The sequence below is a fragment of the Spinacia oleracea genome, chromosome 4, assembly GCF_020520425.1.
Source record: "Spinacia oleracea cultivar Varoflay chromosome 4, BTI_SOV_V1, whole genome shotgun sequence".
Classification (NCBI taxonomy): Eukaryota; Viridiplantae; Streptophyta; class Magnoliopsida; order Caryophyllales; family Amaranthaceae; genus Spinacia; species Spinacia oleracea.
The window spans coordinates 40,326,003-40,396,068 of NC_079490.1; the positions used below are offsets into that span (position 1 = coordinate 40,326,003).

Here is a 70,066-nt window from a genome sequence, read left to right on the forward strand (position 1 = left end):
GAACAACCAAATACTCGGCTCGGCTCGACTCGTTGACATCCCTACTAGTAGTTCTGTTTCTTGAACTATGAGGACATGGCAATGTCGTAATCATTTGCATAGATACTTACTTTGGGAAGACTAGTATCGGACAGACCTATGAAACTTTACTGTAAGAGATGAAAATCTGTCATAAGTAAATTTCATTAAAATTATTACACTAATCCTCAATACCTGAGTGATTTGAGATTACTTGTTTGAGAACTGCTTACTTTGACGTTGTCAACCGTCGCACCGTAAAAGGAGGCTATAAAGGCAACACTCAGGTAATCACCTATCAAACGAAGTCTAATCTCAAGATCGCAAGATTGGGATTGTCTTCCCATAAATCGGGATGAGATGCTAAAAGTTGTACAAGGCCACTCGGAGAGCTAGAAACTGTAAAATGCATGGCCGTGCTCAGATGAATCATAGGCTATGATTATCTGTTTATTTGATCAGTTGAACTCTGAAACCGAGAAACACCTCTGGACATAATAAGGATGACAACTCTTACGTTATGTTCAAGAGCAAGCATCGAGCGACAAAGGAATTAAGAAATGCACACTTGTCCCTAAGGACAAGTGGGAGACTGAAGGTAATAATGCCCTTGGTCCAAGTATGCATTTAATGTTAAGTCTATTAATGCGGTTCAGTATTAATTAACAAGTTAATAATTCAGTGAGCTTAATGCCTAGCTAGAGGCCGCTTCAGTTCAAGTGGAATTAATGATATTAATCCACAACTTACTCTTGACTGAACCCGTAGGGTCACACAAATAGTACGTAAACGGATCAAGTATTTAATGGCATTAAATACTCCATCTTTGGATATTCGGAATCGACGGATCTTGGTTTCAGTGGGAGCTGAGATCGTCAAAGGCAAGAAATGAATACTCCGGAAACGATGATATTGCCGGAAACGGAAATATGGATCGTATCGGAAATATAAATATTATCCAAGTCGTAGATGTTGCCGGAAATGGAAACATGGTACGTATCGGAAAATATTATCGGAAATGGAAATATTACCGTAATCGGAAATATTGTCGGAAACGGAAATATTGTCAGAATCGGAAATATTATCGGAATCGAAAAATAATTCCGGAAACGGAAATATTAAATATTTGCTCGAAACGGAAATTAATTCCGGAATTAGGAAATGTTAAATATTGTTCGTATCGGAAATGAATTCCGGAATCGGGAATTTATTCGGAAAGCGTATCGTACGAATTAGCATCGGACGAGGCTTGCTAGACGAAGGCCCAACACGAAGCCAGGCCGACGCCCAGCAAGCCACACGCATCCAACAACACGCCAAGGCCTCGACCAGGCCCAGCGCAAGGCCAAGGCTCATCCAAGGCTTGGCGCGCGCGACAGGCTCAGCGATGGGCTGCGACAGTGGGCCTTAGCGCTGTGCGCTGTGCGTGGGCCGCGAGACTTGCGCATGGGCGTGCGGTGCTCGGGCGCTACGTGCGTGCGTGCTATACGAATCCTAAAGCTATCGGAATTCGTGCATTGATTAAATCCTAATCCTAAAAGATTAAATTAATTACTTAGAGTTCTAAAAGGATTCTAATTAATTAATTAATTAGTATTCTAACAGGATTCGAAATCCTTTCCATGGTTCTATAAATATATGCCTAGGGTCATAAATTTATAACACGAGTTTTTCAACAAGTATTCATACAATAGAACAGTGATTTTTGAGCAGAAAAATCTGTCACATTCTTGCCCATAATTAGCCGAAAATTATAGTACCGTAAGGGCGATTCTAGTTGGTCAATCTTAAGGCGGATCCGGACGTGTTGTGGACTATCTACGGAGGGACGACACTTGGAGTCCTAAAGACTTGTTCTTGTTCGGTTCGGGCGCAGCTAGGGAGGGCACGCTACAAAGTGTATGCACCTAAATTATGCTAAATAATTATGTGTAAATAATATGTTTCCTGGCATTAAGGTTTTTCCGCATGATTTATGTTTTGTCATATGTATCATAACCTAACAGTATCTAGGGTTTGTAGACAGTGATTTCACTAGAGACCTTTACGGGTCTTTGTATAAGGATAGGCTTGGATAGCCTAGACATTGGTGTAGATGTTGAATACCTGCTTTGGCATGGGTAGCATAGGCGTTGGTGTAGACCTTGAATCCCTGGTTCGGCATGGATAGCCTAGGTGTTGGTGTTGAACTTGTATACCCGCCACGACACAGACCCACCCCACCGAACACACGAACCCAACCCAGCCCACCCCAACACACGAACCCAACCCGCGAAACTCATCCTAATTTAAACAGTTCTTTATGTTTAAAATGCTAATAAATTCTAATTTTATTGTGTAAATATACATTAATCACATTTATGTGAGTAAGTGCATAACATAAAAATTAATTAATTTAAGTTCATACAAATTTTATAACTTTTTATCGCTTGATTAATCGTCCAAACCCACCTGATCCGAATCAGTTTCTAAAATTCATGTAAACCCACCAAACCCACGTAACCTATCGGAATCACATATGTCGTAACCCACCAAACCCATGAGACCCACCCGACCCGCACAACCCACCTCGACCCACGACACACATAACCCACGACCCATCATGTATTGTGTCCATTTTTCCAACATAGCCCACGACACAACCCACCCTAGTTTAACTGAGGCGGGTCGTGTGTCAATTATCCCCGACCCACGACCAGGGGCGGACCCAGGAATTATAAAATGGGGGTCCAAAATTAAATACAACTTCATTGCAAAAAATATATTAAAAGTTAACTATAAAAGTCAAAATTAAAAGTCAATTATAAATTTGAAAACTCAAAATAATAAATTCGTTCATAAGATACAATAAAACTAATGAAAATATAAAATAAAAAAAAAAATTACATTTTCCCTTGAAGATTTTAATCAATTTTAATTCAATCACTAAAAATAAATTCACAAATTCAAAAATTCACAATCACTACAAATAAATTCAATCAATTTTAAATAAATTCAGTAATTCAATTAAATATTTAATAATCAAGTATTCAGTAATTCACATAATATTTAATAATCAAGTATTCATTAATTGAAATAATCAAGTATTCAATAATTCCAATAATTCAATTAAATATTTAAATTCAATACTCAATACTCAATAATCCAAACAATCATACACTACCAATTAATTCTATTTTATTATTAAAATCACTCAAAATCTCATTTACAAAAAAGAAGAACCTAATTAAAATTGAACCATATAAATTAATTAATTGAAAAATTAAGAGTTGAGACTTGAGAGGACCGCAATTACCAAGAGCCGAAGAGCAACCGGCGTGGCGGCGTCTGGGAATATCGGAGTCTCAGAGACTTGGAGCCGCATCCACTGGTCCAGGACTCCAGGCGTTCAGAGATTCAGGCGGTGCCGCGGCCTGCGGAGCAGCAGCGACGCAGCGTAGAGCAGTGAGCACGGCGACAGGCAGTCCGGCAACAATTTATTGCTGTGAGAAACTGAGAATGTGAGAGATTATTTTCAAAAACCCATTATTTGTGAATTGTGAGAGATTTTGAGATTCATGGAAAAGCTTGAGAAAATTGAAAAGCAAACGGCCGTTGGTAAAGCAAGAAAGAGTTGGGTTATAATTTTTTTTTTAATTTAATAATTAATGAGTTTTGGAAGTATTCAATTTGGGAACTAGGAAAAGGCCAAATTTATTAACTCTCTTTATTGTTTCATGTGATTTATTTTGAAAGTTGGGAATCTTGTTCCACCTTTTCTCTCTCATATTATTGCTGACTTATTTGGGGATCACAAATACAATTTTTTTTTTTTAAAAAAAATTACAAATACTCTCTAATTTTTTTATAAAAATAATGGGGGTCCCTATGGACCCTACCGGGTAACCATAGGTCCGCCCCTGCCCACGACCCTAACCCGCCACGTTAGCCATCTCTACTCCGTATATATCATAAAAATTGCAATAATAAAGGACATGTGCAACGCAACCAGTAATACTAAAAGCACATACATTGTTGACTTGTGCTTGCTGTCAAGTGGTGTTTGACCTCTCAAAATACCCACAATGTTAACTTAAGCTTGTTGTCAAGTTGAATAATAACTTGACAGAGGTCACATATGTGACCCCTTGGTCATTTGGCTTCCTTGAGGTAATGATTAGTGGGGGAATGTGCAAAGATGAATTAGATGATTTTAATTATTTTTGGATGGGAAAATCGAATACAAAATATGTTATTGGCGGTTAGTCATAGTGTTAATTATTTTGCCAAAATTTTCTGATTAATTAATTGCTACTTAATTTATGCTCATTATTTGATAATAGTATTTAAAAGTAAATGCTAATCGCCTCATTTTACTTGTTTCATTTAACTAATTTTGTGAGAGTTTCTTATTTAACATGGGGGAAAAAATGAGACAAATAGAGTAACGATAATGTCAACTAATAATATAAAAGATGAATAATTTTTTTTATCATTATCGATATTGTGTGTTAATGATAAATTATAGGGATGGTTAAAATTATTAATTGTGCAGGTGAGAGAATTTGATGTAGGATTTATGTAAAAAGTAGGTGAGAGAGTATTTGTGAGTCAAGGTTGTGGAAGAAAAATAAGGGTTTAAAGTAAGAGGTGAGTCAGGTTAGTGGAAAGTGAGGTGAAAAAATATGAAGGATGAGAGAGAAATTGTTTTACCTTGACCGTAGGTCAATAATGCACATGGTCTAAGTGTCTTTAATCCACCGAGCAAATGACCAGCAGTGCAACTACTATCACGTACCGCATATCTTGGCACCTCATCTGTCAATCTGGCATCCATCATCCATGTGTCCAGAATTATGTCTTCTCCAATATTTTATACGATTAAGATTTTTCTGTATATTTTCCCCTGTCGTGGGATGTGAATGACAATTTCGTCCATTACACAAATTTTCTGATATCTCCATAAAATCTGTTTGTTTTTGTTTGAAAACAGCTAGAAATCTTGTCCAATACCAATATATAATTATAACACCACTCGAGAATAGTCTCAATTAAGCTTCAGCTTCTTTGAAAAAATGGCGGATTCCAGAGCTCAGAAAAGAGTCCTAATAATATGCGGCGATTACATGGAAGATTACGAGGTTCATTTGTTCTTTCCTATTTCTCGCTCTAGATTTATTTTATTATTAATCTTTTCAGTTTGATTAGTCGCTCGATATATAAGGAAAGAAAATTAGGCGGAGCATCTGAATCATTGTTTTCGAGTGACTCCAAGATAATAATGAATGAATAATGAAATGGGGTGTGTTTTGTTGTAGGTGATGGTACCATTTCAGGCACTATTGGCTTACGGTGTGGCAGTTGATGCCGTTTGTCCTGATAAAAAAGCTGGGGATGTTTGTCGCACTGCTATCCACCAACTTGCTACTCATCAGGTATGTGTGTTCAGAATTCACTTAATTTAATTGCTGTTTTTCAAGTGTTAAAATTTGATCATCTTGATGGAATTGCTACTTTTAAGTGTTGAATTGATCAATTTGATTAAATTCTTCTTGTTTTGTTATTAATTTTTGCCGATATGAACTTCAACCTATTACCTATACGCACGCTTAATTGATTTGGTTGATCAACTTTTGTGTGTTTTCTACACTAATTACCATTTCAAGTTTCAACTATTAGAACGTGATTGCTACTAATGTGAAATATAGCTGGGGCATGGTCTTTGGAGGAATGGGTATGTCATTGTTTTCGGAATTGGCTATATATTGACAATAGATGAGTTTGTAGAGTTAAAAGTCGGATGATGAAGAAAAACAGTAGGCTTAGTGTTCAACCTTGGAGTGGAGAAGAAATAAGGTTATATTTTTTTAGCATTACAATGAATAGTAGTTTTTCCCTTCCTTATGTAGCCAGAAGAAATGGGAACTGTTGAGTAGAGAAGTGATGTGAATGTGACCGAAGGAGAGGACAAGGAGAGCGCATCATTGAGCATAGCAGATACTAAAAGACCGGGGAAGGTAAGAACAATACTTTGAAGATGGTGAGAAAGGAGATAATGGAAACTAACCACTCAACAGTGGATAGAGACTTTGAAAGAATTTTAAGAGGAAACTGGCAGTGTTTTTCTATGTTTTGATTAGTGATTAGGAGGGAAAAAGTCACTTGTAATCAAGTATCTGTATTCGTATACGACCTCCAGTTTCCAATGAACTTTGATGCATGCCATCATCTTGTTCGAACTTGTATTTTCACATTAAAAAACCCCTAAAAGGCTTAAAATACTTAAGCCACTACAAGAAGCATTCAAGTAAACCTAGAACGACTGCTTTTTTACCTCATTTTCATTGACGATGTTAAGATAGGAGCATGTCATGATTCATAATATTGTCTCTTCTTTGTTATCTTTTTTGCCTGCAGAAGAATGGCACAAGTTAGGATCTTTGCCCCTTAAAGAAAAAAGTTTCGTTCCAATAAGTTCATTATGCGGCATAATGGATAATAAGTTTTAAAAAAAATCATTTCACAACTAAAAATAAGTTTAAACCTTAAGGTTTAGAAGTTTAAACTTGGTTTAGGTAATTTTAGATCAGATAAGCTCAGGGGTTCTTTGGGTGAAATCATCATAGCCTTTGCCTTAGATAAGTCGTTGTAGTTTCTTACAAGTTTGTTTTGGGTTTAGTTGTATTATATTCTGTTGATGTATATTTCTTCCTCCTTCCCCCCACCCTCTTTTGGTTTATTTTTTCACATTCCATCTTCTTTATGTGGTCAGCAGAGTTGCATCTAAATGTACAGCCTCATCTTTCACAGGTATAAGGCCGTAACCATCCAACTCTCCCCACCTTGCCTAGGCAGGATCCTCTTAGACACTAGGGGATGGGGAGTAATGTTCACGTATGTTGTCATGTTGATATATATTTTATAGGGCTTGCATTTAACAATTTTTTAAGTTAATTCAGCAATGCATACATCAATATGATTTTCCATTTCATGAGTTTGTTCGTTGCTTGCAGACTTACTCTGAAACAAGAGGACACAACTTCACCCTGAATGCAACTTTTGACGAGATAGATGCAAGCGTATATGATGGGTTGGTACTTCCAGGGGGGAGGGCCCCTGAATATCTTGCAATGAATGAATCTGTTCTGGATGTTGTACGTAAATTTTCTGCATCCAGGAAGCCAATCGCTTCTATATGCCATGGGCAGTTGATCTTGGCTGCTGCAGATTGTGTTAAAGGTCGTAAGTGTACAGCATTTCCGTCTGTGAAGCCTGTACTTATTGCAGCTGGGGCTCATTGGATAGAAAATGCAGACATGGGAGCTTGTGTAGTTGATGAAAATCTAGTAACAGCTGCTACCTATGTTGGACATCCTGAGTTCATTCAACTGTTTGTAAAAGCACTAGGAGGCATCATAAGTGGGTCAGATAAAAGAATCCTGTTCCTTTGCGGGGTAAGTAATGTTATACCCTTCAACCCTTAATTAGTGAGTTACTGTTAGTTTTGATATCCAACAACAATTTAGCGTACTCTAGAAAGGGTCAATGTTACTGATATCTTAGCAGATTTTGAAGCTTTTTTTCAGTGTTGGCAGTGGGAAGGGATAGAAGTAACCCAAATAGGGATGGGTGAATGAAGAGAAGAATAGGGTAGATCAGAAATATGACACTGCCTTGATCTGCAAAAAGGATCAGGGGTCATAGATTTTCAGTCTCAAAATGTCTCCTGTTCAGATTTTAGTTCCAAATGCAAAGGGAAATCAACTTGATATAATATTCATATGGCATGGTTGTCAGTTTTATACATGGACAGCTATTTGACATACGCTCATTATATTTTTTCTTTTGGAATAGGATTTCATGGAAGATTATGAGGTTATGGTCCCTTTCCAGTCCCTACAAGCTCTAGGGTGTCATGTTGATGCCGTATGTCCTAAGAAGCAGAAAGGGGATACTTGCCCAACTGCTGTGCATGATTTTGAAGGTGATCAAACATACAGTGAAAAGCCTGGTCATGATTTTACATTGAATGCCACCTTTGAAGGTATAGATGCCTCAAGTTATGATGGTCTTGTGATTCCTGGAGGCCGAGCACCAGAGTACCTTGCGTTAGATGAGAATGTTATTGCCATTGTGAAGAGTTTCATGAAAGCTGAAAAACCAGTTGCATCTATTTGCCACGGCCAACAGATTTTATCTGCAGCTGGTGTGCTCAAGGTGATTTCTTTTTCTCCCTTAAAACGTTGTCCTTTCCTCTATTAGTTTATGTCACATTCTCACCTTAACAATTAGGAACGTTTTTTTAAATGCCTGTTACAAATATATGTTTAGGGTAATTAAGCATTAAAAAGATCTGTTACAAATGCTCATTTGTTGAAGATTCTAAAAGTTAGTGAATTTATCTGCAGGGGATGAAATGTACTGCATACCCTGCTGTGAAGCTGAATGTGGTACTAGGAGGGGCAACTTGGTTGGAGCCTGACCCAATAAATCGTTGCTTCACGGATGGGAATTTGGTTACAGGAGCTGCTTGGCCAGGGCACCCTGAGTTCGTTTCACAGTTCATGTCACTACTTGATGTTCGTGTATCATTTTGAACAATTTTATGATCTAACTGGATCCTAGTAATGTTTGTGGTGAATAATGTGTCTCAAGTGTTTCAGCTTTCCTGGACGTTGTTTTACATTTTATGGGATATGGGTGGATCGCTGGTTGACCTATTTTACAAATCATGATAAATAAATACATCAAAATGTATTGGTAATTCCAGATGCAGCTGTGTAAAATGACCTTTACCAAAATGACCTTTACCAAAATGCCCCATTTTAATCTTTCTCCCTTTTCCTCAAAAAAAAGAAGGTAAATACACTCTTTAACGTCATTAATCAATACAACCTTTTAAAATTCGATATTCTTCCTCAGCTCAATACATATTTGATCAAAATACAGGTAATCCATAAAAGTGAAAATATTAATTAAGTTCATCAACTACACATGTACACTACGATATTTATCATGCCAAGTAATTTTTTAAATTCGATCATCTCACATTCATTTAATTTATTTTCTAATGAAATTAAGTGATGCAAACTAATAAACACCAAATTAGATACATACAGGGTATTTATATTGTTTATGCTTATGCGACTTATAATATCATGTTTAGTTCATGGTTTAAAAAAATCTCTATTTTAATCGTAGGTACTAAATATAGTACAAAAGAACTTAAATGCAAGATAATTTAATAATATTAAAGAATTCTAAATGACCAACATAACCTTTTTTTATAGCTTTCCAAGTTCCAATACACCGTTCTCCAACCCAATATGCAATTTGTGCTTTATGCACCCGGGTGTACAGTGTTTACAGTGCACCCTGTTTTTAAATGAAAGAATATTGGAGACAATTACAAAGAACATAGATAATAGGAAGAACATAAAGACAAAATACAAAGAACTCCGAGAAAATCGCCCGACAGTTGTTTAGAGGCTCCGAATCTGCCATCCGGTAATTGCCTGATAACTACAACAACATTCTGCCACAGGTGTTCATCGCTTTGGAAAAATTATTGGTGGCTTGTCAACACTTTCAAGATTTGTTTCAGGTATTTGTTACTGTTAGGCCCTGTTCTTTAGAGTTGAACTGAACTGAATTGAACTGAACTGGACTGAACTGAATGCTCCTAAACTGAACTGAACTGAACTGAATGCTCCTGAACTGAACTGAACTGGACTTAACTTAACTTAACTGAACTTAACAAAATATATTAACGAAATAAATAATAAATAATAAATAATAAATAATAAATAATAAATAATAAATAATAAATAATAAATAATAAATAATAAATAATAAATAATAAATAATAAATAATAAATAATAAATAATAAATAATAAATAATAAATAATAAATAATAAATGATAAATAATAAATAATAAATAATAAATAATAAATAATAAACAATAAATAATAAATAATAAATAATAAATAATAAATAACTATATAATAAATAATAAATAAATAACTATATAATAAATAATAAATAATAACTAAATAATAAATAATAATAATAATCAGTAATTGATTACTCAATAATTACAATAAATGATAAATATAAATAATAATAATAATTCATATTTAATAACTAATAACTAAATAATTAATAACTAATAATCCGTAAATAATTAATAATAATAATAAATTATATTAATTATTAATAAATAATAAATAATTTATAATAATAAGTAATATAATAATATAAATATAAATATAAATAATAAGTAATATAATAATATAAATATAAATATAAATAATAAGTAATATAATATAAATATAAATAATAATATAAGTAATAGTAATAATAATAATGATAATAATAATAATAACAATAATAATAATAATAATAATAATAATAATTATTATTATTATTATTAAATTGAATTGAATTAAACTGAATTAAATTGAACTGAACTTAATGCTCCTTAACTGAACTGAACTGAACTGAACTGAACTGCCAAATAAGTCCTGAAACTAAAATTAAGCCAAAAAGAACAGGGCCTTAGAATATGCCTTCAATTGGTCAAGCCCCTTACTGCAACGCCCCACCATGGGGATCTGTTATTGTACACTAGGGTTATCTGTTTTGGGCCTATTTTAATATATAAATTAATTCCCTATGTCATAACCTAGTTGTATTCTGTAATCTGTACTCTTCAAGATCAATAAAACTTTCACCCGCTCTGCTTGTGGACGTAGCTAACACATTGTTAGTGCACCAGGTTAAATCTCTACGTTCTTTATTACGTTAATGAATCTTTCTTTGCATCCGTTATAGCAGTTACGCAAGTTCAAGAATTGAATTGGGTTGTTTTTGTTGGTATAAATAGATTTTTAACAATTCCAACGACAAATTATGTAAAATACAATTCGTTGCAATAACGTTAGTCTCGTGAGTCTTGAGGTATAGTTTTAATTTTGGACTAGTATAGTACCCGTGCGATGCACGATTTATAATCTTAATATAAATTTGTGTGAAATTTAGTAGACAATTATCATTAAAATAGAGCTTATATATATTATCCTAATTAAAATAATGACGGATAAGTTTGTTATTACCCATTTCGTTGTCTTATTTATAAAAAAAAAAGTTAAAACGAATAAGGGTACATGGATAGAATTATTTTCATCTCCATTCATCACCTCTGTCAAGCAAGAAGGTACCACATCCACCCTTATCTTCGGTAGTTATACCTACTTAATATTTGCCTCATTTATCTCATTACCTGGCCAATTAACTCCTACTTACACCATTTACTTTATTCATCATATAATTGTCTTTGAGGTGGGGTGAGGCCTCCACACCAGTATCCGCCTAAAATTCTCATATACATCCCTGACATGCACTCATATGGGAATGGTAACACCCTCCCAATCCTCGCCTCGAGGGGTACAAAATAAAATTAATTTCACGCTCGATCACCTACCCGTATATCCACATCCGCCTCAGACCCATCCCTAGACTCGACTATTTTTTTCATTAAAATAATTTTGAATTTGAAACTCTATTCTAGAGTCTCCGACAATTCGGTTGTCTGATTAGAGTAATTGAGTAAATAAATAAAATATTATAATATGTACATTAGTAATTATTTAATTTTGATATATTTATAATCAATTAGAGCAAAGAAAAGGGACGCGGGTGGGTCCAATCTAAAATTCATCCTCCCCCTATCACCTACTACAGATAATTTTTTAACTCCATCACCATCAAACTTAATTTCCTCCATTCCCGCCCTCTTGTGAGGATGATGCGCAGGAGATCTCACAAAGAGGACGTACAACCTGACATCTCTGTATTTGGTAAATAAGCCACTTGCTCTTCAACGTACTAACTTTTGTATATACTAGTGGTAGGCCGCGCGCGTTGCGCGCGGTGTAGCTAGGTATTTCAGTTAGAGCGCTAATGATGTTCTAGTGCTTATGAATATATGGAGTAAGAACTTATTTACTATGCACAAACACTTAGTTATATCATAAAGTTTACAAAATTAAGGGATTAACATTCCCTAAATCAAACCAAAGGTAGTTTGTTAATGTCTACAAAATTATTGGGCCAACATTCCCTAAATCAAACCACTCTAAGGTGGTTTGTTACATGATATCCAACTACTATAATAGGTACAAGTCTGACATAGTGTTGCAAGGAGTAGTTGATGCATTTCTCATTTGGCCTTGAAGTTGCAACTTGATTGGTTTTGCTGCCTACCCCTGTATTTTGAGATGATATTCTTTCCCCAGAATCTGAACCCAATGGTTGAGAGGATTTACGTTTGTTGTTGTTGCCTGGTGAAGTAGAGCTAGTGACTGGAGTAATCATCCCAGGTGAGAAAGCATACTTTTCAGTAGCTATGGGCTTTAATATTTTGCATAGATCATCATAAAGTGGACATCCATACTTTCTGTAAGGTGCAGCTTCAGGATGCACCTGCATAAGACCAATACATATTCAGTTCATCTAATTCAGTTGGTAGAGTAATTTATCTCATATTATTTCGGATTTTGGATCGATAATTTGTATTCAAGACCCTAACTATTTGAGCTGTAACAAAAAGGGTTTCCTAATAATATTGGGGAATTTCAACTAAAAGCATAGAGGTTCTGTGGAACCATACTAATGGCCACAAGTTTACCTTCATGTCAGAAATCTGCAGGACAAATATGCAATATTACCTGAATGTCAAACAATACAAGAATGATGCTGAAAATGCATAAACATGCAGCACCTGGTCAACTGTCATTTTCGTGAAACCAAAACGATCTGTCCAGATAGTTCCTGCCTCCTCGGCTGCTGGAAGGACTGATGTCTTAACTTTGAGGAATGACAAGAGTATCTCGACACATGAAAATAGTGTCTGTAAATAACCCTTACCCTTGACGACCATTCAGAACACCTAATTATCAGGAAACGCATAACATCACCCATTTCAAATACTTCCAAATTAAACAAATTCAACCAGTTCTATCTAATTGCCAATGAACCAAATTCATTCTACGATCCGATTCAAGAATCGAATTTGAAGGATGTTCATGAATCATATGATTGTTTGATATTTTGTTTCCCTAAATAAATGTTTCTTTCAATGCAGATACTCGTATTATAGTTTGATTTATCAGATTCTGATATTCTTGATAGATTGGAGTTTTCTAACAAAACAAATAAACTTCCAAATTAATTCTAATTTTGTTTTCCTTCAAAGAGAGAATTCACATGTAATTAATAATCCGAAAACTGCTTTATTCTGAGAATAATTCTTAGAAATTTCCTCCTGTCTAGAAGAATTATCACATTGGCTAATGAATTCATCAGCTGAAAGTTGAAGATCAAGTGGTTTCTGCATAGACATAGACACAGGAGGCTGTTTCTGTAACTCGCAATCCAAACTGAATTTTTCAAATTGCATGTATTCCGCCTGAAAACATTTATTTCAGACCGTCACATTTCTTGCAAAGGAACAAGGAAATATCCAGTATGAAATTGTTTCAAGTTCAAATACACATAAATCATTATACCAAGATTAAATCGCATACTGCCAAAAAAATATTCAAAAAAAAAACTAAAGGAGCAGAAACAGAAAAGATAAAAGTAAAATTGCCATCTATGTGAAGTGACATTGAACAGGAGATAGCATCAAGCTTACCATTGAACATTTTAATTGATTGATCTGGTTTACGGGCACTGGAGTCAAGCCTCCTTTACGCAAATTGTAGTTATCTAAACCCTTCTGTTTTAAGTTCTCCATTATAGCTGTTTGTTTTCTGTAGAGTTCATGAAGTTCAAAGACCTGAAGAAAAAGTAGTGGAAAATGATTCACAAGTGGAGTTAACATGTCCTGCATTTTAGGTGATAGTCAGATACTACGACAAATAACCTTGGATCGCTAAAGAATTTAGAAAATAAAACGAGATTTTTGCTTGATACAGTTATGAATCCATAAAGATATTTCTGGTCCTGCTGACTGTAAGAAGAGTATATATAAATATAGCAAACAACGTAATCAACCAGAGTTTTAAGCTTTGTACAGAAATTATACCTGTCTCCTAAAAACAAGCTCTTGGTCTAGCATTGTCTCCTTAAATAAATCTCTTGAGCTTTGAACAGAATTTAGATCAAGATCACCTCGGTCGAGCATTTTCCCCTTGAGGACATTAGAGAAATAGGTTGCTCTTGCACTTAATTCCACACTTCCCCATTCCTGCATAACTCTCACACTTTTAGAAGAAGAACTCTGTACGATAAGAGAAATCTGAGGCTGCAAATTGGCCTATATAAACTAAAAATAAAGATAAGACATGCATTTAGTGTTCAGTAGTCAGTACTGATCTATTGCCAATAATGATATAGAATACTTCATAGATCAGAGGAAAATCATGGTCAAAGGTTGGTGTCTTAATTAATTGCAACAGCCAAAGATTTCCAGGAATTTTTTTCTTGAAATGAGGAACTAAGGTAACTGATTGGTAACATACTTTGCAAATAATCTAACCGGGCTGTAACCTTCCATTTTTCAATCAACCAAAATTTGTTTAGCTAATTAAAGAGTGTGTGAAACAAATTACTATATTTGCTGTATATCAAGTGAATGGCACAAAAGGTGAAAAGCATTCCATCTGAAAAAACTCTCAGAATTTAGAACTGAAAGGACTTACATTACAGCCCCTACCCCTATTCTATTTCAATATTTTTAATTGAGCCTGGTTTTAGAAATTAGTTTTTACAATGGACTCCAGCAGTCCTACCAGAGTTGAAAGCAAAACAAAATCATTATGTATCAACAAAAACCAGCCAGTGAATTGGAGCAAGCACAAGCAGGTGACTGGTTGTGATCAAACTAAATTGTGGCCCCAAAAGCAGTCTAGTATATCGACCTCAATGAGGTTCCATTCCAAAACCATTGAGCAACAAGACAAGTAAGCAATGAAAGTTAGTACTAAAATACTCACAGATGTACTGAACAATTCTAATGGTTTTTACATAATTATAATCAATAAGTTAAAAAGTTCAATCAAAACCTTGCCCCTACTTATAATTGCATACCACATTTTATTTTGTTTAAAGATAAAAATTTCAGCCATAATTGATCTGATGGAAAAATCAAGAAAAAAAACTTACAATGATCTACGAACTCGATTTTGTTCATACACAAAAAAGGTATATTCAATTACTCCGTACTGTAATAACTAATAACATTCCACTTTCCCAAGAAATGTACTGCATTAAGTTTAAGAATCCAATTTGAGTACACAGATGAACAGAATATCAAGTACTGGAAAAATAAACCCAGATAATCTTTGCATATGTAGAGAATATATTGAATCAGGAAATAATCTGAAACACATACTCCGTACTCCATATAACGACGGTATTGAGCATGTATATTTAAGAAACAGTATAATATCCGTAGTTGGTATGTAACAGTAAAATGGAGGAACATAAACAAAAGGAAAAACTGAAATCAAATCCAGAAAAACCCACACAATGTAAACTATCACCTAATTATTTATTTATTTAGCAAGCATGATATTTAAAATGCTCCGTAATAAGAAGATGAAGCTAATTCGCTAAAGTAAAAATAAAGTAACCCAGAAGATATTTGATTAGAGAGAGAAGAATAGTACCAGGATCTGAAAGATGTACGGAAGGGAAGAAGAACGAAGAAAGTGTGGAGGTCTCCTCCACTCACAAGCAACCAAACATTGTTGTTCAATGCTTCCAAAGACGTCGCAATTATATTATTATATGGAATAATTATTGTTAATAGTACAATAATACGGAGTATTCCGTATTAATTAACATGAAAATATTCTCCCTCCCTACTCCCTAATTCCCTATTCCTCCTCCTCTTAAAAACATTCGAATCTGATAGTAATTCGATCAGAGAGGACAGAAGAGGAAGAAGAAGGAGAATTAAGGTCTTGTAGCTGAAACTGCTGAAAATATTGATGCACGTATTAACACAAATTAATATTCACAAAGATTGAAATGCTTCATAAGATGTCAGAACCATACAAAAGAACGAAAACACACCCACCTCTTATGTGTCTCTCTTTTCCCAGTTGCTCAACATGATTAGTAGCCTTGACAATTGCTATATCTAACTCCTAAACCGAAAAATTGTATTAAGAAAACAATGACTGATTAAACATGAAAAAGATCATAGAAACAAACGACTGAATACCTTGTAGCTAACTATTTACTTTAGCCAAGCTAATGGTGGTGATATCCTTGATGGATCCCAAATATTTCCTCAAACTACTATTTGTGTCGTCACCTCCTCCTCATGCTCCCCTTATCTCCCTGAAACAAAAATTCTTCAAAATCCCACTTCTATGATCCAATAAAATTAATCTAAAAACACTAAAAATCGCACTACTATCTCCTAGTCATCTCTTGGCATCATCATGCTTGAAAACAAGCACCATAGATTAAAAACCCTTGCTTCAGTGACACTGTGACAGATAAACTCAACAAAAAAAGGCATCAAATTTTATGACAATATCCAGAAGAAAAAAAAAAGGAAAAAAAGAACCAACACCCTTCCACATAATTCAAATTTTATGACTTGCTTAATGCTTTTACGAGAAACAGCTAATTCAAAACTAAAACTGAAGATGGACAGCTAGTAAATTAACAAAATGAACACATCCAACTCCACATGAGATATGATATTGCAACAATTATTTTTATTAAATTAATAAATAAATAAAATAACTAAGCTTCTTCAAAATTAAGCTGGAATTCACTAAAAATAACAACAAATTCAAACTCTACAGCCTTAATTTCACAAGTAAGGATCCCAAAACCCAATTACCTAGAAATCATAATTGAATATTTCCATCAAATTTAAGCTCTATTCATGAAATTATTCAAAATTGAAGTTGAACTATTCAGTAAACTACATAAGAATTACGGAGTAGATTATAAAAATTAAAAAAGAAAAAGAAAAACCCAACTCACCTCAAACTCAAATCCCGCAATTATGATTATTACCCAGAAAAAAAAAAAGGAAAAAAAAGAGGAAAGAAATAGGAGAGAGAATGGGCGCCTGCAAGCAATGAAAATTCGACCTACCCAGAAGAAGGAGGAGAAGAAGATTGCTTGAATTCATGCATGAATCAATCTCCCATGGATGACGGAGGATTCGAGGAGAGAGAATAGCGAGGGCGAAAGAAATTCACGGTTGCTATTCGCAACCTTTATTTACTTTAGCGCACCCCCGTAAAAAACCAAAAGTACCCTTTAGTCTATTTTTCGATCTCTCCCGCTACCGGAATCTCTCTCTGAAATTGAAACACTCTCAAACTCTCCATACTTTTGGGTTCCTCAGTTCGTGAAAATTGAAAAACGAGAACGGGGATTGAAGAACCATAATTGAAGAAACGTCTTCAACACCAATCTCAACCTAAATATCGGCTACAAGGTTTGTCTTCAAACACCAATCAATCTCGTATAACTACAAGGTGTGTGTTGTTTTGCATTTTCATGATAAAAAATTGAATTAGGTTTTCAGGGTCATTAATTAGCATAATTGATTTCAGAGTTTGAATTAATGAATTGAATTATGAAATTGGGAATTTGAATTAGGAATTCAAATAAGGAATTAGGTTTCATAGAATTGGTTGAATTAGGAATTCGAATTGGGAATTAGGTTTCAAAGAATTGGTTGAATTAGTAATTCGAATTGGGAATTAGGTCTAATGGTGTTCACGAATTGTTTGAAAAATCTGTGTGAATTCCTTAAAAAAAATAAAAAAAAATTGATAGATTACAAATTGATTTCACATATTCCGGTATTTTCTTGATTTTTTTTCATTGTTTCTTGTATTATATTGATTCATGTATTTGGGCCATAAAAGAGGGAGTTGTTTCATGTTGTTGGGATGGAATAGATTACAACTTTTGTGTGGTTGGGTTGTAATAGAGTAGTATATTTTGTGTAGTTGGGACGAAATAGTACATCTAATTTCATGTGTTATGTCTAAAGTAGATAATTCTATTTCATATGACCTATCCGAAATAGGCTAGGTAACTTCATATGCTTCATCCGAATTAGACAAACAAACAACAGGAGCATCTATACGATATATTCACCTGTTTGTATCTGCAGTTCTGGTTTATTAGTTGGAGCAAGAAATTCATTAAACTAGATAAACCAGTGTGATGACTATGTTAAGTTGAGAACATGGAAGTTAGTGGTCCAAGCTAGATTTGAGTTGTATACTGCATACACAAGTCACAATGTCCCTGGCTGATACGGACATTGGAGTTTAGACATAGGGCTGGGTCTGAATATCTTTTGACAAGACGCCTAAGGGCCAAAGCTGCGAAGGGGCCAAAAAAACAAGTTGGGGTGTAGGTGAAGTAGTTTTTAAGTTCATCTTAATTGCACTGACAACTCCCTCTCCATTTTCTCTCTAACAGAAAATGCAGACCACATCACATTCAGAATAAAAAGGTTAGACATACCTGGATTCCGGCTGACAATTCTGTCTCTTCAGAAGAAGTAAGAAGCCTAGAGGAGTTGGTGGCTTCTCTTAAGTAACATCAGTGAAGCCTGCAAGTCACCCTCTCCTAGGATATTGAATAACACCATAACTGCGACCTGTGAGAATGTTTTGCTGCATAAGAGAGAAACGTTTTAGATGGGTTAGATAATAGATTAGTTGGTAAGGGCTGCAGAAGAATGAAGATCAGTTATGCATAACTTTCAATGCATACAAAATTGATCAGTTATGCTTATGGGTTGGGATTGTTTGCAATGCATACAAAATTGAAAAGTCATGTCTTGTCACTTAAGTGTCTTAAATGGTTGTTTGACCCCTGATGACTTTTGTTATAATACAACTAGTTATTAGCATTTAATTCTCAAAGGTGAAATAGTGTTTAAATTTTCTGGTGTTTGAACTTATTTTAATTACAACTAGTGTTTAAATACAACTAGTTACATAATCTTTTAATTTAATTCTGGTGAAATAGTGTTTAAATACAACTAGTTACATAATCTTTGAACTTAGTAACATAGTAAATACAGAAACACCCATTTATAAATGGGCTTAGTAACATAGTAAATACAGAAACACCCATGCTTGATGCTAAATTTGTGGTTTATGTGATGCAACGAGGCACCAGTGAGAGAATGAGAATGATTGTTGTAGCCTGCAGGGGTAAAATTGATTATTTTCTGCTGCATATGGAAGTTTTAGGTTTAATTTACTAGTATTAGATTGGTATTGAGAACATTGTAGACCAATAAACAAGCATCAGGTATTCCTGCAGGGAGTGTTTCATGTCTGCTAGTCCGTTTACATTTCAGACATATTGGAATGATATATGTACCAAGTAATACTTCTAGTCAATCTTTCCCTTTGTTTGTCATTGACTCATTTGTATACAGACAGTCTTAGAGGATAGGGAGAAGATGATTTTGGGAGCGAAAAACAAACACTGATTTAGGTAACTTCTTACCTTAGTAACACTTCAAGTGTTCCACATTTCTACACAGGAAGTATACATTATGGGGAGTGTTATACTGAATTCGGAAACCAGATTGGTTCATAGTAACTCTACTAATTATTTATGGGTTCAGTTCCTTTATTAGAAAGCTTTAATTTTCTTCGAATTCATGTTCATTCCTGGCTTCCGTTCCCCATGTTCTAGTTCATAGGGATATTAGATGAGATTGGTGTTCATGCTAATTATCAGTACATGCTGCTTGTTCGATTAGCAGTTTCTGGGAACTTTTCATTCTCTAGAATTGGCTTCAGCTATTTAGTTTTATTAATACTACTAATCTTGAAAAGAGTTATCACGCAAAAACCGGTGGCACATCTGTACCCCTTGCACCCACACGGCCACACTGCTGTCTGAAATTGATCTGAACTTACTGTCTGAAATAAATCGAACAGATTAGGGCCTAAAGAAAAATTCCATGTCTCATATTATTGTTGGTTTGATGTATTAAAATATTTCATGGCATTAGCTATATTGTAATTTTGCAACATTAGTATAAACCAGAACCCAATAAGCTAAACAGTAGCATACCCAAATTGAAACATTCTGTGAGTCTTTCACTAGGTTTAGACTTTTGGTATGTAAGGGATTAGTCTCATAAGAATTGATTTCCCCAGACCCCGCCATGACAAAATCGATACTAGGTGATTGCTGTTGTAGACTAAACACTCCCATTGAAAAAGAAATAGAAATCTTGATAGAACAACGGCTGTCATCAAAGAGATAACAACCCCACATTTCTTGGAGACATGACTCAAATCCATCATTCTTTTTATATTGACTCACTAGAAAAGAAAAACGGATAAAGATTTAAGTAATACCTTCTGGAAAAACTTGACCAACTTGTCCACATAAGGAATCACTTGACCAATATGTCCAAGAAGAACAGAGATCAAATTCAAAACCTGGACTTGGTAGAAGACCAGCAATAACAGCAGAACAGAATCAACACTTATTCTGGGATCCAACGCCAAATCTTGCATCACAGCCAAAAGAATATCACAAAAGTGTAACAAACCTCTTATACAGTAGAATACTAACAGAAAATCTGTAAGTTTAACATGAAAAGATTTTGGAGACATAATTATTGTTCATAGCCTAATCATGAAAACCATAATGCAGATGGCAAACGGGAGTAAAAGTCGATTGCATAATAGGGCTATTACTATCTCTTCTAGGTCAAAGCGCGTTGCTAGGAGGTCATCTCAAGGTCGGGAAACTCAGAACAACAATAACCAAGTTGTGAGAACAGAACCCGACAATAACGTAGAACTTGGTAACAATGGTCAATTGGGTAACAATACTCAAAGCACTACTGACTTACAAGATGAGGAACTCGATGGAAATAATGATATTGAACAACCGAGTAAGAAAAGCGCATGGAAGAAAAGACCTCGTACCTTTGATTGGAAATTGACTGCTGCAGCACCTGGTGGTCCATTATCGACTGAGTTGCTTCGTGGTTATTGTGGCCATGTCGCGTGCGATATTTGGGAGAACAATGTAAGTCTTTTTTGTAAGTGCAACCATCTCTTTAATTATGTTTGTAAGATTCTTATTCCTTTTTTTTTGTATAGAATGAACGTGGATGTTTGGTAATACAATCACGAACACAAGCTCTTGATCTTTTTGAGTTTGATGCAACAAATGCTTGGTGTTTATTGGTGAAAAGCACTGGATTAAGTCATTTACGTAATTGTGTGTTTCCTCATCACAATTCACCTTTAATTTCTGCTTTTGTTGAGAGATGGCATCCAGAAACTAATAGTTTTCATTTACCATTTGGAGAAATGACCACGAATATTGCTTTACTTTAAATTTTAATTACATAATCTTTTGTAATCTGACAGTTGGTATTTTTTTTATTAGTTACTCCACTTGATTGCTCATTATCTACGTCCGGTGTATCCCGAGACACGTTCACGGTTGACCTTGGAGCAACAATATCACTATTTTGACCGTGCCATCAACGTGTTAAGAGACTTTGAGAATACTCAGATTATAGAACCGCAACATGCACAAGGACAATGTCGTCGAAAGTAAATTTATTTTTTTGATTGATAGAGTTGTTTATAGGAATAAAAGAGTGTTTCTAGCATTGTTTTTAAAGCCCATAGTAGTTTAATGGACTAATATAGAGAATAGATGGTTTAGTTATAGTTCATGTGGTAGTTGGTACCTTATTTTTCTGTTTTGGGTTAAAGGGTATATGATTTCTTTTGTGTCTACTGTTATTTGAGGATATTTGAGGAATTTGAGGATATTTGAGGATAACAGGGATCCACTTTTTGAGAATGCAATAACATTTATAGACAATTGAAGTTTCATTACTCTGCATATTTTTCCAGAATATTCTTTTTCTTGTGTCTTGTAGTTAAGAAGATATCTAGATACTCCTGATGATTGTATACTTTTACATTTTCTAGACTCATTAGGTATTGTAGAGACTGTGAAATAAATAACTTCTAGAAAGTTCATAAAGAAGAAAGCTAAGTCTATATATTCATGTTCTTTGTCTTCCCGTTTACATTATTCATTCCTTAAACACAAACTTTAGAAGGTATCTTTTTCCTAAACTCATCAAAACTTAATAATCCTATAGAAACAATAAACACGAGTCTAGTCAATATTAATTGAATCACCCCTCCTATTTTGTGTAGCACTTGGACGATGTTGATGTAAACGCTGCCATTGTTCAATTCTGGATTCTAGAGGAATGTTCCATCCATCGACGCTAGATTGATGAAAACGGCGCCAATATGGACAAATTGGTGGTAGTGGAAAATCTTCTTTCATCTCAATCTGTTCGATACATAAACCATTTAGATAAAAGTAAATTAAAAATTAAGTAAAGATTGAATTAATAGCGTACACATACCATGATAAAGTGTCCCATGCGTTGTATAAAACCAAGTGTAAAGATCTGATTAAGATAGCTTTTCCCTTTTTCCGCAAACAAAGGAAGGAAAGTCAATGATTGAGATATCGAGAAACAAACAACCACAACATTGTACTTAGTAGCGATGATAGTACCCGTTTCGAATAAACTCATCCAATGAACTTTAGGCGCAGGTCCAGCATAATGTTTAATAGAGGTTAAAGTACCCAGACCGTCATGTAAGACATTACTGTAAAAGGCAAAATTGTTTTCAAGTTCTGTAGCTAATTCCTGCCGAATCGTAGGCCATCTATGTTCATCCCCATATGTCCACCGAGCAATAACTCTATACCCACAATTTCCATCTCCGATAACATCGTGGATATAGTTGATGTGAGGCACAATATAAAATGGGAGATCACTAACCCATGGAGCAATATTCGGAGAAATACCTTTATTATTCTTAGATCGTGTATCAGGTGAAGGAGATTGTCCACGACCATCAACAGAGGGGTTACCACGTCCACAAGAAGAAACCTTTGAAGAATTAGATCGTGCCTGACCACGAACAGAAATATTACCACGTCCACGAGAAGGAACATGTGAAGGGGGACGTCCGCGACCACGAACCGAGGTATGCGCATACTGTTGAGGAGTCTTTCCACGCCTATTGTATGCGGTCCGAGCATATTTAGCGCATTCCTGTTCAGTAAACTCCCAACTGCATAGATCTCTTTTTGTGGAATTTTTAGTCGACGGACGACCTTTAGGCTGAGCAGTGGGAACTGGTTCCTTCAATCTTGTATAATGAGGATGAATCATTTTCTCTAACTGGGATGCCCATTGTTTTTTTTCTTTCTTCCGATTGATTTAAAATATCTGCAAAATATGAGTGTAGTACCTTGTCTATATCATGTCTGCACTGAAATACAAATTTGTCCGAAGAATTGTCTTGAGGGGAATACTCTCCAACTTTAAAGGTCTTCCAAAATGGGTGAATATCACAAAGGCCAATACTCCTACTATCAGCCTCCATTTCCATCATCTCATGAGCGCATGGAAGACCGTGAGTATATCTCATATAGCACCCACACAAATTAGGGTCTTTACGAACTTCATCAACCCTTTTATATTCATTATCAAGTAAGCGTAATGCTTTGTGTGTAACTCGACCTTTTAACCACATAAAAATCCGTAAAATTGTCATATGTGGATCCTTATTTTGCGACCGTTGAAATGCAGCTTTTATTTCAGTCATCTGTGATTCTAGAAAAGAATGAATCTTAGGCCAAATGGTATCCAAACTTCCTGTCGATGTCTTTAGCCACGCTTTCAATGCTGCATGTGCACTTTCTACCCTATATTACAAATCAAAATATAACAAACGTAAATTATGGCAATTTTCATTAATATTAATTACATTAATAAAATTATGGCAATAAAATAGTTACCTATTGGTCATCCTGTTCCCCAAATGTAAAACATTCATCGTATAGGCACGAACAAATCTATTTCTATATTTCTCAATCCACGATGATCTTACGTAATTCAGTACTGCTGGCATTCTAGCAAATGCTTTAACCATTTCTCTATACCTTTTCCTATACATTTCGATCGTATCAGCTTCCACTACTCTTTGCCACCTTTTTATAAAAGATTTCACAATAAGCTTGTTTTTTGTGATTTTCAACACATAGTTCTCGATATTTTTCTGAATATGTCTTGTACATAAAAGATGGGACGAAGTAGGAAACACAATATCGATAGCATTCATTAGAGCCAATTCCCTATCAGTTACAATTGCAACTGGCAACTTCTCTGGATCAAATAATTGTCTTACACAGCCAAGAGCCCATTCATAACTCCCTTGTTGCTCGTCTTTCAACCATGCAAATCCAATAGCAAAAAAATTTCCAGTGGGAAGCACACCAACTATTTCTAAAAATGGCATCCTATATTTGTTTGTTTTATAAGTGCAATCAATTAATATGACATGAGGAAATAAACGCACCAACTCAATAGCACTTGGGTGTGCAAAAAATATGTCCCTTACCACGTCTGTTCCAACTTCTTCCCGATGGTACTACACATAATTATTATCAACAATGAGTTTCATAAGTTGTTGCATCACTGACCGACCTCCCATTGTTTCAGTTTTTAACTTTTGACGAGCATTGTAAATATGTTTTACTGTAGTTAATATTCGAGGATCCAAATTCTTCAAAATAGCCATAATCATGTTTGGCTTGACATGACTAGTCGACAGTTCTTTCACTATAGACAACTGATGTGGTTTCAACTTTGCAATAATCGCACGACCCTCGTTGTAATTAGGAAGATCATGATTGTGCATACCATGACGAACAACTACACTCCATCCGCCACCAACATGCTCCTTTGCTTGAAGTCTAAAGGGACACGACATCTTTTTTGTTCCAGTAAATTTTTCCACATCTATTGCAACTTTCGACTTGCTAAGCCTATATTTTCCAGCTCTCTCACAAGTAAGGGTAGCTTTCGCCGTTCCAAAACCAAGACCATCCCCACCTTCAGACCGAGCAATGATAATAACAATATTATGCATTTTACCCACTTCAATCACCCAATCAAGCATTTCCCTTCGAGTAGCAAACACTGTAGTGGTTGTAAAAAATTCTGTATAATCAGTGGCATTCTCACTAACTTTTTCAATGTATGCACCATCCTACAAAACAAGTTTTTTTAAAGGATTTATTAAGACAAAAACAAAGGAATAAAATAAAATTCACGAATATAACGTGCTTCAATCAATTTTCAAATATCAATTACTTTGACCATCTTCTGTAATATATATGTTAATATGTGATTTTGTAAGATTCGTATCGAATATTGTTCATAATACCATTTTTTTCAATTTGTGCATAATGACATGTTCTATATTGTTCGTTGTACATGAAATCTTGTGTACTATTACATGTATTATGAGTGAAATATGGTAAACCATTTCGTCCAACGTATACAAAATATTTAATTAGGTTTTGTTCGATTTGTATGGAATATTTAGTTCTGTTATGTTCAATCTGTAGGAAATAGTAAAATCTATTTTGTTCAATCTATACGAAATAGTTTGTTCCATTATGTTCAATATATACGAAATAGTAAATTCTATTCTGTTCAATCTGTACAAAACAGAAGTGTGTATTTCATACAAGTTGCAAGAAATCACTCGAAAAAATAGAAAAAAAAAAACGAATATTACCTCAATTCCAAGGTCTTCCAAGTCAAAAAAAATCGTCCATTTCAATCCAAATATGTATTTTAATTGTATTAGGAACACGTTAAACTAAAAAAATTCAAGTTTGCGTGAAACAAAATAATACGAAAAAAAGGTAGAGAGAAAATAATAAAAGTGGGTGTTAGGGTTTTTTTCAGAATGAAAAAATGAAAGAAAAAAGGGTTGCGTCAAGTAAAAGAAGGTTGCGTTTAGCACCCCCCAAGAAATTAGATGAACTACGAATGAGAGGAGAGAGAGAAACGAGCAGTGAATTGTAAGTTGCAAAATAGGAGGAAACGAATCGTTTCAGGAGGAAACGAATCGTTTGAGATTACTGTAGATAAGCTACAGTAGGCTTGTTCCCACTTTTAAAGGTTAAAGATTGACATAAGTGTATTATTAAAATTAATGGTATTAACTATAATTTTGATAAAAATATTTAAAGGTGACAAATGTTCTAAATTCAAGATTCAAATTTGCCTCATCGCCAAGGTGGGTACATGTTATTTTTATCCCCGCAAACCATCATCAAATCTTTATTTATTAGTCAATATTAGTCAATCATCGACGTTTATTTTTGTCGTCAGACCAATCTTAAATCCAAACTCGCCCCATCATCAAGATTTGATGTTGGTTTACATAAGAAAATGTTATTTTTCACGGTTTACATATGAAAATGTTAATTTTGCACGAAATTTTATAGATACGGAGTAAGTGATATTAAAATCTTTTACAATAACATATAAACAATATTTATGTTGTTGCAAACATAATAAAAAAAACTTAATCACTTAGATTCTATGACTTAAGAAATAGTTGATTACGATATATTAGTAAATAAAAGTTAATCGACATGACCTTAAGACTTCAATAATACTCCGTATAAGAGAATAAATTATTATTCATGCTCCATATAAAAATATTACCATAACTACTCTGTATAATATTGCCAAAATTTATTTTTGATTTTTAAAATAAAGTATAGGATTTTGCCACTATTTTTTTTTTTTTCATGTCTTAAATACTTGCATGTATGTCAATAATAAAAATTCGTTACATATAGTGATGATCAAGATTCATAAGTTATCTTTGTTAGACATATTTTTTGGGTACTATTTAAAAGTATCTTTTTAGACACGTTTTTAGGGTACTATTAAAAGGTAACATCCTAATATGGTATTGAAATGAAATATATAATTCGTATACCGGATTTGTTTAATTAGGAAGGAAATAAAGAAGCGGAAAATATTTATAGGAGGTTTATTATCAACAAAATATTTAGGATTTATAATGACAATCAATAATATTTTTCCTTAATTAAAATATTTATTTAGGTATTTTTTTTAATTAAAAGAAAGGGGATCAATGAGTGACATTTATCATCACACCATTGATTTTATGTCTTTTAGTATACTCCGTATTATATAGATAAAAAGTATCTTTTTAGACATGTTTTTAGGGTACTATTAAAAGGTAACATCCCAATATGAATTCGTATAATGAATTTGTTATTAGTGATTTTGAAAAAATATTTTTTTATTAAAATAGAACTTTTATCACTATAAAATAGATAACTTTTATACATATAAAGCTAACTTTTAAGCATTTTGAGTTAACTTTTACTCCGATATATAATAAATTTATTGTAAATCATGTGCGTGCAAGACCGTTCTATAGTTGTCATGAATATTAATATAATCCTCTTTACTTTACGACAAAACATTTGGAATTCGGTACTCCAAACGTTGTTTCTAGGAAAGATGTAATTTAAAATAGAGAGCGATATAGGAAGAATAAAATTCTAATGATATGAACTATTAAATTATTCTGCATTTAGCAGTTTAGCACCTCCATTTTAAATTATTGTAACTAAACATGTCAACTTTGTCAATTAAATTAAGATAATAGTGAACCAAAAGCAAATATGACCCTATACTTTAGAGCCTTGAGGTAGAGGGAGCATACATGAACTTGTCACGAAAATTACAAATTTCTGGCTTGTGAGCCCTTATGCAGTGCAATATGAAGAACACAATTCTTGGATTAGTGAGGTCAGGTCACAGAAAAATTGTGTAAATTAATTCATCCAAACTCTGTCTGTGTACCTGGATTGTGACAAAAATAAGTATCAATAAAAACACGCGAGCTCAACTACTGAGTCTTTGTATCATTACAAGATTTAGTATATGTTTTCTTTTCACGAGTTTGCTCTGGAATCCATCTAGAGATCGTTCGTGTTTCTATATCGTAATTCTTCAAGCATACCGGAGAATTAGTGTCGTTAGTGTTATTATTGCCCAAAACATGTAAAACTAGCAATGTCTTAGCAACGCCACCACAAAGCCGAATTGTACCATACAAATCAGACCATAACTTTAGCCGTCCACTAGAATTACCACTATCTTTTCTTCCTGATAGTACAAGAATTGCATATTCTGAATGGACCAAGGCTGGATGGTGGCGATAAGCAACATAATCAACTCCATATTGAGATCCTGACTTCACAACCCAGTTATTCATTCTTAGATGAGTGTATGCTTTGAAAAACTCGGGAAACATTTCAATTTCTGAAATTATCAAGCGCCACAACTCTTCATAAGTTTTCACAACGCCATCGCCTCCCTCAATCTTCAAACATTTCAACATATAGCACAAATAGAAAGCCTCTTGTAAAGTAAGTTCATACCAATGTTTATCCTTCTGACTGGCTCGGCCAAAACATGCACGGTTCAGAAGCTCAGATTGTTCTGTATCTGCTTTAAACAAAACCCTGCTTCCAAATAACAACCCCTTGCAATCTGATGTGGTTAGGCATGTTTGAAGTGCTAATACAATTTCTGACATTGGTTCTGCAAGGGCTTTTGCTTCAGCACCCTTCCCCTTCCATCTTGGACCCATCAAGTCTCTCTTCAGAATAAGAGTTCAGTCACGTGCATTCACTACTAGCTATTCAAAAATCACAATCTTGAACAGACATCCAATTCATCTAGCTGCAAATGGACAAAGCATTCAAAGTACATTAACGTTTACGGCTTTAGATTATAAATCACCAGCAACTAAAATTAATGTGAGAAAATTAAACATTGAAATACAGATTTCAAACTTATATCATCAGCAAACAAGATTAGTAGCAGGTAGGCAATCATACATACTAAAACAAGTCTCCAAGGATAGAAGTGCTAATTGCCTAAAACATAACAACTTACAAGTTACAACCATCTAATGCAACTCCACATCTTAAACTCCTCTCAACAATCCACAATCTAGGATAAAATATACTCCAGCACCAAATGATTCAGAATTAGAGCCAAGCACCCCAAAATCTAAATCCTTGAAAGTGGAGATGATAAAGAAGACAACTTTTTGTGACTTTACTCCACGTTCCTCCAAATTATACTAAATGCACAATCCAACCAAAATCCACACCATAACCTAAAGGACCAAATTTGATTGCCTAATATAAGTATGAACTATCCAATATAAATCCATCACATTGAAAACAATCCAGTTAATCATATGAATTTGTCAGTTGGTCTAACAAGTTATCTTCTTAATTGACTAATTTATTTTTTAAGTTTTTAATTACCCTTTTTTGTGGAAATATCAATAGACTACTCTAAAGTCCAATCAATGAATTCTTATAAGTGGAAAACAGAAAGTTAACAGTATGCTGAGCCTGGCAGGCAGGTTAATTGTGGTTAGAGGATATTAGGCAGGTGAACACCAGGTGAGGTGAGGCGAGGCGTGGCGCGTAGGTGAGGCGAGGGCGCAAGTATCGAGGTAGAACCGTCATCGGCTTCTTGCTAATTTAAAGCTTGGTTTCAACAGAGATATCCAATTTCATTAATTTGGAAAAATCCGATGGCCTGACAGTATTAAATTAAGATTCAGGTGAGCGAGGGTGTGAGGCTGACAGGCAAGATAAGTTTAAGTTTGGCAATAATTCTCATTCCCCATAATTTTTGAATTCAGTAATTCACACTTAGCCTTTTAGCTTCATTCTAAAACATTCAAAAAAGTTCACCCTAGGCCAAAATTTTGCAATCGAGGAACATTTATTTTATACCCTGTAACAACTAACAACGCGTATATAAAGTACTTAACTATTACCAAAAGAGACACTTATCTCTATAATATAAATAAATAAATTAACAAAACTCCTTTAAACACACTATTGAAAGTGAAGGCGTGTAAAACATTATATATCCTCCGTTATTCACGCTTGTTGCAAACAAATTTCCTTATTGGAATCCTAATTATGCTTTGTTAGTCACAACTTACAAGTATGAAAAGACTCATCATTTCCTGTTCTCCCTTGTTAATTTGGTTCTTTTTAAATAAACGCATTGTAGTGACTAGTGAGAAGATGCTAACATAGTTAAGCTCTATTTTGTTCACTTTATTTCCACTTATTTCAAGAAAAACACATTCAGTTATTTCCACTTATAAGATAAGTTCAGGAAAAAAACAAGTTAAAATCAAGTGAATAGAACACCCTTAATAATCCAACCAATAATTTAGCCAAATATTTTTGATGTCACGACAATGATGACCTACGAATCAACAGTTTCAGAAGAATAATCCTGAATTCCTTTCATAATTTTAAACATTTTTATATTACAATGCATGAAACAATTACCTATAAATACCTTTTTGAACAAACAATGCTTATTCGTACAAAAGTTAACGATTGCCATACCTTGCAAGTTCGGTCTAAAACGACACAAAGCACGTGGATCAAACTGTAAAAAAATTTGAAATGAAAAACCAAAACAATCTCATCTTATTTATCCGAGAACATAGACAAAAGCTCGGGGCCAGCTAGCTATTCTTGGGAATCAAAAGGCCTAACCTGATCTATCTCCAAAATCCAACCAAGAGCTATGCGCCTATGCATATTGTCACAGGTAACTTGCAGGAATCAAATGAGTCGGTACTATCAATTCATCTCCAATTTCAATTACACCAGTCTCTTCGAATTTCGAAAGTTCGTATACAAAGACTACGACAGGTGAACCAGTATACCACCTATGAAAAAACCATTTCCCATCTGAATCTTCATCAAAACATTTACCCAACCCAGTCATATGTTCTATACTTGTATCATGTTGCAACCCTAAAATAGAACTCCATTGTTGTAACTATCTGTCACTATTTCTTTCTGACTATAGCTCAAAAACCAAATTCAATCGATCGATAAAGGCAGCAAAATCGAATATTATAAACCCTAAAATTGCGCAATGTAAATAGCTAAAACTGAGAGAATAAATTAAAATCGACAAATTTAACTACAAAATCATAAAATCAAAATTGATCTAAAATCAAAATTAGAAACAAACTAGCAACAGCGTACCATATATTAAGAGGTAGTGAGCCAGTTTGGGTGGCCGGTGTTTCTCCAGCATACAAAACTAAAATATGGGAGACAACGGCGGCTGTTGTTTGCACTGAGTGACTGAGCAGCGCGGTAGCGGCAAGTTGAACCGGAAGAGGGAGATAGAAACAGAAATAGACGGGAGAGGAACGATTAGAGATTCAATTCCGCTTGCATGGACCCGGTCCACCATTAAGGTTATCATGGACCAGGGTAATTAGGTAATTTGCAGCGCTGAACCGTTTGAAATCACGTGTTCCAAAATAACAGAATGCGCGAAACCCTAAAATTGAAATCTCTCTCCTCCAGCAGCAGCTTCTCTCTCTTACAGCAACTTCTCTCTCCTCCAACAGCTTCTCTCTCTTCGAGCTTCAACAATGGAGGACGATTTAATCGATTTGAATATCGATTTAAATCGCGCAATAGAAGAAAAATTGTATAATTATGACGGTAATATTCGAATCCTAATAACTAACTACGAAGAAAATTATAGTAACTTTCATACTCATTGAGTAATTATTATTATTTTAGAAAACTTTGAGAATCATAGAGAAGTATATGATGTTGAAGATGAAGATGAAGGCACATCTCAGCAAGTTATGGTTGCAAATCAATGTATTGAAGAAGGTATGATATAGTATCTTTTAATATATATATAGTAACTGTTATATTGATATAGTTAACATATTATAATTGCAGTAGTGTAACTAACATAGAAAGAGGAATTATATTTAACGCAGAGTAACTATAACATACAAAGAGAAACTATGTTTAATGTAGAGTAACTATCTCATATAGACAGGACTTATAGTAACTGTAGAGTAACTATAAACTATGGAGACTAACTATATAAAATGAAGAGTAACTATCACATATAAAGAAGAACTATATACTGTAGAGTAACTATCACATATAAACAAGAGTTATATAAGTGTGAGTAACTATAATATATAAACAGTAACTATATAAAATAAAGAGTAACTATCACATATAATGATAACTATATTTAAAATAAAGTAACTATAATTTATGAATGGTAACTATATTAATTATAGAGTAAGTATGTTAAATATAGAGTAACTATTACATGTAAAGAGTAACTATATGAACTGTAGAGTAACTATAACAATCAATAGATCTTAAGTAACAATGTTAAATATAGAGTAACTATAACATATAAAAAGTAACTATATAAAATGCAGAGTAACTATCACATATAAAGAAGAACTATATACTGTAGAGTAACTATAACTTATAAAAAGGAGTTATAGTAACTATAATATATAAACATTAACTGTATAAAATGAAGAGTAACTATCCCATATAATGATAACTATATTTATAATAAAGTAACTATAATTTATGAAAGGTAACTATATTAATTATAGAGTAACTTCACATAACGAAATAATCTATATAAGCAATAAACTACATTTAACTTATAGTAACTATAACATATAAAGAGTAACTATATTAACTGTAGAGTAACTATAACAATCAATAGATCCTAAGTAAGTATGTTAAATATAGAATAACTATTACATGTAAAGAGTAACTATATGAACTGTAGAGTAACTATAACAATCAATAGATCTTAAGTAACAATGTTAAATATAGAGTAACTATAACATATAAAAAGTAACTATATAAAATGAAGAGTAACTATCACATATAAAGAAGAACTATATACTGTAGAGTAACTATAACATATAAAAAGGAGTTATATTAACTGTGAGTAACTATAATATATAAACAGTAACTGTATAAAATGAAGAGTAACTATCCCATATAATGATAACTATATTTATAATAAAGTAACTATAATTTATGAAAGGTAACTATATTAATTATAGAGTAACTTCACATAACGAAATAATCTATATAAGCAATAAACTACATTTAACTTATAGTAACTATAACATATAAAGAATAACTATATTAACTGTAGAGTAACTATAACAATCAATAGATCCTAAGTAACTATGTTAATTATATAGTAACTATAAAATATAACGAGTAACTATATAAATATTAAGAGTAACTATCACATTTAATGATAACTATATTTGTATTTGTACAGGTTCAATAATACATTCAATTGATACAAACCACAACATCTTTGAAAATCCAAATAATGAGCAGGAAGAAAACATTGATAAAGAATTAGATGGCAGTTTAATTGGAGAAGCAAGGAAAATAACCGATGAGATTTATGATCTATATTGCAAACATGCTGCTATTATTGGTTTTAGTGTACGAAAAGGGAAGAATAGATATAAAGAAGGAACCACAATTGTTAATGGAAAATACTTCTACTGCTCTGCTGCTGGAATAAGAGACCCTCCTAAAAACAAAGAACTCAAAAATGAAGATGATCAATCAGATGCAAAAAAGAAAGAAAGGAGAAAGAGGGTTATGATAACAAGAACAAAATGTCAAGCTCAAATATTTGCAAAGAAGAATGAAAATAGAGATTTTGAAATAGAAAAGCATGTAGTGGTACATAATCACCCATTGACAAGAGAAATAAGTAATTATCTCCACCGATCGGAACGATAAATGACAGAACCTAAAAAAGAAGCTATTGAGGCAATGTCAGAATGTGGTCTAAGACCAATGGAGTCTTATAGGTATATGTCAACAGAAACTGGCGGAGACGACTGTGTAGGTCATACGATGATTGATCATCTAAACTACTGCTACAAGTTAAAAATGAAGCAAATTGATGGCAAGGATTCACAAACACTAGTGAACAAACTGTATGACATACAATCAATAGATCCCGAGTTCTTTTTCAGAGTAAGACTCAATGCTGAAGGAAAAGTCGAGTGCCTATTTTGGAGGGATTCTATGATGAGAGAAGATTACAAAATATATGGAGATGTTCTAGTTTTTGATACTACATTCAGAACCAATAAGTACAATCTCATATGTGCTCCATTTGTTGGTATCAATAACCATTGGAAAAACACAATGTTTGCTTGTGCTTTCATTGGGGATGAAACCACAGAATCTTTCGTTTGGGTGTTTGAAACTTTTCTGAAGGCTATGGGAGGAAAGCACCCTATATCAATTTTCACTGATCAAGATGCAGCTATTGCTGCTGGAATAGAACAGGTACCTCTTCATATATTATAGTTACTATTTTGACAATATAGTAACTCTTTATAAAATATAGTTACTATTTTAACAATATAGTATCTCTTTATAAAATATAGTTACTATTTTGACAATATAGTAACTCTTAATTCAATATAGTTACTATTCTAAAATTATAGTAACACTTTATAAAGTATAGTTACTATTTTGACAATATAGTAACACTTTATAAAGTATAGTTACTATTTTGAAAATATAGAAACTCTTATTAAAATATAGTTAATATTTTGACAATATAGTAATTCTTTATAAAGTATAGTAACTCTTTATAAAATATAGTTACTATTTTGTGGAACTATATATATTCATTATTGTTTTTCAGGTTTTTCCTTCTTCAAGACACAGGTTATGCTTGTGGCACTTGAGTAAAAATGCAAACAGTAGGTTTGGTTTATTGAAGTCTGATAAAAACTTCAAAAACGCATTCTACAAGTGTTTAAGTGGGTGTATAACACCAAATGATTTTGAAGAAACTTGGAAATCTATGATCAACACTTTTAAGCTGGAAAAAGATGACTGGTTCAACAGATTGTATGGTCTTAAAGAAAAATGGTGTACAGCTTTAAGTAAAGATTTTTTTTCTGCCGGTATACTTTCTTCACAAAGAAGTGAAAGTACAAACCATGCTGTTGGTTTTAAAGCAAATAAAAGTACAACATTAACAGAGTTCTATAGTATTTTTCAAGCTACAATAAATCGATGGAGAAAAACCGAAGAAAAAGACGACTTTGACTGTACAAGGGGAATACCAACTTCAGAGCTAAGTATGAGTGCTATATTAAAACAGGCAGCAAATGTATACACGATAACACTTTTTCGTGATTTTGAAGAAGAGTTCAAGCTTTCTGTGGCAAGTAGTACAATGTTCAAGGGAAGTGTAGGAAGAACAGTGTTTTTTGAAGTGTGGATAGAAGGAATAACAGGTAAAAAAACTATAAATCTTTATTTATTATTTAGAGTAGATGTTCTTTTGAATAATATTACATTATATGTAAATAATCTAACAGGATCAAGGCAAGAAGTTCAATACAAAATGGAAGATTCAACCGTCACTTGCACATGCAAAAACTTTGAAGAATCTGGATGGTTGTGCTTCCATTGTTTAAGAATATTGCATATACATTCAATCAATACAATTCCAGATCGTTACATAACAACAAGATGGACTAGATATGCAAAGAAACAGATATGGGAAAGGGTTGATACAATAAAAAGGGAGAAAGGTGAAATCAACAATTTTACTGGTTGGAGATTACATATGATCAGAAGGTAATTTTTTCAATATACATTAGTTCATTTTCATATATTTACAATTACAGTTGATATTTTACTTAACACTTAAACTCTATACCACAGATACTATAACTTAATTTTGAAAGGGCATAAGATAGCAAAGGCCAGAAAATTTATCGAGGAGAAGTTTAAAATGGATAATAAAGCAGTTGATGAAATCATAAAAAAGGAAGAAGAAAGGAAGGCAAAAGAAGAAGCTGCAAAGATAGCAGAACAAGAAAAGGCAAAAGCTGAAGCACAACGAGAAACACAAGACGGGGAATCAACTAATTCTGAAATAACAATTGTGCTTGATCCTGATCGTGCTAATACTAAAGGAAAGAGTAAGAAGAGAATAAAGGGTCAATATGACAATTACAAGCAGCCATCAAAGAAAGGAAAAAAGAAACACAAAGAATTTGGATCCAAGACACCCAATATTCAATTATTTACACCTAAAGAACAACTATTTTAGTGATGTTCTTGTTTTATTATCATATACAGTTACTTCAACATTTTTAAACAAATTTATTGAGTGTTTATACTATAGTTCTCCTTTACAATACATAGTTACTATACATTCAGTATAGTAACTCTTTATAAACACACAATTTTTATTTATAGTAACTCGTTATAAAATAGTTACTATTTTGACAATATAGTATCTCTTAATACAATATAGTTACTATTCTGAAAATATAGTAACTCTTTATAAAATATAGTTACTATTTTGACAATATAGTAACTCTTAATAAAATATAGTTACTATTCTGATAATATAGTAACTCTTTATAAAATATACTTACTTTTTTTACAATATAGTAACTTTTTATAAAATATAGTTACTATTTAAAAAATATAGTAACTCTTAGAACAATATAGTTACTATTCTAAAAAAATATAGTAACGTTTTTTATGCAATCAAAATGACTTATAGTAACTATATGTTACTCAAAAATAAAATACCATAAAAAAGAGAGTAATTGTATCTTATTAAAGATAACTATATCTGTAAGATAGTAACTATTTGAATTTATACACAAAATTATTCACTTTTTATATATACCAACTCTTCACATTTAGTGGTCACCCTTCTTTACATATAGTAACTCTATATAAAATATAGTTACTATTTTGATAATATAGTAACTTTCGTTATGCCATCATATGACTTACAAATTTATAAGAGTAACTATATTTGAAGAAAGGTAACTATTTCATTCAAATAGAAACTATATTTAAAATAAGTAAATTGAACAATATCACACAAATACTGCAAAAGTTATAATTACTCTCATATATCAAACAATTAAAAATCATTGAGAGTAACTATATCAAACTTAGAATTCGACTACATACAAACACAAAAAATTATTTGAACAGTAACTATATCAAACTTAGAATTGTACATTCTAAGTAGTAATTCGACTACATACAAACACAAAAAATTAAATTGTTTTTTCAGCAATAATTATTAACCACGTGAAGCACCTCGTCCACGTGCCTTCCCGCGTCTGCCTCCTCGGGTGCGTCTCCCGCCTTTGCCACGTCCTTTCCCTTCAACATTGACATCTGTCTCAGCTTCATCTTCTGTTTCAACATGTTTGGATTTCCTTGCTGAACTATTTCTTGCAACAATTTCAATTTTTGAAGCATCATTCATGTATTTCTGCGTCAACTCTTCCCTTTGTTTAATTAGGGCATCCAAAACATCTTGTTTCCTGTATTTCCTGAATGCAACCATTCGTTTCAGATATTCATCTCTGTAACAATTCAAATCTGACAACACAATGGTGCCACAAATACAAGCCCTGAGAAACTTCCTGAAATCTTCCTGCAAATATTTGAACAGTAACTATTAGAATAAAAACAGTAACTATGATAACAAAACAATAACTATAAAGAATGAAAAGAAAAATATGAATAACATTAATTATTTTTAACACAAAAACTTACATCTGCCAAGGGATCAAAGTCAAAAATCCCAACACCATCTTGTACCGTTTCAACACCATGAAAAACCATCATTAACATCATCAAATAGACACAACAGTCTTTGTCATAAGCACGTCGCTTCCAATTACCACCGACCGGGATAAATTTGAAGCTTTTAATATCTTCATGATGAATGTTATCCATATTTTTCAGTAGTTTTTCCAATGAAGAACACTGTACAAAACATATAGTAGGTATTATCAACATATAGTAACCTTTGAAATCATATAGTAACTATTACCAACATATAGTAAGAATTAAAATCATATAGTAACTATTAAAATCATATAGTAACTATTACCAGTTGGTTAAAAATCATATAGTAACTATTAAAATTATATAGTAACCATTAAAATCATATAGTAACTATTAAAATCATATAGTAACTATTAGAATCATATAGGAACCATTAAAATCATATAGTAACCATTACCAACATATAGTAACCTTTGGAATCATATAGTAACTATTTTATAACGATAGTAACTATTTTAAAAACATAGTTACTGTTTTAAACAAATAGTAACCTTGTCAAAAATATAGTTCCTCTAAAAAAGAAAGACTAATATAAAGGTAACTATAACATTTATAGAGTAACTACAACAACAAAAAAGGTAACTATGAAAAAAACTTACCAAGACAGAATAAGCTTTCTTCCTTTGTTCCATCTCTTTTGGTTCCAGAAGCATATTATCAAAGAAATAGACACTTTTGTCTTTCATACTAATGACAAACAGGTAATAATGCTTCGGGTCTTCAATTAGAACAGGAGCAAAAATCTATATAAAAAAGAAAAACAACAGATTACAACTACAAGAAAGGAGACAAAAAAAAGAAGATAATATGGTTATATAAAGAAAATATAAATCATACCATATTACAATCTTTCAACGATTGAACTCCATTTACATCTTTCACACCATAATTAAGACAAACACACAATTCAGACAAGATTTTTTCATTGCCTGGTTTCTCAATCAAATCAGCAACATATTTCTGCAAATCAATATTAAAAGAAAAATTAAACAAAGGCCAAAAAAATTTAAAATAATTAACATTTTATATTATTAAAAATATAACTTACACAATATGTGCCACCTAAAAACAGATTCTGAGGAGAACCAGCAGGATTCCTTTCATTTTCATTCAATAAAAAAGCCCAAGCTTCAATATGAATCAAAAGAATATCAAATGTGGAAGGAAGGGTCCACATGTCATCTCTTCCTACCGCAATAAAATGATTGTATTCTATAACTTTATCACTGAAAAACATAAAAAAGAAACAATAAATATGTCAGAAGAATTATAAAGGTTACTATAATAAATAAAAGGTAACAATAGAATATAAAAGGTAAATATAGTAAACAAAAGGATACTATAGTATACAAATAGTAACTATATTATATGAAAGGTTACTATAAAGTTAGGGCAACAACTTCACTTTTAAGAAAGGTAACTATATTATATGAAAGGTAACTATATTATATGAAGGGTTACTATAAATAATAAAAAGTAACTATATTATATGAAAGGTAACTACATTATATGAAAGGTAACTATATTATATGAAAGGTAACTATAATATATGAAAGGTAACTATAATATATGAATGGTAACTATATTATTTGAAAGGTAACTATAAATTATTAAATGAGAAAACTTCTACTTACTTAGTCAAAATACCCTCTCCATCAGTCAGAGCAGCAAAGTCCACAGCTTCTTGAACAAATGCTGGAAGATGCCTCATTAAATCTTCAAATGCTATCATAAACGGAGACATAAACATCACATTTTCCTCTATGCCATAGACACTGACATTCACTCTTGATACAGCATGGTTGTTAATGATGCATTTTTGAAATCCAGCCCACACGCGCTCATATTCTTCTATTTCTTCATCATCATCCTCCGTAATTTCTTTATCTTTGCTTTTCAAAGAATCAAGAACTGCATTTATTTGAGTGTCAGGATCAACTTCTCGAATAATTGCTTCGGTAGATGTTGTTGCATCAACAACAGCAGCTGTAACAACTGCAGGCTCAGTTGGAACAACGGCAGAAGGTTGAGGGGCAGCAGTAACAACTGGATTGTTACTTGAACCAAAAATGTCATCCCAACCATTTGGTAGATTCTTCACCAACTGATGAATCTCCACCAACTCATCAACCATCTTTTGATAAGTGGAATTTTCCAAAATATCATCGCCATGGTTCTGCGAAGGCATTGAAGCCTTTAATTTGAACAGCTCTTCAGCATGGATGGCTGAAACTACATCCAGATCTCTCTTCATCAACAACCACTGACCATGAAAATCCTAATAACAAAATACATAAATTTAAATATGGAACATAATATGAAAATTTAACTAAAAATACAAAAAATATTATAAGAAAAGGTATCTATAGTATATAAAGATAACTGTATAAAAGTTAACTATAGTATATGAAAAGTAACTATAGAATATAAAAGATAACTATAGAAAATAAAAGATAACTATAGTATATAAAAGATATCTATAGTATACACAAGATAACTATAGTACATAAAACATATAGTAACTATTTATACCATATAGTAACTGTTTAAAACATATAGTTACTATTTGTTAAAACAAAGTAATGGTAACATAGTATGTGAAAGATAACTATAGTACAGAAAAGATAACTATAGAATATAAAAGATAATTATATATACCTACATTTACTAAACCAAAGATAATGATAACAATAGTGTATAAAAGATAACTATAGCATATAAAAAATAACTATACTATATATTGACAAATATATCAATAATAAAATAAACTTACATCAGTGGCTTTAGAGAAAATTTCTTCATCTGTAGGATGAGAATTAGGGATTTCAAACTGAAGAATCCTAGGACGCCGACTTGGAATTCGACGCCCAACATAGGGCTGTTCAGCTCTTCCCCCACTGCTGCCTGCTTCATTTTCTTTCGAAATAGATTTGATTTGGGTCAAATCTATTTGACCATCAACAAAAACAAACTTTTTGGAAATTGGATACTTCCCCTTCTCCAATATACCAGAACCATATAATGCACTCATATTGGCATTTTCAGCATGAATCCGATCGGTTACCATCTTCGATGTCCAATGCTGAATAAGAGGTAATTGATCAGGAATACCACTGGAATTCCTAAACTTAATCCTCTGAAAATACACAAGTTGCAAAAACACAACACAGCCTCCAAATGTCTTTTGATCTTTGCCTTTCAATAAACTATTTTTAAATTTCACTGTTTCCTCACATAATACGTCAAGAACGTATTTACACCAATTGTATTTGGAAATCATTTTAGGATCTTCCAAAGCCTTAGCCAATCTCAAATCTACAGTCCTATTGGCTGTTGGAGTAAAAAATGTAGAGAAAGCAACAAAAACAAATAATTGTTTAAACAGATCACCACCATCTGTCAACAATTTAATCTTGTCCTCAAGCAACCTTATAGGAATTTGAGCATTGACCTCTTCAAAACCGAACTCTTTTCTCCACTTGATCTTCAAATCAAAATCAGGATTAGTGGAATTGCGCCCACGTTTAACCCCTTCAACCTCCAGCTCAGAAAGGGGGAGCATAAACAAATCGTACACATCATAATCAGTGATTTCAAATTTCTTGGAATCACTGATTGTAAACAGAGAACTCACACCATCAAAGCACTTGATGCACCAGTACATCATCTGAGTGTTTTTTCGACTTAATTGAAGGCCTAACAATCCTCCAAACCCTATCTCTTGAACAGCTGCCTTTTGATCAGGAGAGAAGTCTTTAATTAATTTACACAATGATCCTCCTGAACATTGTGTATCAAAATTAAACCTGAAAAAAATGAATAATGAAAGTAAGTCAGCTTTATATATCATATAGTAACTATTTAGAACATATAGTAACTGTTTAAAACATGTAGTAACTATTAGAAACATATAGTTACTATTTAGAAAATATAGTAACTGTTTAAAACATATAGTAACCTTTCAAATAATATAGTACCTATACTACACATAGAACCTATTTATAACATATAGTAATTATTTAGAAGATATAGTAACTGTTTAAAACATAAAGTAACTATTTAGAACATATAGTAACCTTTGATATAGTCAATATTGTAAACATAGTACACATAGAACCTATTTAGAACATATAGTAACTGTTTAAAACATATAGTAACCTTTGGAGTCATATAGTAACTATTGTAAACATAGTACACATAGAACCTATTTAGAACATATTTCAAAACATATAGTAACTATTTAAAACATATAGTAACCTTTGGAATCATATAGTAACTATTTAAAACATGTAGTAACCTTTGGAATCATATAGTAACTGTTTACAACATATAGTAACCTTTGGAATCATATAGTAACTGTTTACAACATATAGTAACTATTTTAAAAAATATAGTAACTATTTAGAACATAGTAACTATTTTGAACATATAGTAACTATTTAGAACAATTAACTAAATTAAACTAACACTTACACGATAGGCAGGCCATCAGCGCCAACTTCTTTCAAAACTTGTGAATGAAGTTGATGAGATTCAGGCTGTGGAACGTCAACCAGAGAAGAATTTTGTAAAACTAGTTGATTAGGTTGTTCTTCTTCAATTGGTTCTTTTTCAGATACAAGCGCAATTGCTTTTGATTTCGGACTGCCAGCCTTTTTGTTCTTCTTTATAGACACAGATTCCTTAGCAACTGAAACAAAACAATTATAAAACAAAATATTACTATATAGTAACCATTACAATCACATAGTAACCAATAAAATCATATAGTAACCTTTCAAATAATATAATAAATACATAAACATAAAGTATCCATTTAAATCAGATAGTAGCTATTTATTAGACATAGTAACTGTTTAATTTTATAATAACATTTAAGAAAGATAGTAACTATTTATAACACATAGTTACTGTTTTAAAGTTATATTTACTTTCTAAAAACGATAGTAACTATTTATAACACATAGTTCCTATTTTAAAGTTTATTTACTTTCTAAAAACACAGTAACTATTTATAACACATATTTACTGTTTTAAAGTTATATTTACTTTCTAAAAAAGATAGTAACTAATTATAACACATAGTTACTATTTTAAAGTTAATTTACTTTCTAAAAAGACAGTAACTATTTTAAAAACATAGTTACTGTTTTAGAAATATAGTAACCTTTTAAAAATATAATTACTCTAAAAAACTACGAACAAACCAGTCACTAATAAAAACACTTAAAAACTTCGTAACATAAAATAAAAAGTAACTATATCTTTGAAACAGTAACTTCAAACAAAAACCACAAACATTTCAATAATTCAAAATCAAACAAAAAATAAGTTCGAATTACTAGAAATTTCTTCAGAAACAGCAAATAAAAGGTAACTATATCTTTGAAACAGTAACTGCATGAAACACTAAACCTAATTTCAGCAAAAACCACAAACATTTCAATAATTCAAAATCAAACAAAAAATAAGTTCGAATTAACAGGAATTTCTTCAGAAACAGCAAATAAAAGGTAACTATATCTTTGAAACAGTAACTGCATAAAACACTAAACCTAATTTCAGCAAAAACCACAAACATTTCAATAATTCAAAATCAAACAAAAAATAAGTTCGAATTACCAGGAATTTCTTCAGAAACAGCATTTGGCCTTCTTCCTCGCCTTCGAGGAGCTTCAACAGCCATTTCAGCGACGGAATTGTCGAATTCAAGTTTCTTCGCTGCCGGTTTCTTCGCTGCCGGATTCTTCGGTGCCGCTTTCTTCACCATTTTTTAGAAAAAAGAAGATCGGAAGAGTAATTTGATGCAAATGGATGAAAATAATCACTGAAATTAAATTTGAAATGGAGAGAGAAATTCAGAGAGAAGTTGGGAAACAGTTTAGAGAGAGAAGTTGAGTGAGAAGTTCAAAAGCCGGGAAAAAGGAAATTAAAAAAAAAACATATATATAATTAGGAAAGCACGTGACAGTTACAAACAACTTCTCGCACGCAACAACGCAAAGACTATAATACCCTGGTCCATAGCATGGACCAGGTTTACTATAGTGTAATTTAGAGTATTCCAGTTTGTCACTCACGAAGAAGTTTTAGCTTCAATTGGCTTTTGCCTTTTTTTTTTTTTTTTTTTTTTTTTTTTTTATAAGGAAAAAAAACCAAGTTAACCCCTTTGAAAGGAAAACCTAACTCATCCTTTCGGATGATGAGGGAAAGGGAATGATCAAAAGACGAAAACCACAGTGACATAATAGGACAAGAGTTTCCTTTTGCCGCCAAGAAATCCGCCGCTTGATTGGCTTCCCGATAACAAATAGTGACAGAAAATGAATCCAAATTTGATAAATCCCGACTAGCATCCTCAACGAGCCCACTAATCTCCCACGGGACCTGCCAAATCTTGTTCATTGAATTGACCACCACCAAATTATCCCCTTCAATAATGAGATTTTTGCACCCCATTGCCACCGCACTTTTGATTCCTTCTCGAAGTGCCGAAACTTCAGCAAATAGGATGGAGTCCTCCGGGTGAAGAGCCTTGGCTCCCGCCACTAACAATGCTCCCTTCTCATCGCGAATAATAAACCCCAAACTTTTGGTAGAAGTTCCTCTTTTGGCACCATCGAAATTTAATTTGAAGAAACCGGTAGGAGGACGGTTCCACGCCACTTGCTTTTTAGCATGACTAACACTTTTTTTAGGAATAGAGGAAGGATAATCTTGCTCTTCGACTGTAGACCACATCTTTATGTGGTGTTAATGATTAAGCAACTAATTTCTGTGACTGATCTTGATTCATTTCTAAACACTATTGCATTTCTAGTATACCAGATATACCACCAAACTGTAGCTATTTTTTCTATGGAAGCCCACCCCAAGGAATCCTTAATGTGAATTAAGTTATCAATCAATGATTTATCGGGATCAGGGGAAGTGAGACACCAACCATGTGAATGGTTGAGATGGCTAAGCAGATCCTCTCCAAATGGGCAAGAGAGGAACAAATGCTCACTAGATTCTGTATGGTGGGAGCAAAATTGACACTGGAGAGGAACCGAAACATGACTTCTAAAAATTATTTCCTTTGATGGAAGAGCATCACTACAAATTTTCCATAGAAATTTTTTAATTTTTGGGGCTACATTTAGTTTCCAAATCCAGTTGAAAGGAACTCTATTCTCTGTTGCTAGAGATGTTAGGTTATGATACATATGACAATTCATAAATCATGCGGAAAAACCATAAAGCCAGGAAAGCATATTATTTACACATAATCATTTAGCATAGTTTAGATGCATACTCTTTGTTGCGTGCCTTCCCTAGCTGCGCCCGAACCGAACAAGAACAAGTCTTTAGGACTCCAAGTGTCGTCCCTCCGTAGATAGTCCACAGCACGTCCGGATCCGCCTTAAGCTTGACCAACTAGGATCGCCCTTAAGGTACTTAGAATTTTCGGCACTTATAGGCAATTGTGTGACTGAATTTTTGCTCTCAAAAATCACTTTGAATACTTGAATACTCGATGAAAAACTCGTTTATAAATTTATGACCCTAGGCATATATTTATAGAACCTTAGAAAGGATTTCGAATCCTGTTAGAATACTAATTAATTAATTAGAATCCTATTAGAACTCTAAATAATTAATTTAATCTTTTAGGATTAGGATTTAATCTATGCACGAATTCCGATAGCTTTAGGATTCGTATAGCACGTGCACACGCACCGCACGAGCATCGCACGCCCATGCGTAAGCCTTGCGGCCCACGCTGTGCGCACGGCGCACAGGCCCACTGCCCGCAGCCCATTTGTGCGCGCGCGCCAGCCTTGGCTGGGACTGGCCTTGCGCTGGGCCTGGTTGAGGCATTGGCGTGTTGTTGGATGCGTGTGGCTTGCTGGGCGATGGCCTGGCTTCGTGCTGGGCCCTCGTCCGGCAGGCCTCGTCCGATGCTTATTCGTACGATACGCTTCCGATTAAATTCCCGGTTCCGGAATTCATTTCCGATACGAACAATATTTAACATTTCCGATTCCGGAATCAATTTCCGTTTCGAACAAATATTTAATATTTCCGTTTCCGGAATTATTTTCCGATTCCGATAATATTTCCGATTCTGACAATATTTCCGTTTCCGGCAATATTTCCGATTCCGGCAATATTTCCATTTCCGATAATATTTTCCGATACGTACCATGTTTCCGTTTCCGGCAACATCTACGACTTGGATAATATTTATATTTCCGATACGATCCATATTTCCGTTTCCGGCAATATCATCGTTTCCGGAGTATTCATTTCTTGCCTGTGACGATCTCAGCTCCCACTGAAACCAAGATCCGTGGATTCCAAATATCCATAGATTGAGTATTTAATGCTATTAAAATACTTGATCCGTTTACGTACTATTTGTGTGACCCTACGGGTTCAGTCAAGAGTAAGCTGTGGATTAATATCATTAATTCCACTTGAACTGAAGCGGCCTCTAGCTAGGCATTCAGCTCACTTGATCTCACTGAATTATTAACTTGTTAATTAATACTGAACCGCATTTATTAGACTTTAACATAGAATGCATACTTGGACCAAGGGCATTATTTCCTTCAAGAGAAAGACCTTGCACTAAGCATGCAGCTGTTTTGGTTGAAAAGTGACCACTTGGGTCAAGGCCCCAGAACATTTTATCTTCAATGTCATTTCTAGGGATGGGGATTGCCATTATTTTAGATGTTGTAGAAGGGGAAACAACTTGTCTTAATTTATGTTCATCCCATTGCTTATCGAAGGTTATGAAATCTGAAACTTTTTGTTTTTCTTGTGGTTGCTGACTAGTAGATAATTTTCTAATGGGGTAGGGAAAAACCCAATTATCTTCCCAAAAGTCAATGTTCGATCCTTTCCCTACTTGCCACCGAATTCCTTTTTTAAGGGTGGGTCTTAGCTTCATTAGATTACACCATTGCCAGAACACATTTGAGGATGGTATGTAATCTAACAATGAGGCATTTTTAAGATATTTCTTCTTAACAAGTTGTACCCAAAGGTTTTCTGGGGAAGAAAGAATCCTCCATATGAGCTTTAGTTGCATGGCTTTATTGTTGACTTCTGCTTTCCTAAATCCTAAGCCTCCTAAGCACTTTGGTTTGCAAAATCTATCCCAACTTACCAAATTCGGTGATTTTGAGCTAGGGTCCTTGTTCCAAAAGAATTGTCTATAAACTTTGTCTAGTTTCACGTTTAAAGAATGTGGAAGGGTAAAGCTTTGCAATTGATAGTTAGCTTTAGATGCTAAATTTGACTGGATTAAGATTGACCTTCTGGCTTGGGAAAGAGAATTAGCTTTCCACTTGGTTAGATGGTATATGGAGATAAGTGACTCGTATTATTTGGCAAAAGATGAGAGAGAAACATGAGAGGCCCAAGTTTTCTAGAGAGAGATGGAAAACCCTAAATTGGTCTAGCCCCCCTTCCTAAGCTCAATTTGCCTTCTGATATTGGTTTTTCTCTGCAAATCGTTTCGTCTTCCTCCTTGTTCTTTGATCTGAATGAGATTCCCCAAAAAATCTCTAGACCAAGCCTTAATAGGGGTAATTATGGCTTCTCTGGGTATGGGTTGGCGCCTCGTTTGTTTCGAGGCAAGCTTCCACTTTTCCGATTTCCATCTTGGCTTCATCAGCAAGGCATCGATGATCCAAGGGTGGTGAGAGCTGTTGAGTCGCTGGATCTTGGGGTTTGCAACAGTAATGATGATTATAGGGAGTTAATTAAAGGATTTACTCCACTAACTCATACCCACCGTCTTAATTGGCCCAATGAGGGTGTTTTTATCCAATTCGGAAGTTGAAAGATCTCCCATTTTCTCAGGGAAGTCTTTCTCTAAGCTTTTCTTTGCTTTTTCATTTCTGTTCTGTCATTTATTGCTTGTTTTCGCCTTTTTTCAATGCATGCAAATTGTTGTTTTGTGTTTATTTTTTCTCTGGGTGATTATTACTCTTTTGTTTCAATTGCGTTGTGTTTTTCTAGATCCTTCCCAGTCTAGGCTTTGTGTTGTGTGTGTTAGCTGCCTAACCTTTGATCTTCCTAAGTTCTTACATTACTGCTATAAATACTGCCTTAAAGTTTTTAGTTTTTGCACCTTCATTTCTAACACCAGTTTTTATCAAACTTCTGCTCCTTCTTTTAGTTGCTCCTATTCTAAGTGTTCTCTGCTAGTCTTCTTACTTGCTCGTCCCTTTTGTGGTCTTCTTTTAATGTCAAAAAATCCTATAGGTTCAAGTTATGCCTCACTTCTTAAGAAGAACCCATCTACACTTTCCAATGAACCTGGACTTACCAGCTTACCTGGCAATTCAGGTCCTTCCAGCTTCTTCAGCCACTCCACCCATAGCTCCTTTCTCTTGGGAGGTAGCAGTACTGTTAATGAATCCAATTCCCCACCTAAGGACAGTTCACACAATCCTGCATCACAGGTTCCTAGTTCGAATAATGCCACCATCACTCTAGATGCCCCTAAGCTAGATCAGGACCAAATCCAACTTATGGAAGCCGCCTGTCTCTTTGGGAAAGTCTGGGGGGAGTTTGTGCCTCAAGTTGCTGTCATTGCTAGGATGAAGAGAGACTGGAATTTTATGAGAGTAGAGGTGTCTTTCAGGTTTATAGGTAATAGGTGGTTTCTTATCAAATTCTCTAACCCTTTGGATAAGGATGAAGTTTGGGAGAATAGACCCTGGTTTGTTCAAGGGCTGAACTTTGTGCTTTTGCCTTGGAGAGCTTCTTTCAAATCTCAGTTCAACTCTATCACTCATGTTGACCAATGGGTGAAAATTCATTTCCTTCCCACTGAGTACTGGACTTGGCACTACCTTAACCAGATTTCCAGTTGTGTTGGCCAACCCATAAAGCTTGATAAATTCACCTCTGAAAATGCTGAGAAGGGTCAGTTTGCTAGGGTGTGTCTCAACCTCAATATTACCAAGCCTGTTCCTAGGTCCATCACTCTTAATTTTGGGTATGATATTCAGGAGTTTTTTCTGTCTTATGAAGGAGTCTAGGAAGTTTGCCCTCTTTGTGGTGACCCTAAACACTTTCTCAATGCCTGCCCCAAAACGCCTCCACCCTGTCTAGAACTTGTTGTTGCTCAGTTTGATGAGGCTAAGCTGTCTGTGGGTATGTCTGGTCATGCTGAGGGTAAAGCTGTTAGGTTATGATACATATAAAGCATATATATTTCATGCGGAAAAACCATAAAGCCAGTAATCCAAATTAATTGCCACATAACAATTAGCATAATTTAGGATGCATACATTTGTAGCGTGCCCTCCCTAGCTGCTCCCGAACCGAACAAGAACAAGTTTAGGACTCCAAGTGTAGTCCCAAGTAGATAGTCCACAGCACGTTCGGATCCGCCTTAGATTTAATTAACTAGAATTGCACCTAAGGTTTTAAGTTTATTCGAATAATTTGTGGCAAATTAACGTTAGTTTTAATCCTTAAAACTTATGTGAATACTTGAATTATGTGTTTATAAATTGTGAATGCCATCACATATTTATAGGGTTGGAATAATGGAATTAGAAGTCTACTAGGTTTCAATTAATCTAATCCTATTAGAATTAGACATTAATTAAAACTAATAAAGTTATTGTTTAATTAAACAACTAACTCTAGTGACTTTCGGAAATTTGATCTTTTAATCTAATCCTAATTGCTTAAGGATTCGACGTATGCACGAACTCTACGCACACACGCACGCACAGCCCACGAGGGGCGTTAGGCATGCCGCGCGCGGAGCAGCTCGGCCCACAGCGCTGCGCAGCCCACTGCCTTAGGCGCGTTAGTGGCCTTGCGCGTTGGGCCTGGCCTTGCGTGCTTGCTTTGCTGGGCCTGCGTGCCTTGGCTTGATGTGTTGCGCGCATGGGCTTTCTAGGCGCAGGCCTGTCTTCGTGCTGGGCCTTGCGTCTAGCAAGCTCGTCCGATGTTTATTTCGTACGACGCGCTTCCGATTAATTTTCCGATTTTGGAATTCATTTCCTATTCGAACAATATTTAATATTTCCAATTCCGGAATTAATTTTCGTTTCGAACAAATATTTAATATTTCCGATTCCGATAATATTTCCGATTCTGACAATATTTCCGTTTACGGCAATATTTCCGATTCCGGCAATATTTCCATTTCCGATGATAATTTCCGATACGTACCATGTTTCCGTTTCCGGCAGCATCTACGACTTGGATAATATTTATATTTCTGATACGATCCATATTTCCGTTTCCGACAATATCATCGTTTCCGGAGTATTCATAATTTGCCTTTGACGATTTCAGCTCCCACTGGAACCGAGATCCGTCGATTCCGAAATCCATAAATGGAGTATTTAATTCCTTTAAATACTTGATCCGTTCACGTACTATTTGTGTGACCCTACGAGTTCAGTCAAGAGTAAGATGTGGATTAATATTATTAATTCCACTTGAACTGAAGCGGCCTCTAGCTAGGCATACAATTCACTTGATCTCACTAAATTATTAACTTGTATAATTAATTAATAATGAACCGCATTAATAACGTTAAAAAAAATAGTCACATGGTTTCTATATAAAAAAAAATCGATAAATAAGAATTAACTAGTGTGTGGCCCGGGCGATGCCCCGGTTGCTACATTGAATAACTAAAGTTTTAGATTTTTCTTGAACTCAATATTTGACCAAAATACTTGTATTCTATAGAATGAAAAGTATCCGTTAAGTTCGTCAATTACACAGACACGCTAAGTCATTTATCATGGCAAATAAGTTTTCAATCATATCATCTTACAATTTGTATAATTTGTTTTATCGTGGAACTAAGTGCGTCAAATTAATAAACAATAAATTAGTTATATATGCAGCTATGTAAGGCAATCCTATAATTTATTCTTATGAGACTTATGACATCATGTTTCTTCATGGTTGTCATAATGGTTTAATTTTTTTCTTTTCAAAATAGTCCATAGAACTTTAAAAGTCACATAAAAATTTATTTATTTTAGAATTCATGTGAACACTTATGTATACATTAATGTGAATAGATAAACCACAATTGGTGGTTGGTTAAAATGGTAATGAGAATCATCATCCACACTTGAGGTCTGTTGTTCGAACCTCGTTGTATTGATTTTTGGTTGTCCATTACATAATACTTGGTGAATGGATGATGTGGCGTGAGGAGAGTACTACGTGACACATATACATTTTCCACAACGCCTTTTAATATATTAGTATAGATATTAAAAAAAAAATCGATATATTTTTTTTTTGTACTTCATAATTTTTTTAAATAACGTTATGACATCATTTTCCGGTAACTTTATTAGGTTGTATTTGACAAATTTATCTTATCTTAATGAATCATCTTACTGAAACAATATCATTGTCTTTTTCTCGTCGTCTTTTTGTGTCTGAAGATGAATCCTAGTATTATCACATTACTATGTTTCTTTAGGTACATTACATGATTTCTTAGTATTATCACTAAGCCATTTGGTGTGCACAAGGAAATTCTATGCACTCTCTCGAATTTTGAGGCTGCTTTTGGAAAAGATTCTGCAAGAACTTCACCTCCCTTTTTTGTATAAGAAAAGTACACATACCCCTCTAAGTTAGCAAGCTGCGAGAATTAAATGAGGGAAATTGTATTTCATAATGGAGTTTTGGTGTTGCAATCATGGTTTTGCTTTGTGATACGCCGTTTAATTTGCTGGTATAGACTATGAATAACTATAGTTTTAGCTACGTTGCATGGGTACTTCTATTTTGAGGGGTATCAATCGGGTATAGTTTTTAGTTCATTAGTGACTCGTGGATATTGGGAAAAGTTTCAATTCTTAATTTTATTTGTTCGACTAATTTAGTTCATGATGAACCTTGTTTGATTTTGTTTTTTTTATTTTGGTGTTCAAATACTCTGTAAGTAATACGCATCAGAATTATTTTTGTGTGTGTTTGTTTTGTTGCTTTCCAGAAGACGGTGTTGTATCATTAAAGGGTTGCTTTGGTGCATAAGGAAATGGTGTATGATGCTTACTGCAGGGGTCGTATGTTTCTCTAGTCTCCACCAAGCACTAGGCTATCACAAGATAAATATTAGCTCTAGGTGTGACCCTATGCGTTAAATCCCCCATCTTCTTTCTATCAACTTTTATGTATTTATTCCTCTTTCTCTCAACACTTAATTATACAGTCTTGACAGCGATTGAAGAAATCAGTTTTTATTATCCCCATGGCAATGAGGCTCAATTATATGATTTTATAACTGTATTTTTATTATTTTCCTAGGTGTATTGGTCGCAATTATTGGAATATTTGGTGTGTATGGGGTGAATCTTGCATATTAGGATTTTATTTTTTAGTCTGATAATATAATTCTGCAAAAAATTATTGTAGCTCTTTTAGGAAAAATGATATTTTGAATAGAATTTCACTTTGATATTTTGAAAGTTTAATAACATGCTAATTTTTTATGTTGTTAGTCATAGCCTCTTTTTTAAGTTGCAATTGGTCATTTGGATGGTTTATTGTAGGGGTTTTTTTCTTCCGTTTTGACGAGTTTGTATTTCCCCTACGGAAGGCTTTTGCAATTTTTGGATTTCGAAGGAGTCTCCACCAAACATTTTAAGGGTCCCGTTTGGAAATACCAAAGTTGACTCTATATCGGATAAGGCATTGAATCTTAGAAACGGATGGGTGAGATCCGGGCAAGGGAACGAGATGCTAATTATTCCGCGAACCTTAAAAATTTTATTCAAGTGCATGGCATAAAACATTTTGGAAAATACCCTAGTCATGACACTATGTGGGTTTGAATTTAGAACTTGCACAAATAGAATTTCTACTTTTGTATCATGACCACTTCGCTTTAAAGTTAATTTAAGGGAACCTAAGGCCGGTTTGTCCAAAAATTATCTTTGTTAAGCGTGGTGTAACTTGTATTTTGTTGTATTTAGCATGTGAGGTGATGAAAGCAATAAACAAGTAAAACAACATCACAATAGAAAATAGATGCGTAATTAGTAAAATACATCACCACCTAGAAAGGGACTAGGTGGGAAACCACATTACCTAGAAGGACTAGGCAAGTAAAGTTGCATAAATAGAAAGTGCGGAATTGAAAGGTGCAATATTTAAAGGCATTATTGAAATTGCAATATTGAAGTGCATAATCGAAAGATGCGATATTGAAATTGCACTATTGAATTTGAGATCCGAACGCCAAACGACTTCTTAATAATAAGTGCGTCCGACACGGATTCAAGTGTAAAAATCTCAACTCTAGGTCAAGTTGCTCAACCCAAAGTGTCTTAGATTTTGGACATAGAAATTGAACTTGGAATATTGAATTTTGAACATTGAACTTGTATATTGAAATAAGGAGTCTTGAATCTCAAAGATTAGATCATTTAATGTTGAAAAGATTTCATCTTTTATATGCTCCATGTATTGAAATGATTCTAGTTTAAGTAAGTGATTACAATCAACCCTCTTGAAATTTGGAAACTTGAACTTGAATATTGAAAAATGGAGTCTTGAATCTCAAAGATTAGACCTTTAAACATTAAAAAGGCCTCACCTTTGATTACTCCACGTTTTGAAAATGATTCTAGTTTAAGTGATTACAAACAACCTTAAACATCATTGAATCTTGGAACTTTGTATTTGTATCATAGAAAGTTTTGATTTTGTAAAAGTATGTGATTGTTGTAAGTGACACATTTAAGAGTAAAAGTGTCAACTTTACTAATCATTTTGAAAGAGAAATTATAGAAAGATAGTAGATTTGGATTGAGATTCGGAAATACCTAGTTAGGTTTAGGCTAGAATTCCTCTTGGAGCTCCCAATTTCTTAGAAATTTGAGATTTGTATGGGATTTTTTGAAGAGTTTTGTGTTTTGGATTTTGAGAGGCAATTTTTGTATTACGACGTTCTGGTTGTCAATTGCTGCCCTAAACTGCTGGAAATTAGGGGTTTATATAGGAAAATGAGAGGCTAAACGCCTGGTGACAGCTGCGCCCAGCGCAGCAACGACGCCTGGCGCCACTGGCGTGGCACAGAAGCCGCCAAACAAGGACGAAGATGTCGTCCTTGCGTTTGGCTGGTTGTGGGCGTACTCTTTGTACGAATTGTACTGTTTTTTGGCACGTTGCTTTGCTTGGTGGTTAAGGAAATTCGCGACTAAAAACTAGCCGTTTCGGTTTTTCGAATTCGGTTTCACGGGACGAGGCCCAACTTGCTCGGTTTGTGGGTCGGCGCCCGAATTTGGATTGCTTAGTGTCATTTCGACTGGAAAAGGCCTTGTAAAACCAATGGAGTGGTCCATTGGGTGAGATTGTACTTGGATTTTGAAATTTATTTTTGGAAATCGAATTTTGTACCGAGTTCCGTAATGGGAACAGTCTCGGGAATCGGATTTTGGATCTTGGATTTTGGAATATGTCTTAGCAATTGGGCCTTCCGCACGGAGTTGTTCCAACCACCTAGCTAGGATAAATGTATCTTCATCATCCCAATGGGGAGACACGATTTAGGTGTCTACAGAATCCCCCACTTTGACTGAGCGTCCAGTTAAGAAAGCGCAAGTCAAAGTTTTTGACTTGGGACGGAGAATGGTCAAGATGTTATGCAATCAAGACCATCCTTTGTACGCCGGTACCTGCACAAGATAGGCGTTAGAAAAAGGGATAGAGTCTACCTCCGTGCGGTTTTGACGACTCTATTTTGTACTTGTATTGTATTTCCGCCTTTGGTTTTAGGACGGAGCTTGCCATCGAAAATTTTGAATTTGAATCTTGAATTTTGAATTTTGAATACCCGGAGTTGATCCGCTGGGGATATGCTTACTAGGGAGAAGAGCTTTTTATTGGCTCTCAAGATTTTGAAATTTCGGCTGACTTTCCTGGAGCTTGGGTCCGTTTGGAGTCGAACGCCTGGATTCTTGTATTTTTTGGACTTTGTATTCTTGAAATATTCATCTGTTGGTGCTTGGAGATACAGGTATATACCCGTAATTTTCGGAAGATAGCATGATTTGATGTTTGATGCCTGGTGCGGAAAACCGTAGCAACAAAGGACGTGCAATCAGCACGGAGGACCGCGCGGAGAAGATTCCGCATGCAGCAGCGTGGCGCCCGGCGCCAGGCCAGGCATTCGGCGCAGGACTGGGCTATAAAAGCCCCCCTTGCCGTTCCATTTGAAGAGCGAACACTCTCATTTTCTTGCTTTTCTCTCTCAAAGGTCGAATACTCTCCCCTTGATCTTGATCTTGTTCTTACCTTTGTCCATGTAAGTATTTCATGTTTTGTTTATGAAATAATCTCGAGGATTGCATGTAGCTTTGATTTTTGTACTTTGGAAGCCTGTTGGTATGATGCTTGTAAGATAGTAGGCTTCTTGAATCTTGTAGAGAATTGTTTGGTAGCCACTCGAACTTAAACTGTTTGGAACTTGTAAAACTTGAACTGTTGGAACTTTGTAGAATTTTTCTTAAATTTTGTACTTGGTATTTGTAGATAGTGACCTCACTGGTGACCTTGTTGGGGTCTTGTAGGAGAGTAGGCTAGGATGCCTAGACGTTGCTTGTAAAAGTTTTGAATGTTGGCTTCGGCATGGATAGCCTAGGCATTGGTGTAGCTTGTATTCCTTCTTCGGCATGGATAGCTTAGGCGTTGGAGTAGGACTTGTATTCCTGCTTCGGCATGGGTAGCCTAGGCGTTGGAGTAGGACTTGTATTCCTGCTTCGGCATGGGTAGCCTAGGCGTTGGAGTAGGACTTGTATTCCTGCTTCGGCATGGGTAGCCTAGGCGTTGGAGTAGGATTTTCTGTTGAAGTAGAGGTCTCTGGCTGAACTTGTATCGCCATTGGGGATTTTAGAACTTGATTTTTTTTGTACGGGCTAGTATAAGATAGCCCCCGGTTTTGAATGTTGATTTTTGTATTTCGAATGACTTAACATGCCTCGTCACACCCGGAGGAAGCTCGCTGAACGTTCGGCGGTTCGAGCTGCTATGGAGGACGCTTCAGACGACAAAGCGGCGGCAACGAATGTGCCGGAGTCAGGCATGGTGCCGCGAAGAGCCCCTGCCTTTAGCGGCAATGGTTGGCGGTCTTCGGATCATGCCTTTCTGCCAGAGTTTCATCTGTCCCAGCAGCCACGCGATGGTTGTTAGGTTATGATACATATGACAATTCATAAATCATGCGGAAAAAACCATAAAGCCAGAAAAGCATATTATTTACACATAATCATTTAGCATAGTTTAGATGCATACACTTTGTTGCGTGCCTTCCCTAGCTGCGCCCGAACCGAACAAGAACAAGTCTTTAGGACTCCAAGTGTCGTCCCTCCGTAGATAGTCCACAGCACGTCCGGATCCGCCTTAAGCTTGACCAACTAGGATCGCCCTTAAGGTACTTAGAATTTTCGGCTAGTATAGGCAATTGTATGACTGAATTTTTGCTCTCAAAAATCACTTTGAATACTTGAAATCTCTATCCAAAATAATGACCCTAGGCCTTTATTTATAGAGGTATGGAAAGGGAATCGTTATCCTATTAGGATACGAATTAATTAAACTAGAATCCTAATAGAATTCTTATTTAATTAATTCATCCTTTTAGGTTTAGGAATTTAATCATTAGTCGAAACCTGATAGCTTTAGGATTCGTATAGCACACCAACACACACGCACGCACAGCAGCCCACGAGGGGCGCCATGCGCGCGCGCGCAGCCCGCGAGCTCGCAGCCCGCGAGCTCGCAGCCCATTGCTGCGAGGCCCACACGCTGCCGCAGCGTTGGCGCGCGCTGGGCGTGCCTTGCGGTGGGCCTGGCGCAGCCTTGGCTGGTGCGTTGTGGCGCGCTGGCTTGCTGGGCGATGGCCCGGCTTCGTGCTGGGCCTTCGTCTGGCAGGCCTCGTCCGATGCTAATTCGTACGATACGCTTCCGATTAATTTCCCGATTCCGGAATTCATTTCCGATACGAACAATATTTAATATTTCCGATTCCGGAATTAATTTCCGTTTCGAACAAATATTTAATATTTCCGTTTCCGGAATTATTTTCCGATTCCGGCAATATTTCCGATTCTGACAATATTTCCGTTTCCGGCAATATTTCCGATTCCGGCAATATTTCCATTTCCGATAATATTTTCCGATACGTACCATGTTTCCGTTTCCGGCAACATCTACGACTTGGATAATATTTATATTTCCGATACGATCCATATTTCCGTTTCCGGCAATATCATCGTTTCCGGAGCATTCATTTCTTGCCTGTGACGATATCAGCTCCCACTGAAACCAAGATCCGTCGATTCCGAATATCCATAGATGGAGTATTTAATGCCATTAAATACTTGATCCGTTTACGTACTATTTGTGTGACCCTACGGGTTTAGTTAAGAGTAAGCTGTGGATTAATATCATTAATTCCACTTGAACTGAAGCGGCCTCTAGCTAGGCATTCAGCTCACTTGATCTCACTGAATTATTAACTTGTTAATTAATACTGAACCGCACTTATTAGACTTAACATAGAATGCATACTTGGACCAAGGGCATTATTTCCTTCAGTCTCCCACTTGTCCTTAGGGACAAGTGTGCATTTCCTAATTCCTTTGTCGCTCGATGCTTGCTCTTGAACATAAGGTAAGAGTTGTCATCCTTATTATGTCCAGAGGTGTTCCTCGGTTTCAGAGTTCAACTGATCAAATAAACAGATAATCATAGCCTATGATTCATCCGAGCACGGCCATGCATTTCACAGTTTCTAGCTCTCCGAGTGGCCTTGTACAACTTTTAAGCATCTCATCCCGATTTATGGGAGGACAATCCCAATCTTGCGATCTTGAGATTAGACTTCGTTTGATAGGTGATTACCTGAGCGTTGCCTTTATAGCCTCCTTTTACGGTGCGACGGTTGGTCAACGTCAAAGCAACCAGTTCTCAAACAAGTAATCTCAAATCACTCAGGTATTGAGGATTTAGTGTCTAATAATTTTAATGAAATTTACTTATGACAGATTTTCATCTCTTACAGTAAAGTTTCATAGGTCTTGTCCGATACTAGTCTTCCCAAAGTAAGTATCTATGCAAATGATTATGACATTGCCATGTCCACATAGTTCAAGAAACAGAACTACTAGTCATCTTGCATTCTAGTCGTCTAACGTTTTCTATGCGTCCAATTTTATAGAAAACTCCGACTAGGGACCATTTTCAACCTTTGACATTCAAGTTCACTTGATAGACATTTCTTAGTCACAGGACTGGTCCTGACAGTCTATCTTGAATATTTCGTCAAATTAAAGGGACTCATCATTTAATACTAAACCAAGATTAAATGGAATATGAAAAATACATTTCATATATGATAAATGTTCAACCCCAATGTTTTACAACCATGGGCCTCAAACCCATCTTCTAAAACAGTTCATGGAATTTCAAAGCTATGCTTGATTTCCAGTGCTACAATGTAAGTGTTGCTTCTCACTTGTTGCATAGGTTTAGTTATCATGCTTTGCCAATCTTAATATCCTTTTCATCGAATGTTCTTCGAGATATGATGATAAGATCTTTTGAGTATGTTTATTTTGTGATCTAGTCTTTCTTGCTACATTAGTGGTACTACGCATTTTGCAATGAAGAACCATTAAGTCAACAGACATGTGATCTTCCCAAGTTCAATGAAGAACTCATTAATATAAACAACTCTGTTTTATTGCTTCTCAGGCAATAAGTACTTTTACTTCAACTGTTTAGGTTGCTAGTGATGCTTTGTTTGGATTTTCTTATCCAAGCAGTTCACAGATATGTGGAAGACTTTCCAGCTGTATCTTAGAACATAGAAATAAATATTTAATTTCCCACGCAACAACTCATGGTCTCCAATCCATGTTGCCATTTCAAAACACGATGCTCTATAGCTCGTCCTTGTCAATGGTTAACTCCAAAGGGATCTTGCTTGATCCTTTGCCAGTGTTTATGCGTGTAGCATTAAAGTTTAGCATATCTTTATTTCCTTGAGTCAAGAACTAATCTTATGTACCTTTTCAAGTACCATAAGTTTTTCTTGATCTCAATCTAGTTGATCTTTACTTAGATCAATAGAGATTGGTGTATGTTCGTCATGCCCAAAGTCACACGATACGTTTTTGGCGATCCTCATATTATATCATACATGATAAATTCTTTTGCAGAATAATTCTTAATTGAATTCTATTCATGTAACTTTAGCTCATTCAGTTTCAGTAGATACTGAATCCAACTAAATTCTTTGACATATAATATAGGTTAAGAATCTCACTTAGATCCTTTGATGTTTTAACTTAGTAAATGCTTATACATAGTTCAAACATTCTTTTACTTAGATTTATTCACATGGGTCGAATATCTCCAATGGAGTATTTCGTGTTTGATTTAGTAAATGCCATTACTTAATCCAAAACAATATTATAAGATCTTTGTAAATAGATCTTAGTACCCAGTATGTACTAAGTTTCGCCTTGGTCCATCATTGATGAATAATCTCAAATCTAAGTATTTAGCATTTGAATGTTATTTCACAATAGAGAGATATGTGTGTGATACACATAGACCAATTAAGTTTTATGTACTCCCACTAAACTTCTTATATATCTATAAGAATCATGTACATTTTATGAAACTAAAATACTTATTAGCTTCACTAAAATACATTTCTAATTCCCAATTGCTTGCTTAAATCTGTACTTAGATTTTATAAACTAGCTTTTCTTTTCAAGCATTTATTTGGATCCACAAATCCTATGACATACCATGTACATAGTTTCTTCCAACATTTGACTGAGGAAGATGTTTTGTCATCCAATTGCCATATGTACCAATATGCAATCATTGCTTGAATTATAGACTTAAGCATTACGATTTTGCATGAGGTTTCAACACAATCCACATCGTGAATTTGCTTGTAACCTTTAGCAACTAATCTAGCTTTGTGTGTGAACACAATTTCATGTTTGATGGTTTTTATCCTTAAAACAAACTTTGCAATCAATAGGTGTGAAACTATTCTTGCAAATCAACAAAATTTCAATTTTGTCATCAAAACATTGAGTACGTTTTATGGCCTCTAACCATTTAAAACATTTGAGTCTATATATGGCCTCTAACCATTTTAGGGAATCTGGGTTTCGTCATAGCTTTCTTACAAGTCACAAACTCATTAATCTACATGATAATAGTTTGATTGTAAGTTGTAGGTTTCTTCACTATTTAATAGAAGAATTGCATAGTTTCAGTGACCTGAACTCCATGTTTCTTCACTATCTAATAGAAGAATCTTATAGTTTCAGTGATTTGAATTCTATGCCTACTTGGGTATAGAACATCAAACAATAGAATATCAATAGCCACTTGAAAGTCCTTTGAATATTCTGTTCTCCTTGAAGCACTTATAAAGTCTTCTAAGAGATGTCTATTCTTTAAAAGCCACTTCTAAAGTCCTTAAAGAATAAGTTCGGATTTTCTGAAGCACTTCGAAAAGCCTCCGGAATGTCCGTTTATGTTTGTTGTTCGCCTCGAAGACTTTCGAGGTCTATTTTCTCCCACTTGTCATTTTGGAAACGAATCTCCAAAAGGACATCATTTCGAGCAAACAAACATTATGTTCTCAAAAATTCGTGGTAGGAACAATACCCTTGTGTCTCATTTGAATAAATCACAATGAAACATATATCTATACTTGGGGCCTTAGTTTGTTGAATAACAAACACTAAGCTCCCACTGAGTTTAGGAACTCTTTAGATATATTATGAAAAGATATTTTGAAATTACTTTTCAATAGCTTTGACGAATTTGGTTTAGTTTGGTGGTAGTTGAGCATTTTGTTTTAGAAATTATAGGAAAAGTCTTTATGATCCATCATTGATCGAATCAAGTACTAATTGACTTCGATTATTCCAACTAAGATATGCCATATCTTATGGACCTAGATTGTGAAATTACAACACACAATCATTGATGATCATATTTGGTCTCAAGTAATCATCAACATGATCTAACCTAGATCTTTATGATTTCTTGCCAAGTGGATTTTATACTTCTGAATCTTTGAACTAGCCAAACAGATTCAACTTATATCACATTTGAGTAAATAAACCTATATTCACTCAAATCCATGTGAAATAATAATAAAGTCATAAAATCGTTCTTTAGCTTTGAACTCTATTGTCTAGGCGTTCTAACAATAGTTCATATCTTTTGTTACTTTCAACAAGTAAGACTAGTTGTCTTAAAATGATCTAGAAATCAGTCAACTTTCAAAAGTCCATCAAAATAGAGCTTTTGAATGTTAACTTGTTGATATGGTCTAAGCAACAATGCCAAAGATTAGTGGAACTCAAATCAAGGGGTTGATTTGAACCTAGTAAAGTTCTTTAAAGAGTTGTTTGTTTTAATCAAGCATATTGACTCAACCTGTAATTGACCATTTCATTCAAACATTGTTTTTGTTTTTCTTGAATGTGAGTCTTTCTGTGTTTGAAAACAGAAATTTAGGTATGTTGATTATGGAACAAAATAGCCATTAAGTTCCAGCCTTTGAAAGGACTTAAAACAAACTAGATGACCCTACAACTAATGTAGCATTGCCATGCTTCATTTCCCACTTGTAGGTCATTAGTGTATCCTAGCTTCCATTGTTTGAGTTATTACCGAAGTAAGAACCTCAAGCGGTATATGATACCAAGGAAGTTTGATTGCTAGGTCACTGTTCTTTAAACATTAACTTTTAGGTAGAAACGGAATCGTAAATTCCTTTCATTTGTTCCTCGTTTTCCTATTTCTTGTACCCTTTCTTATAGTCTTAAGAATTGAATTCTTTAGTGTTGACTTTTATACTTTGTTAGACATGTCCAATGTCATTTTATCAAAGTTCTTACCATTTATGTTGAATATTCTGTTTCAACTAGATGATCTTACCAGAAGCTTCTAAAGTTCTCTAAGCATCGATCTATTCGAATGTCTAGGGACTAGACTCATTCGAGAATTAAATGGACAAAGATATTAGGTTGTTAACCATTGGTAAAGCTAAGCGTATTAAACTCAATGCTTTATGATCTCAAAACTACAGTGTATTTTGAATTCACAAGCACCAATTGGTTTGCCATTCGACTTTGATGTTCGAAAACAACCATAAAAGTCGCTATAAGAAACGTACATTTTAAATTGCTCACTTTCTCTCATTTCCGTGAATCGTTCTTGGATTCATTACCAATCGAGGAAATTTACTGTTACCTTTATAAAAGGATTTACTGCAGTGCAAGATATTTAATTATAAACAATAATTAAAACATACATTGAAGCATGCAAAGTCTAAACATTTATCATGAATAATAACTTGAAAATGAAAGCAATCATGCAATTTAAACAAGTTATTAGCATTTTATTCGAATTTATTGTTCCGGCAGGTGTGAATAAAATGATTCCAAGATCCTAAAACCATTGAAGAATTAAGCACAGTTTGTCGACTTAATCCTAAAACATCTTAGGTAAGCAAAAGCCTTTTGCTAATAGTCTAGAAACTATTCTTGGTTGATAGGTACGTCTAAGAACTTATTAGGTAAACCTATCGATTTTGCCACGACATAAAAGGACTCCTTACTTATATCGTTGAGTTTCACCAAAACTAACATGTACTCACAATTATTTGTGTACCTTGCCCCTTTAGGACCAATAAGTAACACTTCGCTGAGCGAAAACTATTACTAGATTGATGTAAAGGATATCCAAGCAAGTGTATATTTTGGCATGGCACCTTTTAACTCAATTTTTAAGTTTGGAACTTAAGGCTCTTACTATGTTGGTTAGATTTTAAGTGAATTAAAATCCTTAATCATGCAACATAATCAAGCTTTGATCTCATGCATTTTAAGACATATTTAAAAGCAATAAATAACTTAAAACATGCATAAGATAAATGTGATCTAGTATGGCCCGACTTCATCTTGAAGCTTTAACTTCAAAGTCCGTCTTGAAAATCTCCGTGGGAGGCACCATTTTCTTCAAATAGGATAAGCTATAATTAAAACTAATTACAACTATTTGATGGTACGCAGACCATATTTCAATTGAAAAACAACTTTGGTACTTTAGACCAATTACATTCAAATTAATGGTACGCAGACCATATTTTCTATCCTATTTGGGACATACTAGTCACTTCATAACCTGCAAAACAGTACATATACAATATATACCATTCACCCATTCATTAACATGAATGGCCCACATAGCTGGTTAGTAAAACACATTATGCATCACGTAAATATTTGCAGCAATTAATCAAGGGCACCAATAATCTACCAATTATTCAGTCCTTATTAATTCTAATCAAGTTGTTTTAACCTTAAGGATTTGTAGACCTAATCAAGAGTATATGACTAAAACGGGCTCCCACTTAAACCAATAAATTCATATGCTTTACTAATTTTAAACATAAAAATGTATTTCTAGTCTAACCGGAAACATACAAATTTAATTAAAATTTAAAGCTCATATAAATTTATAATTGAATCCAAAAAGTTTAATTTAATTTCAGTCGTATTTAAATTAATTCATGATTTTAATTTTAGTAAAATAATTAGAATAAATAAAATTTATTATAATTACAATATTCAAAATTAAAATCCAAGAAAATAATTTAAATTATTAATTTTAAAATTAATTAAAATTACGTAAACTGAAAATTTCAAATTAAAATTTCAAAACGATTTAATCGCAACGCAACAATCCCACGCAACGCACGCCCATGGGCCACACGCACACAGCCATCGCTGGCCATGTGCGCGCAGCCCATGCGCTGCGTCGCATCGCTGCTGCTCACCATCGCAAGGCATCACGCGAGCTGGTGCTCGCTGCGCGCGCCAGCGCTCGACGCAACAAGCATGCTGCCGTAGCCCATCGCTGGGCGCAGCGCTAGTCGCACATCGCAACAAGCAAGCTGCTTGCCATCGCTGGGCGCAGCGCTCGTCGCACGTCGCAACAAGCACGCTGCACGCCATCGCTGGGCGCAGAGCTTGTCGCACGCACAATAGCGCTCGCTGCGCGCGAGCGATCGATGCTGGGCGTAGCACTCGTGGCACGCGAGCTTGCGCTCGATGCGCGCGAGGCTCCGCACGCTTGCGCGAGGCAGTGCGCGCTGTGGCGCAGCTCGCTTGCTACCCACACGCGACTGCTCGTGCCTTGCTCTCGCCCTCGCCCATTCGCCCATTGCACACAGCCCACGACACAAGGCAGGGCTGCTGCCTTGTGCTCGTGCACCATGGCCTTGCTCATTGCATTCGTACCGCACTATACAACACCCCTTAAGGGTAACACGTAGCGTCCATTTCTTTTTGCGAGCAAGTTTATGAGCGAATCGCATAAAAATTTAAAATTTATATTCAAAATTAATGAAAAATTAATAAATAATATTAATTTCATAATTTTAGGGCGAAAAATCGAAAATTTATTGTTTAATTGATTTCCGATTAAATGGATTCAAGTCTAGGTCATAAAAATTTAAAATTTAACATAAATTTACAATTTTAATGGTGGTTTTTAATCATAGGTATCTAATTAAATTATAACTAATTATGAAAATCAAATTAATTCTAAATTATTCCAATTTTCAACAAATTAATCATAATTACAAATTAGATTGCATAATTAACAAGGCTAGGCATTCAAACTTGTTAAACATATACAGTAGGTCAATCAAAAATTCAAGATTTATCAACAAGAATCGTAAATATTTAATTTAACATCTCAAATTTACGAAATTTTGCATTCGAAAAACTAAAACGTCCGAAAAGTCATAGTTAGGCTTCGAATTTGAGAATTCTGGGTTCGGAATTGACACAAAAATCACTCAATTTGGACGAGTAACGAAGAAACTGCCGAAAAACTGCGTACGTATAATTAAATAAACGCAATTTGCAATTAATTAACAATTACGAAAATTAATCACCCCTTTTAATTCTTGCAAATTTGTAATATTTAACCATGTTCATGCAATTTAGATTATGAAAATAATAAGAGGCTCGTGATACCACTGTTAGGTTATGATACATATGACAATTCATAAATCATGTGGAAAAAACCATAAAGCCAGGAAAGCATATTATTTACACATTATCATTTAGCATAGTTTAGATGCATACACTTTGTTGCGTGCCTTCCCTAGCTGCGCCCGAACCGAACAAGAACAAGTCTTTAGGACTCCAAGTGTCGTCCCTCCGTAGATAGTCCACAGCACGTCCGGATCCGCCTTAAGCTTGACCAACTAGGATCGCCCTTAAGGTACTTAGAATTTTCGGCTAGTATAGGCAATTGTATGACTGAATTTTTGCTCTCAAAAATCACTTTGAATACTTGAAATCTCTATCCAAAATAATGACCCTAGGCCTTTATTTATAGAGGTATGGAAAGGGAATCGTTATCCTATTAGGATACGAATTAATTAAACTAGAATCCTAATAGAATTCTTATTTAATTAATTCATCCTTTTAGGTTTAGGAATTTAATCATTAGTCGAAACCTGATAGCTTTAGGATTCGTATAGCACACCAACACACACGCACGCACAGCAGCCCACGAGGGGCGCCATGCGCGCGCGCGCAGCCCGCGAGCTCGCAGCCCGCGAGCTCGCAGCCCATTGCTGCGAGGCCCACACGCTGCCGCAGCGTTGGCGCGCGCTGGGCGTGCCTTGCGGTGGGCCTGGCGCAGCCTTGGCTGGTGCGTTGTGGCGCGCTGGCTTGCTGGGCGATGGCCCGGCTTCGTGCTGGGCCTTCGTCTGGCAGGCCTCGTCCGATGCTAATTCGTACGATACGCTTCCGATTAATTTCCCGATTCCGGAATTCATTTCCGATACGAACAATATTTAATATTTCCGATTCCGGAATTAATTTCCGTTTCGAACAAATATTTAATATTTCCGTTTCCGGAATTATTTTCCGATTCCGGCAATATTTCCGATTCTGACAATATTTCCGTTTCCGGCAATATTTCCGATTCCGGCAATATTTCCATTTCCGATAATATTTTCCGATACGTACCATGTTTCCGTTTCCGGCAACATCTACGACTTGGATAATATTTATATTTCCGATACGATCCATATTTCCGTTTCCGGCAATATCATCGTTTTCGGAGCATTCATTTCTTGCCTGTGACGATCTCAGCTCCCACTGAAACCAAGATCCGTCGATTCCGAATATCCATAGATGGAGTATTTAATGCCATTAAATACTTGATCCGTTTACGTACTATTTGTGTGACCCTACGGGTTCAGTTAAGAGTAAGCTGTGGATTAATATCATTAATTCCACTTGAACTGAAGCGGCCTCTAGCTAGGCATTCAGCTCACTTGATCTCACTGAATTATTAACTTGTTAATTAATACTGAACCGCACTTATTAGACTTAACATAGAATGCATACTTGGACCAAGGGCATTATTTCCTTCAATGGTTTGGTGAGTCTTGTACTGTGCTTTGAATTTGTCTCTTGAATTTTTCTTTGAACTGATCCACCCATTTGTAGGCTGACGGGGAGCCACTGCGCACATTTTGGTCCCTGAAGGATCTTCATGATGTTTTCCCGGCTATCTTTGACAACGCGGAGGCCCGGGCGATCTGGTTGCAGACGAGCCTGGTTGATTTCTGGTATGCTATGGGAGATGCTCAAGGGAGGACGGGCATCAAAGCCCGACAACAGGCCCTGCTGGAGTGGTGGTGGGATACCACCAACACTTTTCATATGGTGTGGGGGGAGATCACCATTACCCCTTTTGAGTTTGCGATGATTACGGGCCTCCCTTTTTCTGAGAGGCGTGTGACCTTTGATTCTAAGTTGACATGGCACTCGAACGGTGTCAGGGAGTTGATTGGCCCTATTGTTGACTTGATGACGGATGACACTCGTGCTCCTATGACGGTGATCATGGCTGGGATCCACAGTACTGAGATATATGCGGAGCAGAGGGTTCGGCTCTTCCTCTTGGCCTTTGTTAGTAGAGTGATGGCCCCGAGCAGGAGTAGTCGGGTGCGGGTTGGCTTCTTGGAAGATTTGAGGGACTTGAGGACTGTTTCAAGCCTCGACTGGGGTGGTCTGGCATACAACCACCTCTTGTATGAAATGAAGAACGCCTCCCGGACTTCACCGGAGAGCAAGGTGAGCGTTCCTATTTTGTGGAGCGTGCTGGAGGTATTTGGGACTCCTTGTACTTTGTATCTTGTAATTGTATGTTTGTATCTTGTATCTTGTACACATTTGATTTGACTGATGTTTTTCGCTTGTCCTTTTTTGAAGAACTGGATGTACGAGCATTTATCGACGTTGGCGCCGGCTCGTACTGGGGTTGCAGCTTACCCGTATGCTTCCTCTTGGGTAGGAGCGGTGCGCAACAGGGTGTCTTTGGCGACCTTCCGCAGAGCTTTGCGGGTTTTGCCTGCTGAGGAGGTATGTGTTTGTACTGTTCTGGCCTTTTGTATTTGTACTTGTATGCTTGCCTGAGTTGTCTGTTCTGTAGGTGGTTTGGCGTCCCTTTGCTGGTGCGCCTATACCTGTTTCGGCCACACAGGCCCACTTCTTGTCTGGGCGACGGGTCTTGCTCCTAGGGGTGTATCGCCACATGTGGTATCTGGGGGAGTGAGTGTCCCTTCAGCATAGTACGAGGGGCAGGCTTATCCCTAAGGATCCGCCGGAAACCATGTTGGCGACGATTGAAGCTGTTGCCCAGTTCTATTTGGATGCCATGGAAGCTGGGGGTGATGCCGTTTGTCTCCCTTGGGAGAACTTTGTAGATAGGAGAGAGAGTCTTGAGGGCCTTTTGGCGAGGCTTGTTCCACCTATACACTTCGTACTGCAGGTGAGCTTTTGAACTTATACTTTGTATTCTTGTATTCTTGTATAATCGGATCATTGTATGAGTGCTTGTAGGAGGAGGACATCGACCCCGAGGATATTCCCTATGCTGACAGGGTTATCTGTTATGATAACTCGGATGGAGAGCAGGTGGAGGTGACCGTTCCTGTGGCTTCTCCTCCACATCAGAGGTCGTATGATGATGTACCGGAGCATTATGCAGCTGTAAGTACCTTTGTATTTTCTTGAAACTGATTGTAATCTTGTATCTGGAAATTGATTTTGAATCTTGTATGCAAGCGCCTCGGGCGAGAGTGCGTCGCTGGATGCTTGCTATTGATTCCTTGAAGAGGCATTGTGTCAAGCTGACCCAGAAGCTTACTGGCCGGGACATAGAGGTCGCAGAGGTTCTGTTGACAGGGAGACCCCTGTGGAGATTTCGAGAGGGCAGGACAGACCCAGCTTAGGTCTGGGCCTGGGTTCTGGTACTAGTACTCATTAGAGGCATTCTGATGTTGATAGGGGTCCTGTTCCCTTCACATATGCTGAGCCTACCAGGCATTCTTTTGGAGGTCCGGGCGGTTTGATGCCTTGTATGCCTCCTCCTGGTACTTACTTCAGAGCGAGTAGCTCTCAGCCTTGGAGTGCAGATTCTTGGGCTTACTGGTATGAGATGGAGCGAATGCGACAGGCCCAGGCTTTTGAGATGCAGCGCTAGTTCATGGCGATCCTACAGCCTTATCAGTACCCTTCCCCTCAGCAGGGGACCTATCTTCCTCCCAGTACTCTTCGTATTTCGGAGCAGGAGCCTGTTACCCCTGGGACGGATCTGGATCAGGATCTGGAGCGCTATAGGAGCCAAAACAGGAACAAGGAGCTTGTGGTTGACATTACGGCTGATGATGACTCAGACTGATCCTGCATGGTAGCGAGTTCCAGCTTGCCTTGGTTGGATTTTTGTATAAATTGTATTTGTATGGATTTGTATTTTGTAACTTGGATTTTGTATGGTTGAAATTTTGAATTTTGGATTTTGTATGGTCGAAAAATTTAATTTTGTATGTTTTGAATTTTGTATGTGTCTTTGCAGGGCTTGGATTTCGTACGCGTTTTGTGTGCTTTTGAAATTTGTAGCTATATGTATGCATGCAAAATTTGCGAAAATTTGCCCATTTTTTCGGGTGTACATACCCACTATAAGCCCCCACTTTGACTGAGGCTGTTTGGTTAGAAAAAGCGCAAGTCAAAGTATATTCAACTTTTTCTTATGCATATGCAGACTCTTGAAAAAAAAAATTGCCCATTCTTTTCAGGTGTACATACCCACTATAAGCCCCCACTTTGACTGAGGGTTTTTTGGTTAGAAAAAGCGCAAGTCAAAGTATATTCAACTTTTGCTTATGCATATGCAGACTCGACTTATAGAATGCTTGAATATTGAACAGATTGACCCGAAATCGGCCCGAAACGCTGACTCGCACTGCTTGGAATTGCGCGGCTTGCGGCTTTGGAATCTTGAATAATTGAGGCTGCACTTATCTGTCCAAAGCTATAAAGAGTGCGTACTCGGAATAATAAAGGGGACGGTGGCCTCGTCCTTGTTGCAGGCCTCTGCGCCTGGCGCAGGCTTCGGCGTCCGGTCCCGGTGTACTGCCATAAATGCCGAATTTTGTATAAATAGGGAGCTATCCGGATCATACTTTGCAACAATCCTTCCCTGATGATCTCTACATATTGATTCTTCACGAAAAAGAGAGAGAAAATGGCCATGTCTTTTGAAAATGCCTTGAACTCTTGGCTTGGTTCGTTAGGAAAGATGGAGAAAAGGGAGCTTGATGGCATGCATCTACGGGTGCTCGCCTCTTTCCGGTTTGTAAAACTTGATGTGCACTTCATTCTTGCTGCTCTGGAGGCTTGGGATCCAAATCACCATGTCTTTCGCTTTGGAAATAATGAGGTATGTCCCCTCCCTGAGGAGTTCAGTGCTATATTGGGGTGGCCCCTTATGATGGAGCCATGCATGCCTAGTGTTGAAGAACACTTTTTCTTGGGCTTTGAAAGGTATTTGGGATTGAAGCCCCCACTTTTGAGTGCTATTGTATATGGCCGAGGGGTGGATTTGTACCTCCTTGCTACTTAATTACTTTGCTGGGCTTGATGTCCCCAAAGCTTTCTGCTTGAGGGCCTTGAGTTTTTTTTTTATCTTTGGTCGCTTCCTCTGTTCGAAGCAGCGATTTGGCAATGGCGACGCCTCCCTAATAGAGATTGTGGAGCAGTTTGCTAGTGGTCGGGATCCAATGCCGCTTGTGATTGGCGAAACATTGATGGGCCTTGATATGCTGAAATCGGACCCCTCTTCTTTGCCGCCGGGAAGCCCGGTATTACTCCAAGTAAGGATCTGGAGCCTTCTTGTATATCAAAATTGTGCTTGTATTTTGAATGTTGAATTTTGAATTTCTTTTTCTTGTATTCTCCCCAAGGTTTGGCTTATGGAGAGACTCATGCTGGTGGCACCACCGGAGAACATGGAAAGCTATAATCACTACTATAGAAATATAATTTAACAGCGTTAATTTAACAGCGCTTTTTGCCCTTCTGCTATTAAAGATATTAAATATATCA

General features: G+C 35.3%; 9 protein-coding genes across 20 annotated transcripts; 3 read left to right on the forward strand and 6 right to left on the reverse strand.

Moving 5' to 3' along the window:
• Positions 1-4,816: 4,816 nt before the first annotated feature.
• On the forward strand, positions 4,817-8,766 carry LOC110798222 (protein DJ-1 homolog D). The gene is made up of 5 exons (XM_022003397.2): positions 4,817-5,138; positions 5,316-5,432; positions 7,011-7,451; positions 7,852-8,214; positions 8,406-8,766. The coding sequence occupies exons 1-5, from the start codon at positions 5,073-5,075 to the stop codon at positions 8,592-8,594; spliced, it is 1,176 nt and encodes a 391-aa protein (XP_021859089.1). The 5' UTR covers positions 4,817-5,072; the 3' UTR covers positions 8,595-8,766.
• Positions 8,767-11,984: 3,218 nt separating this feature from the next.
• On the reverse strand, positions 11,985-17,266 carry LOC110798219 (uncharacterized). Of its 9 annotated transcripts, XR_008919325.1 has the most exons (8): positions 17,127-17,266; positions 16,234-16,352; positions 16,087-16,156; positions 15,674-15,985; positions 14,089-14,250; positions 13,696-13,839; positions 12,781-13,467; positions 11,985-12,482 (listed from the first exon to the last, which is right to left on the reverse strand). XR_008919325.1 is itself a non-coding variant. In XM_056827260.1 (7 exons), the coding sequence occupies exons 5-7, from the start codon at positions 14,185-14,187 to the stop codon at positions 12,126-12,128; spliced, it is 648 nt and encodes a 215-aa protein (XP_056683238.1). In that variant the 5' UTR covers positions 14,188-14,250; positions 15,674-15,982; positions 16,087-16,156; positions 16,234-16,352; positions 17,127-17,266; the 3' UTR covers positions 11,985-12,125. The 9 variants fall into 9 exon arrangements, 6 of the variants coding, with proteins under 6 accessions (XP_056683238.1, XP_056683236.1, XP_056683237.1 ...); XR_008919324.1 differs by having other exon boundaries at positions 11,985-13,467; XM_056827260.1 differs by lacking the exon at positions 12,781-13,467 and having other exon boundaries at positions 13,696-13,887; positions 15,674-15,982.
• Positions 17,267-17,334: 68 nt separating this feature from the next.
• LOC110798220 (uncharacterized) lies at positions 17,335-21,892 on the forward strand. Of its 4 annotated transcripts, none has more exons than XM_022003393.2 (4): positions 17,335-17,475; positions 19,450-19,508; positions 20,688-21,068; positions 21,143-21,892. In XM_022003393.2, exons 3-4 carry the CDS (start codon positions 20,688-20,690, stop codon positions 21,380-21,382), a joined length of 621 nt encoding a protein of 206 aa, XP_021859085.1. In that variant the 5' UTR covers positions 17,335-17,475; positions 19,450-19,508; the 3' UTR covers positions 21,383-21,892. The 4 variants fall into 4 exon arrangements, with proteins under 4 accessions (XP_021859085.1, XP_021859087.1, XP_021859084.1 ...); XM_022003395.2 differs by lacking the exon at positions 19,450-19,508 and having other exon boundaries at positions 17,336-17,475; positions 21,143-21,263; positions 21,435-21,892; XM_022003392.2 differs by lacking the exon at positions 19,450-19,508 and having other exon boundaries at positions 17,336-17,475.
• A 292-nt stretch (positions 21,893-22,184) lies between these two features.
• On the reverse strand, positions 22,185-24,394 carry LOC110798213 (PKS-NRPS hybrid synthetase cheA-like). The gene is made up of 4 exons (XM_022003379.2): positions 23,895-24,394; positions 23,345-23,801; positions 22,444-23,235; positions 22,185-22,367 (listed from the first exon to the last, which is right to left on the reverse strand). Exons 1-4 carry the CDS (start codon positions 24,392-24,394, stop codon positions 22,185-22,187), a joined length of 1,932 nt encoding a protein of 643 aa, XP_021859071.2.
• Positions 24,395-24,526: 132 nt separating this feature from the next.
• LOC110795913 (uncharacterized) lies at positions 24,527-25,260 on the reverse strand. The gene is made up of 2 exons (XM_056841658.1): positions 25,252-25,260; positions 24,527-25,147 (listed from the first exon to the last, which is right to left on the reverse strand). Exons 1-2 carry the CDS (start codon positions 25,258-25,260, stop codon positions 24,527-24,529), a joined length of 630 nt encoding a protein of 209 aa, XP_056697636.1.
• A 2,459-nt stretch (positions 25,261-27,719) lies between these two features.
• On the reverse strand, positions 27,720-31,329 carry LOC110798224 (tRNA-splicing endonuclease subunit Sen2-1-like). The gene is made up of 2 exons (XM_022003400.2): positions 31,050-31,329; positions 27,720-28,686 (listed from the first exon to the last, which is right to left on the reverse strand). The coding sequence occupies exon 2, from the start codon at positions 28,592-28,594 to the stop codon at positions 27,848-27,850; it is 747 nt and encodes a 248-aa protein (XP_021859092.1). The 5' UTR covers positions 28,595-28,686; positions 31,050-31,329; the 3' UTR covers positions 27,720-27,847.
• A 2,589-nt stretch (positions 31,330-33,918) lies between these two features.
• LOC130459573 (protein FAR1-RELATED SEQUENCE 5-like) lies at positions 33,919-36,092 on the forward strand. The gene is made up of 4 exons (XM_056827023.1): positions 33,919-34,187; positions 34,552-35,152; positions 35,237-35,498; positions 35,586-36,092. The coding sequence occupies exons 1-4, from the start codon at positions 33,921-33,923 to the stop codon at positions 35,974-35,976; spliced, it is 1,521 nt and encodes a 506-aa protein (XP_056683001.1). The 5' UTR covers positions 33,919-33,920; the 3' UTR covers positions 35,977-36,092.
• A 691-nt stretch (positions 36,093-36,783) lies between these two features.
• LOC130460096 (uncharacterized) lies at positions 36,784-37,558 on the reverse strand. Its single transcript, XM_056827754.1, has 2 exons — positions 37,458-37,558; positions 36,784-37,335 (listed from the first exon to the last, which is right to left on the reverse strand). Exons 1-2 carry the CDS (start codon positions 37,536-37,538, stop codon positions 36,976-36,978), a joined length of 441 nt encoding a protein of 146 aa, XP_056683732.1. The 5' UTR covers positions 37,539-37,558; the 3' UTR covers positions 36,784-36,975.
• Positions 37,559-38,363: 805 nt separating this feature from the next.
• On the reverse strand, positions 38,364-43,481 carry LOC130471486 (uncharacterized). Its single transcript, XM_056841659.1, has 6 exons — positions 43,155-43,481; positions 42,006-42,222; positions 40,306-41,338; positions 39,167-39,810; positions 38,581-38,758; positions 38,364-38,492 (listed from the first exon to the last, which is right to left on the reverse strand). Exons 1-6 carry the CDS (start codon positions 43,300-43,302, stop codon positions 38,364-38,366), a joined length of 2,349 nt encoding a protein of 782 aa, XP_056697637.1. The 5' UTR covers positions 43,303-43,481.
• Positions 43,482-70,066: the final 26,585 nt, after the last annotated feature.

What these genes read in the sequence shown, in the direction of transcription:
- LOC130471486 (XM_056841659.1), bottom strand. Translation starts at nt 43,302, where the DNA reads ATGGTGAAGAAAGCGGCACCGAAGAATCCGGCAGCGAAGAAACCGGCA. An exon ending in TTTTCTCTAAAGCCACTGAT is followed by an intron (nt 39,811 to 40,305) that starts GTAAGTTTATTT and finishes TTTTGTTATTAG; the next exon opens with GATTTTCATGGTCAGTGGTT. An exon ending in GGAGAGGGTATTTTGACTAA is followed by an intron (nt 38,759 to 39,166) that starts GTAAGTAGAAGT and finishes TATGTTTTTCAG; the next exon opens with TGATAAAGTTATAGAATACA.
- LOC130459573 (XM_056827023.1), top strand. Translation starts at nt 33,921, where the DNA reads ATGATGAGAGAAGATTACAAAATATATGGAGATGTTCTAGTTTTTGAT. An exon ending in GTGGATAGAAGGAATAACAG is followed by an intron (nt 35,153 to 35,236) that starts GTAAAAAAACTA and finishes ATAATCTAACAG; the next exon opens with GATCAAGGCAAGAAGTTCAA. An exon ending in AGATTACATATGATCAGAAG is followed by an intron (nt 35,499 to 35,585) that starts GTAATTTTTTCA and finishes TCTATACCACAG; the next exon opens with ATACTATAACTTAATTTTGA.
- LOC110798222 (XM_022003397.2), top strand. Translation starts at nt 5,073, where the DNA reads ATGGCGGATTCCAGAGCTCAGAAAAGAGTCCTAATAATATGCGGCGAT. An exon ending in ATTACATGGAAGATTACGAG is followed by an intron (nt 5,139 to 5,315) that starts GTTCATTTGTTC and finishes GTTTTGTTGTAG; the next exon opens with GTGATGGTACCATTTCAGGC. An exon ending in GAATCCTGTTCCTTTGCGGG is followed by an intron (nt 7,452 to 7,851) that starts GTAAGTAATGTT and finishes CTTTTGGAATAG; the next exon opens with GATTTCATGGAAGATTATGA.
- LOC110798224 (XM_022003400.2), bottom strand. Translation starts at nt 28,594, where the DNA reads ATGGGTCCAAGATGGAAGGGGAAGGGTGCTGAAGCAAAAGCCCTTGCA.
- LOC110798213 (XM_022003379.2), bottom strand. Translation starts at nt 24,394, where the DNA reads ATGCCATTTTTAGAAATAGTTGGTGTGCTTCCCACTGGAAATTTTTTT. An exon ending in GGGAACAGGATGACCAATAG is followed by an intron (nt 23,802 to 23,894) that starts GTAACTATTTTA and finishes TTTGTAATATAG; the next exon opens with GGTAGAAAGTGCACATGCAG. An exon ending in GCATGGGACACTTTATCATG is followed by an intron (nt 22,368 to 22,443) that starts GTATGTGTACGC and finishes TGTATCGAACAG; the next exon opens with ATTGAGATGAAAGAAGATTT.
- LOC110798220 (XM_022003393.2), top strand. Translation starts at nt 20,688, where the DNA reads ATGGCAAACGGGAGTAAAAGTCGATTGCATAATAGGGCTATTACTATC. An exon ending in GCGATATTTGGGAGAACAAT is followed by an intron (nt 21,069 to 21,142) that starts GTAAGTCTTTTT and finishes TTTTTTGTATAG; the next exon opens with AATGAACGTGGATGTTTGGT.
- LOC110798219 (XM_056827257.1), bottom strand. Translation starts at nt 14,256, where the DNA reads ATGCAGGAATGGGGAAGTGTGGAATTAAGTGCAAGAGCAACCTATTTC. An exon ending in AGCTTGTTTTTAGGAGACAG is followed by an intron (nt 13,888 to 14,088) that starts GTATAATTTCTG and finishes CCTAAAATGCAG; the next exon opens with GACATGTTAACTCCACTTGT. An exon ending in ATCAATTAAAATGTTCAATG is followed by an intron (nt 12,483 to 13,695) that starts GTAAGCTTGATG and finishes GGTCTTATGCAG; the next exon opens with GTGCATCCTGAAGCTGCACC.
- LOC130460096 (XM_056827754.1), bottom strand. Translation starts at nt 37,538, where the DNA reads ATGATGTTAATGATGGTTTTTCATGGTGTTGAAACGGTACAAGATGGT. An exon ending in ACTTTGATCCCTTGGCAGAT is followed by an intron (nt 37,336 to 37,457) that starts GTAAGTTTTTGT and finishes AAATATTTGCAG; the next exon opens with GAAGATTTCAGGAAGTTTCT.